The sequence below is a fragment of the Patella vulgata genome, chromosome 1 (genome assembly GCF_932274485.2).
Source record: "Patella vulgata chromosome 1, xgPatVulg1.2, whole genome shotgun sequence".
NCBI lineage: Eukaryota > Metazoa > Mollusca > Gastropoda > Patellidae > Patella > Patella vulgata.
In genome coordinates, this window is record NC_065879.2 from 3,502,479 (window position 1) to 3,559,032 (window position 56,554).

The window sequence follows — 56,554 nt, forward strand, 5'->3', positions numbered from 1 at the left end:
TATTATTTTCTTCTTACGTTGAATTGGCACGAATCGTGATCTTGAAATAAAATTGGGTTGATTTAGCTTTAAAATTTTGAATAAAAAGTTTGTGTTTTTTAGTATTATAATTAAATAAATAAAACTACTAGAAAATATGTTTCTTTTCACGACCCGGCACCCCACCCAACACACACAAACCACAGAAAGCGCTCTTTTTATTCTATGAATTATATAAAACAAATTTTGACTCAAAACTGAATACAAAAAGCGCTTCAATTTCCCTTTTTTTTAATTGCAAAACAAATATAGCTTTTATTTTTGTGTTTCCAAACACATTTTACCCCAATAATGAATACAAAAAAGCGCTTCAATTTCCCTTTTTTTTAATTGCAAAATAAATATAGCTTTTATTTTTGTGTTTCCATAGAAAATATTTTTGTATTTTTGCCCGTAATTAAAAAATTAAAGATTAATAATTTAAATTAATTTCACTAACCTGTGTGAGCGGAGTCGATTATTGCACTCATTCTGTTATACATATATTTTGTCCTGTTAAAAATTTTAAATCTTCATTCGATATAATTATATATTCGATATCTTTGAAATGCGCTCAGGTGATCAAAGATTCCGTCTGTGAATGAATTATGGTGAAAAGTCGCTGGTCTTAAATTATATGTGTTGGCGCGTGTGAAATTAAACATATGCGCGCGAACACGCGCCCTTCTAGCACTCGATTGGTTACAATCGTACCCACACGCCAAATTCTAACGTCTCATTGGTTAATCTTTTGCTCGCGCTGGTCTAATTATCGTATGGTTAATTAGGTTTTGGTCTCTATTCGTGGTGCTATTGTTGTGTGATTTACACAATAAGTAATAACAGGTATTGGATTAAGCGTATGATTAGTTTACGGAATCCCCCGACTCTTGCCTGATAATAAGGAGTTGATCAAATGGCTTATTATTCTAATACTATCAAATCGTCCTCGCTGACTACAGATTGAGCAATAGTAGAATTAATTCCAGCTTTTAGCCTGATTTATTTCAGAAAATTGTACAACTATAGTTTATATAACCTGGAGTAAAACTTATATTAATCAAAGCCTTACTCCAGTAAGTTGAAATAACAAGGGCTTCGTTAATCCCTTTTTTTTTCATACACACGACATCCAGCAGTGCGCACTTGACTTTTTTAATGGTATTAAATTAGAAAGTTTTATGGCTTCTTTGGACTTTTAATTACAAAATTGCCAATTAAAGTAAAAATTTATAAAATGAAATATTTAAAGACAATAAACGTATTCTAAAATGTACCAAAATTTTGTGCAAAACATTTTCATGATATCCATAGCAAAATTAGATAAAATTCGGGAAAATTGTTTTATGCCTCTTTTTATTTTAAATGATTAAACGTATATTGGTTTGCTTCCATTTGGAATTCTTCTATTCATAAATAAATGTGTAAAATATGGATGGAGCCAAGTTTCCATCACTTTCTTAATTATCAGGGTCGCCTGTCCAATCTCGTGGGTTTTCCCCGGGTCCTCCAGTTTCCTCCCACTGCTAAAGACCCCCTACGCGCAAGCGAATTATTGAAATAAAAAATTGAACCATACATTAGTCGAGTGGCCGTTAAACCCAATCTCGCTCTCATAATATTATTGTTTTCAATTTTCACTGAGAAAATGGCACTGAGATTTAGTAATTGCTGTGTTTGAAATGTAATATGAATTCAACTTTGGTTTTAAAATTTTTTTGCTCTTCTTTTATTCAGCTCATGTATTTTAATTTTGTTCTCGGAATTGTTCGAATCAAAATTAAATGTGTAAAATATGGTCTCTCTATAAATGGGAGAGAGTGTTCTTCAATTTCTTTATCATCTCCTGTCTTACATTCATAGACATGCCAGTTCATTGCTTTCAATTTCCCTCAAGTTGTGTATGTTTGAAATGGGTGTGGGTGTTGAAGGGGGGGGGGGCTAGATTGCCGAATGGTTAGTGCGTGCGCGCACGTGACAAGGAGTAGGGTCGCCTGTCCAGCTTCGTGAGTTTTCTCCGGGTCATCCGCTTTCCTCCCACTGCTAAAGACCCCTGCGAGCGAGCGAATTATTGGAATAAAATTGAACCATATGTTTGTCCCGAAATGACCTAGTTTGTGTCGGGTGGACGTTAAACCCCATTTCTCTCCATGAATTCAATGTTGGTTAAAACACATTTGCTCTTCGCATACTCAACACGCCAATTACGTATGGTAGCACAGATTTTCAGATTTCCCGAGTTGATTATAAAGCAAAATTTGTTTGTATTGGATGAGGTTAAGTGAATTTATGTCTTGGTAACAGGTACGAGCTTACAAGTGAAATTTCCCGGGATGCGATTTCTATGTCTTTAAATTAAAATCGAGTCACTTTCTATTTCTAATAATTTTTCTATTAATTAAATAAATCGGTTGAGTGATTAGTGAGAAAAAAAAAATCCCTTTTTATACTAGTGTGCCAACCATTATGCTAGATTATTTAAAATTTCAAAATATATTAAATTTGATATATTATGTAAATCTTCCAATTAATATCTGTGCAGCTTTGATGTAGGTAGTCAATTTTTCCATAATGTCATCATATTACCCCTAGTTACAGCTTTCATCGAAATAACACTGGTACAGTAAACTGTTCGAAATTATTATTTTTTTCATTTCCTGTTTTCATTTAACATTTCGAATATTAATGGAATACACTGCGTTTCTATAGGAGAGTCAGACGGTTTTTGCTCGCAAGACATTAACTCAATATCTAAAGCAATATAACGTCATTTTAAAGGGACAATAACACTCTTGCTGGCTTGAAAGCTCCAGAAAATAAATAATATCTCTATCTAAGTACTAGATGTTTAAGTGTCCTACCTGTTGTGTAAATTATCCATTACATCATATTTTACTTGTCCAGAGGGTTCGAAAATATTTTTAAATCGAAGTTTCATTTGAAAAGGTTTACGTTAGACGTTTCAAACCATTATGTTGAATTTTTCAAATTTTTTAACTAAGGTGAGTTAAGATGAAATTTGTATCATCAATTAATTGAAATATTGTAAAATAGTACAATTTGTTGACCAGAATAAAGATTGGGACATATTATTCAGTTACAACAAGAGTGGTATTGAGCCTTTAAACACAAAGACAGATCTGTTGTGATAATCATGTCAGTGATGCAGGACGGAGGGGCCGACAAGGACAGCTGTCTAGTCGTTCGGATGGAACGAAAAACCGAGGTCGCGTGTACACATTCGCGTGCACTTAAAAGATCCCCTGATTGTTGGAATTGGATATAAGAGTAGGCCGTAGTGCCGCTGTCCGGGCAAAATTTCCCTCATAGCACACTGTATGCCCGTCTTCATTAGCCCAGTTCGAAGTAAGACGTTAAACCCCATTTCATTTAGTTTCATTTCGATAAGCAATGCATAAAGACCCTTTCTATTTTCACATTCACATGTTGGGGGGCTACTGGGACTTTATTAAATATCTTTAAACCTATCTGTTTTTTAATTTTATGCCTTGAATTTTCATTTCGATAAGCAATGCATAAAGACCCTTTCTATTTTCACATTCACATGTTGGGGGGCTACTGGGACTTTATTAAATATCTTTAAACCTATCTGTTTTTTAATTTTATGCCTGGAATTTTCATTTCGATAAGCAATGCATAAAGACCCTTTCTATTTTCACATTCACATGTTGGGGGGCTACTGGGACTTTATTAAATATCTTTAAACCTATCTGTTTTTTAATTTTATGCCTGGAATTTGCAACCATGATAACCCCATGTAATTGTACAACGCCGTGAATCAGACCAGGTATAATAAGTTCAGATAATCCCGAGATTTACCGATAATCCGGCCCGTTCCTAAAGGTGTAATAATTACTTCTATAAAGTAAGTTAGAGTCGCGTGACGATCTCGTGTCGTGGGACAATATTTGTATATCAAATATTTATATAGATCGTTTAGCGGTTAATTTCAAAGATCGGGAAGTCTTTAATCTTACATGGTTTAAGATTAAACTATATATATATGTCCGATCTCCAATATGATTTCACGCTTTTGTGATGTGGTAAGTAAAATCGTAGGCTACATCTGTGCTTTTTTATTTATTGTTTACTTATAAAGTATAATATATACAATTTGATAATCAACATTTTCATAAACAATTTTCAAAAATAACCAGCTATATCCTAGTATTCTAGTATATAAAGTAATATTGCCTTCTGTTACAATTTATCGACCGTTTATAAGTTTAGACGATTCGAGGAACTCTTTGCATTGACAGCAATACAATCATTTAGAGAGAGAGAGAGAGAGAGAGAGTCGACTAACATATGGTTCAATTTTATTTCAAATATTCGCTTGCGCGTATAGGTTTTGTTTTAGCGTTGGGAGGAAACCAGAGGACCCGAAGAAAACCCACGAGGATGGACAGGCGACTCTACTCCATGTCACGTACAACCGAGGAATCGAAACCACGTCAGTCGACTCAATGACAGACCTTATGATACAACGCACACGCGCTAACCATTCGACCATCCACCCCCGCCCCCTTATGACGGACCTTATGATACAACGCACACGCGGTAACACAACCATTCACATCCTCATCAACACAACATCTCACACCCACACCAACACAATATCTCACACGCACAACAACACAACATCTTACACGCACAACAACACAACATCTCACACGCACAACAACACAACATCTCACACCCACAACAACACAACATCTCACACCCACACAACATCTCACACACACAACAACACAACCACTCACATCCTCACCAACACAACATCTCACACCCACAACAACACAACCACTCACATCCTCACCAACACAACATCTCACACCCACAACAACACAACCACTCACATCCTCACCAACACAACATCTCACACCCACGCCCACACAACATCTCACACCCAGACTAACAAAACTTCTCACACCCACAACAATATCACCCCCACACCCACAACATCTCACACCCACGCCCACACAACATCTCACACCCACAACAATATCACCCCATCACCCACACGAACACAACCTCTACGAGCGTATTTCATGTACCCATTTACACAAAGTTGGAAATATTTTTATCCAGATATACCAACACATTTATATTTTTCTTTTAAAATAATTTAAAAAATTGTTTTATAATTTAATTTGCAGAAGAAACAAGATGACTAGTCATCACCATCCCACGCCCTTGCACTGGTTTGGAAGGCATAAGGAAAAACAACTTCTTGGAATATCAATGGGACTAGTCAGAAGATTCATACTCTGATCATAGTAGCTCGGGAAGGCACGGTCGCTATTCACTATAAGGTTTGCACAACAATCTTTGCCTACCTCAATCAGCTACTGTATGTTAAACAATAAGCTTATACACCAGAAAAATAAAATACAATAATAGGTTGATGTTTGTAAAATGTTTCAAAAAGATTTCTTGAATAGATAATGAAATATGCTCCGGAAATGAAATCGGGACGGAAGGAACGGTTATCAGAAAATAAAATAATACATGAATAGGTTGATGAATGTAAAAGTGTTATAAATCTATCTTGAACAGTTTCTGAGATATACTCTAGAATAATAATTAAATACCAAAAACTAATTCAAATGTGTAGTAAAAATCAAAAAAATCATTCAACAGGGAATTTTGTTTCCATGGAAACACAAAATTATTAAATCCGACAAACTTCTAATTAGCAAAAGGCACTACTACTGTAATATGATGATATGTGTGCAAAGTCAAATGTGTTTCCATGGAAACAAAAAAATGATTAAATCTGAGATATTCCAAATTAGCAAAAGGCACATCTACTTTAATAGGTTGATGTTTGTGCAAAGTTTCATGAAGATATCTTGAATGGTTTATGAGATATTCTCCGGAAACGAAATCGGCATGGACGGACGGACCCCATTTCAATATCCCTCCCTAACTTCGTCCGGCGCGAGATAAAAAGGTTAATATTGAGAGAATAATTGTTCATAAAACAATAATAGACTTCACCATAAAATGACCCAAACCCTTTTATATTTTTATTGTCAAATTTCCAGTTTAGTTCTGTCGTATTAATATTTTATTTTTTACATAAATAATTCAATTTAAAAAATGTAATATATTAACAAACAATAGTAAAGGCCTTTATCATAAAACGTATCGAATAGTTTTTATTTCTTTTGTGTCGTTTGATATAAAAGAATTAAAGAGTTTTTTTTTTCAGCCATGTTTTTATCTGAAAACATTTAACTTTATAAAAAGGATAATTCTGGACTTTCATCAGATTCCAGATTATTTGTCTTCGTATTAACAGTAGAAAATCAAGAATGAAGTTCGCAGTAACTCTCGCAATGTTGATCATCTGCGTGACTGTTCTGTCGACAGATGCTGGGCCATTGGTTGCATTAAGACCAGTAGTTGCAGAAAGTGGATCATTAAACGAAAGAATACCTCCACCGGGTTTGTTTGCCAATCTCAACAGCATTAGAAGCAAAAGGTAAGTATTTACCTACATAGTATGTTTAAAAACCTGGTTTGGACGACTTTACTACTGGTGTGGACGACTTGACCACTGGTGTGGACGATTTTACTACTGGTGTAGCAGTCTGTTAAATAGCGGTAATGCGAAAGCCTTCTTTTAACTACAACCAAAAAAAAAACAACCCACCTCTATTTTAGGCTCTTGTCAAGCTGTCAAGTATTGGAAAAAAATATTCATATTCCGGCACTACTTTTAAGTGACAACCCATAGGTAGGGATTGACGATCTTTTTTGATGTAGGCACAGTCGTTTGGGTGGACGAAAAATCGACCCCACCCACCTTGTTGAATAGTTGGAATTCGATGACGAATTAGCGGAAACGTCACTGTCCGGGCAAAACTCCACCCACCCCCCCCCCCCCTCCCTCCGAAGAAAAGAAATAACCGTATGATAGGCACATACCGAAGTATGTACTGAGCAAACAGTATACTTGGTCATCCAGCATCCAGTCATCAGTTCGTATTATTGATAGAATATAAGATTGTTATACTCATTTGGTCTAGTTTTTTAGTCAGAAGTTTTTGGAATTCCCCCCGCCCAGCCCCCACACACACCTGTGACTGTCGACACCGCCCCTCCCTCTTTCTCTCTCTCTCTCTCTCTCTCTCTCTCTCTCATATTACATGTATTTTTATTTTGTTTTCTCCAGGAATGTCAGGCAAAAGACCAGGAAGGATGGAAAAGTGGTGCATAGAGGGTAGGGATTGACGATCTTTTTTGACGTAGGCACAGTCGTTTGGGTGGACGAAAAATCGACCCCACCCACCTTGTTGAATAGTTGGAGTTCGATGACGAATTAGCGGAAACGTCACTGTCCGGGCAAAACTCCATCCACCCCCCCCCTCCCTCCGAAGAAAAGAAATAACCGTATGATAGGCACATACCGAAGTATGTACTGAGCAAACAGTATACTTGGTCATCCAGCATCCAGTCATCAGTTCGTATTATTGATAGAATATAAGATTGTTATACTCATTTGGTCTAGTTTTTTAGTCAGAAGTTTTTGGAATTCCCCCCGCCCAGCCCCCACACACACCTGTGACTGTCGACACCGCCCCTCTCTCTTTCTCTCTCTCTCTCTCTCTCTCATTTTTCATGTATTTTTATTTTGTTTTCTCCAGGAATGTCGGGCAAAAGACCTGGAAGCTAGGCTAACGGAAGAATAAACCTGATTGTTGTACAGACAAAATTAAAACAGACCTTCAAGATACACTACTTTACTTTAAGGATAAACTTTGTTAAAGAAGTCATTGGATCCTCCATGTTTTTAGACAATAGAATAAAACTATTCAACTTGGTTTATATTATTATATGTCATTAATTAAACATACATTATGCAAGAGCTAAATCTCTCTAATGCAGGCCTTTCTTTAGGCCTGAAATGTTATATATATATTAATTAGACATTTATTAACAAAACAAGACTATAATCAACTCTCGATGGCATCGGATTTCTGCGATATTAAAAAGATCAGAACGGTTCAGCCATATTTTAATATAATTTAAAACTGGAGGAGCGAGACTTAGCTTCGAACAACCATTACGGTGGTTGAAATTATTTCACACGTCTTGTCAAACCTTCAAAGGCTAATATCGTCGCTCGCAATAGAGTAATTTGAATAAAATTTTCAAATTATTCATTTTACGTTATCTTTTTTTCGAACTATTATAGCAAGAATGGTCAGCTCTTTATCTTAATCTTATATAATGTATCTTTAAGAAATTGAAAGTAAATATGTACTGGATATAAAAACATGTTATTATTTTACCCGAAATGCATCAAATATATTATGTTATTATGTTAATCAACATGTAGGCCTACTGGTATTGAATGTAAAATGTGAATAAATATCTTTAAAAGAGCCTTCGTAAATACAATTTGACCGGAATACAACGAAATTAAAGTTAATGAAATGGGGTTTAACGTCCTACTGTTTTGCTCCGAACTGGGCCTAATGTTATGAAGACGGGCATACGCCATACAGTGTGCTGTGAGGGAAATTTTGCCCGGACAGCGGCGCTACGGCCTACTCTTACATCGAATTCCAACTGTCAAGGGATCTTTTACGTGCACGCAAATGAATCACGCCGGAGTCTAGCTGGGGGTTGTACTAAAGTACAAACTTGGGATCAAAACCACCCGCAACAGAGTTGATTCACCAGGGTATTTTATTATTACGGTGTCACTCGGCAGATTCCGTTAATCTACATCTACATGTAGGGCACTGGAATCTGCTGAGGTTTGCCGAGTGATTACGGTGTCTGTGATTCTCCTAAAATGGCGAATAGCGAACGCCAAAAATAGGGATAAAGCGACTTGGTGATCAGGATTCCTTTATTCCCCGTGTATTTTTTTTATTCTGCTGTTAAAATTAGAACTACCGGGAAATTCACAACGAAACGAAGAAATGTCATGTGCTGATAATACGAGAAGGCGTATATTTTAAATGTCATTTAAAGACATGTCTTCTGAAATGAAATGAAATGAAATGGGGTTTAACGTCCTACTGTTCTGCTCCTAAACTGGGATAATGAAGACGGGCATACGCCATACAGTGTGCTATGAGGGAAATTTTGCCCGGGCAGCCAAGGGATCTTTTACGTGCACGCCAATATGTACACGGGACCTCGGTTTTCCGTCCCATCCGAACGACTAGACAGCTGTCCTTGTCAGGCCCTCCGTCCTGCATCACTGACAAGAGGAAACCACGCCGGAAAATCGGGATGAACTTTCTCGGCCAATACAGGGATCGAACACACGACCTCCAGGCTAGCGAGCCAGCGTCTTAACCACTTAGCCACCGTGATCCCCGACATGTCTTCTATTCACTTAATTCATTAAATATTCGATTATATGTTAATAATTCCATACGCTGATGAAATAATAATTTTCGGTCAAAATTAGATTTCAAGATAACTTAATCTCTGAGTTCTCTCCTAACTTCAATTTAAATGGGAAGATTCGTCTGAATTGGTGAATACTTTGTAATGTAAAGTCAGCTGGCAGGGTTTCGATTTCCCGGTTGTACGTGACAAGGAGTAGGGTCGACTGTCCAGCCTCGTGGGTTTTCTCCGGGTCATCCGGTTTAATCCCACTGCTAAAGACCCCTACGGGCAAGCGAATTATTGAAATAAAATTGAACCATGTGTTAGTCCCGAAATGACGTAGTTTCTGTCGAGTGGACGTTAAACCCCATCTCTCTCTCTCTCTCGTGATGTAAACATGTCCGACTAAACATGTCCGAAAAAAAAAAGAAAAAGAAACATTGCCGATCAGTGGTGATAGCCAAAGTGTCTTTTAATAAATCTAACTGATCGGCAATGTTTCTTTTTCTTCATATTGGACCACATTGAAGTTGCTGTATTCACGGACGGGAATAGCAGGAAAACGCGTTTGCGGCTGTCAAGTTTTCCAAACTTTCTTGGGAAGGCCCCGACACGGTAAGCCTCGAGATTTCGGCCCTCGCCGGGCCCATACGCATTTGATAGTATTCTAATCAAGTTTATTCATTTTAGCTCATTTTAACTGGAAATAAATATATATCCAGCTCTTGTCGTTTCAAGACAGAGAAACTAGGACACGTTTGCTGATCTCTAATGAACAAAAATAGACCGACCCAGTTGTAAAATATTGCTGACGCGTGTGACTTATTAAAATGTGGGAAAATATATTAAAAGATTAGATTTCCCGAACTATTTATTTTTATATAACATACCATTTGCGGTAGTGTAAAGCCTTACAGAATACATAATGGTATTGGCTTATAATATCTATTTTATTTTTTTTATTTTTTAAAACATTATTTTAGTCAGAAATTGAAAGGGATTGAGGAACAGGCATAACCTGTATGACCTCTCTCCTAAATACAAGAATTAATATGGATATGTAAAAAAAAATAAGAGAATAAACAACAAAACAATAAAATGAATTTTGCATATACATATTTACACATTGGCCACGCAGTTGTTCATGTTCGCATTTTGATCGATATAGATGTTACACTGATCTTAAAACCTTCTCCTACTGTCAAAAAACAGGTAGACCTTTTCAAAGATGGCTATTTTATTATTTTATCGCAAAAAAAATATCGCATTCCTATCCCCTCCCCTTCTCGCCTTCTCCAATTCCCTGTTGGGAACAGCTTTAGCCGAATTTAATAATACAATGAATACGTGATCCACAACATTTTGTATATACATATTTACACATTTGCCACGCAGTTGTTCATGTTCGCATTTTGATCGATATAGATATTACACTGATCTTAAAAGCTTCTGCTACTGTCAAAAAACAGGTAGACCTTTTCAAAGATGGCTATTTTATTATTTTATCGCAAAAAAATAAAAATATCGCATTCCTATCCCCCCCCCACCCCTTCTCACCCTCCCCTCTTCCCTGTTGGGAACAGCTTTAGCCGAATTTAGCTGTTAGAGGTTTGACCTTTCAAACACAAAAATCATGCGTCGTGATTAAAATAAAGTTATGTCTTTCTAGAGATTAGAAGAATGAAACTTTATCCGTCTGAGATTTTAGATGATCAATAACAGGATCAATATATTGGAAAGTTAAGGCCGGATCATTTGTCCTAAAATCCACTTGAAAAGTCTCCAACGTCAAATAAACTATCAACCAATAGGCCTTCAATAAACAATTCATCAGCAGGACAGTAAAAGGCGAGCGCGTGACTCTATTGTATTACTGCGCCGATTAGAGCGCGGGGCGCACGAGCGGGTCATTGTGTAAGAAATGCTAGCAGTCTTGTTAGGTCTGATAAAAGTTAGGAAATGTCAATTTATTTTCCAATCTCTTTACTCAGAACAAACTGTAAAGAGAAATTAACTTGATAGGTCACTTCAGTTCTTCACATATAAAAGGGTTCCTTCAAGGGGACAGAATCGGCGACTTGCGAGTAGTTTGTTCTCACTGCCTGACAATATGGACCCCAATTAAAACCACACTTCTTCAAATTATCAAGTATCTTAGACCGTCTTCGTTTCGTTATTTTTGCGGTTTTTCACCGCTAACGGTTTCAATTCTAAAGCTAACTGACGTGTGGTTTTGCCAATTAAAAGCCAGGAATTGCCACAAGTCGAATCGCCAAGTGGGTACGCTATAAAGTTAATTGTGGTTATTGAAGGTTGTCAGTTGAGATTGTTGGTTTTTGAGAAAATCATTTCTAGTAATGAATACAGAAAGACAAATTGCCAAGAATTAGACTGGTATAAATCGGAATGAAATGTCAAATATGCAATGGCAAAAAATATAATTTATAAAGACAAATTATTAGCAAAATGAATTAAAGGGCGTTTGGTCTACTGAAGTGAGCGTCCAATTATATATATTTGTTTTTTTTTAAATACCTGATATACCTAAATATGCCTACCCACAACCAGAGGAATTGAATGAAATCTATGTAGTCCAAAATTAAAAAAAGTTCTGGATAGAAGAGGGAGAGAGATGGGGGTTTAACGCCCACTTGACACAAACTTGATCATTTCGGGACTAACATACATCTGGTTCAATTTTATGTCAATAGGAGTCTTTAGCAGTGGGATGAAACCGTAGGACCCGGAAAAAACACACGATATTGGACGGGCGACCCTACTCCTTGCCACTTACAACCGGGGAATCGAAACCATGCCAGTTGACTAAATGACTGACCTTAGGATACAACGCGTTCGCGCTAACCACTCGGCCATTAAGAATGAAAAGTATACGATCGAAGGCCTACCATACCCATGTCATTGATAGACTTACTAAACGTCTAGTTAGAGGTTTGTTTTGATAGGAATACAGTTTGGTGGTGGTGGTAGTGGGGGGGGGGGGCGTTGTAACAAAACACAAACCAATTATATTTGATTTACCCTTGCTAGATCATAAAAGATAGGTTGCCAGGCAACGAAACATACGCACACAGTAGTTAAGTCGTCCATACGCCCATAAGGGCTGTCGCATATTTATTGTTTTGTAAGTAATGGGCGCATTTAAAAGACGCTAAAACCTGATCAAGAGCAACAACCCTTTAAATTATTATCAGAAATGATTTAAATTTGATTGGCTACTAGATCTTAAAGATGCTAACATTTATTATACAAAAAATGTACTTAACGGTGTATTAAATTCTAATTAATAGCAAAAAAAAAACTGCCAGAGAAAGAACAATATTTTAAAAAAGTGATCAAGGGTAATAATCACCGAAAGTAATTCTAGACTTCTTCATTTCTTGAACATAAACACGGTGTTCAAAAATGACGGAACTAAAAAAATAAGTTAATAATCTTGAGCATTTACACGATTGTTAGCAAGTGCGATAACTATAGCAGTACTTATCAAGGAAATAAATTTTAAGTCAATCGGGTGATAAATTTAGCTTGTAGAGCATCGACACAATTGTAAATAGAGACCAAGGGTAATAACCAAGGGGAATCACAGAACATCAATAAGCATCTTCGTCCCATGATCATACACACTGTGTATAAAATAAAAGTCAAATGAATGATAACTTTCGCCTCTTGTGTGTCCACGGGATTTTTCAAAGAGAACAAGGGACATAATAACTTTCGCAGCAGTTATTTGAAGTCATTTGTGTGAAAACTGTAGCCCTGAGAGCGTCAACAAGGATCATACTCTGGCAGAAAATCGCCGAAAATCACTGTGTGTAAATCTGAAGTCAATCTGATGACAAAGATTTTTCAAAGGGATCAAGGGCTATAACTAAAACAGTAGGCCCTAATTATTGGAAATCACTGAAAATCCATGGGATTCTTTGTTTCATGACCATAAACACTATGTATAACGTAAAGTCAATCGAATGATAATTGTATAGCGTCTATAGGGCGTCAACAAGATTTTTGAACGTGTTCAAGGGCTACAACTCTGGCAGTAATGACCATATAAACATTGCGTATAAATTTAGAATCAATTGGATGATAACTTTAGCCTATAGAGCGTCCACAAACAATTATGGACGCCGGACGGACGGGCGGGATAACGACAATGTACGATCACATTTCATTATAGGCGTATAGAAAAGGAAGTTTACCATTCTGACAGACTTATACCGGGAGTTGGATGGCCGAATGGTTAGCACGTGCCCGCTGTATCAAGGCCTGTCATTGAGTCAACTGGCGTGGTTTCGATTCGACAAGGAGTAGGGTCGCCTGTCCAACCTCGTGGGGTTTTCTCCGGGTCATCCGGTTTCCTCCCACTGCTAAAGAATCCTACGCGCAAGCGAATTATTGAAATAAAATTAAACCATATGTTAATCCCGAAATGACCTAGTTTGTGTCGAGTGGACGTTAAACCCCATTTCTCTCTCTCTGTCTCTATTTAATATACGGTAACAAATATTTTGTAACTGCAGCATACTGGGAAGGAGGGGCGCAGGCTAATTATAGCGAGGTATTGTAGGATAGGGGTTAATTAGCGAGGTAATATAAATCAATAAAGGACAAATCAATGTATATAGCATTTCATGTAATATGTCAGGAATGTTGTAAAATATCGAATATCGCTGGGTGTGTGAGTGGGGTGGGGGAACTGCAGTACATGTGTATGTCCACGACTGACTTTTAGACAATCAATAAAAAAAAAGAGTTATAGTTCGTAATTATTTAATAAACATTTCATTACTATATCAACCACATTTAATGAAAACCACGGCGCTGTTGAAGCAATGTATTGAAATTCGTAAAAGAGATGATATTATTAGTGACGTTGGCTTTATCCAGGTCCTTTGTTTAGTCGAGCTCATACAAGGGGAGATAACTCACAGAGCAATCGAAAACGTACTGAAAATTTGTAAGACTTTTGTGTTCTTCAGTTTAATCTTTATATATTATTAATGATGTCATGAAACTGTAAATGCTGTGCGCAAGATTTACATAAAGCGACTGCATTTTTTTTTAATGTTGTGAACTTTTGAATATTTTCATTACAGCGAATTAGAATGAAAGATGGGACGTCGTTCAGTTGACGAATACGATGATAAAAAATCAAAGAAGAAGAAGAAAAGACGTTCTAGATCAAAATCAAGGTGGGTGTATATTTTATAGTATCTTTTTAGAACTTTAATAATATTATATCGTTATGACTACAGACAGTAAAAGTAAGTAAAGGTGAACTAGATGATGATCAATGTATCTTTTACAATACCACTACTATCACTATTAGAAATGGTTCCACTACTCTGATGTCTTCCGTCTTGTCTTGCTCAAGCCACAGTAGTACTAGTGGATCGTCCTAAGGAATTCCTTTGAGCATGTTTTGTAGTCATTTGACTACAAAAAAGTTACTGGTCTATACCTCCCTTAATTTCCAATTACACAGATCCAAACTACTGCACATACAACATATAATACACCAATTCCCATTGAAATAAAGGTGAAACCTTACCGCATAATTATATGATTTGTTAAACCCAGAACCAGAATCACGTAATTTTACATCACTCGATAAATACAGAAAAAATTAGGTAAGATAAGATTAAGATTTCAGTGTTCCACTCTTCACATCTGTAACATTATTACTTATTTCCATTCAAACTGTGATGATATGTGTTGAAAATTTGCAACTTAAAATTTAACATGCGCAAAGCCTCAAATAGTGTATCAATTGTTGCCGCGGATAAGACAGATTGTGGGTAGGCCTACAATATTGTAGTAGCTAGATTAGCGCGTGCGCCGTGTATCATTAGGTCTGTCGTTGAGTTAACTGGCAGTCTTTATGTTTAAGGTGATCTTTCACTCCTGCTCCTCTTGACGCACCTCAACTTACTTCGCGGGAGTCAATGAAGACTCCTGCAAATTAGTTATTCACTCTCCTAAATGTTGAGATTAATAAACTACTTGCATTTTTTGTTTATTTCTAAACTGCATACATTCGAGCTGTAAGATATCATGATGATAATTCTGATGCTACCATATTTACCAAACATATTCACCAAATATAAAGCATAAATACAATTTGGCTCTCCTTAATTCAAAAAAAAGTAGAATTACTCTTGCAACATAATTAAGAAGAGTTTTTTTACAGAGCTTTTATCTCATTTTTGAAATTGGCAGGAGATTTGTAGGGTTCACGTACAATTTTATAAACGTGAAGAACTGAACTGGGGTTGTTTTGATTCTTCGGTTGTACGTGACAAGGAGTAGGGTCGCCTGTCCATCCTCGCGGGTTTTATCCGGGTCCTCTGGTTTCCTCCCACTGCTAAAGACCCCTACAAGCGAATTATTGTAATAAAATTGAACCATATGTTAGTCCCGAAATGACCTAATTTCTCTCTCTCTCATTTTTTGGTAAATTTGTTAACCTGATTATTTATTTGTGCAGGTCCAGAAGTGGTAGTTTAAGTAGCAGATATTCCGGTAAGTCAAAGAAAAAAGCCAAGAAACACAAATCAAAGAAATATTCACCAAGCCCATCATACGAAAGAAGACGTTCTCGAACACGGTCACGCAGCAGGGAGAGATATTACAGATCTAGATCAAGAAGCAGAGGTCGAAGGTCATGGACAAGGTCGAGAAGTAGAGGTCGATGGACAAGGTCAAGAAGTAGAGGTAGAAGATCAGCGTCGAGGTCAAGGAGTAGAGGTCGTAGGTCATTATCTCAAAGTAGAGGTCGTAGGTCATTATCTCAAAGTTACACAAGAAGAACTCGCAGTCGTGAACGTGAGCAATATAGACGATCTAGATCAGGCAGTAGAGGTCAGAGGTCAAGAAGCAGGGACAGATATCGGAGATCAAGGTTAAACATTTTCACTTTCTGCTTATATCCAATTTTAATGAAAAATGATATATGTAACTTTATATTGATGAGATCTCACATAAGATTGAATGTTAAAATGGGGATTTCCCTGATTATCTCAAGGATAATATGTACCAGAACAAACCCCAAACGATTGGTGAACTGAAGGCAGCAATCACAGCAAAAATCAGGGAAATTCCCAAAGAGGAATGTGTTCGTGTAATTGACAATTTTGCACGACGTTATGTAAGTTTGCCTCCAACGCCACGGAGGCCATTTGGAGCATATTTTGGAAAGAACATGACTTTATGCAAAGCGATCAAAATAACTGAAACTTTGTGGAATTATCGTACACAGACTGAAGTTTAATTCCAGCAAATTTGCTGTAGGATTTAATAAAATTTCTATGGATTCTAGTACTTTTGCGTCAGCCTGTATGTTATACACACTCCAGTTATGAAGATTAATTTTAGAATCATGTGGTAATTCTAGAAAAATCAAACAAAATTTATCATTGCAATATATTCCCAGATATGACTTACCAGTATTTCATTTAAAGTCAATTTTGAAATCTTGAAATATTGTCTCATATAATTAAATGTTTTATTTTAGATCTAATTCAGGCGATAGATATCGGGATAGAAAGAGAAGTCCAGAAACAGAAAGGTGCGTTCAATACTATAATATCTTTCTTTTTTATTTAAATTGCTATATGTTTATGTTAATGAGAGTAGGCCTACCTGACAATACCTGGTATACCTGACAATAGAATGATAAAATTATTTTGTTGTCACAGTATTAATACCTAGAAATAAAGTTTCTTAGTCAAAGGGCAAAAAATTCAACATAAAACCCCTAGAAACAGAATGTAGAGAGAGAGAGAGGGGGGGGGGGTAACGTCCACTAGACACAAACTAGGTAATTTCAGGACTAACATCTGGTTCAATTTGATTTCAATAGAGTCTTTAGAAGTGGGAACAGAATGTAGAGCATTATTTTATTAAATTACATTTGTTCATTTGCTAGGGGGAGAGAGAGAGAGACAAACTAGGTCATTTCGGGACTAACATATGGTTTAATTTTATTTCAATAATTCGCTTGCGCGTAGAGGTCTTTAGCAGTGGGAAGAAACCGGAGGACCTGGAGAAAACACACAAGTTTGGACAGGCGACCCTACTCCTTGTCACGTACAACCGGGGAATCGAAACCACACCAGTTGACTCAATGGCAGACTATATGGTACCATTTGCTAGAATAATGAGTCTGTGGAAGGGATGAGTAAAGAGAATAAAATTCCTCTTCTTGTTTTATGAAATCTAATTCTCAAAAATCTCTTTCTAGTTCTGATCCTGCAGTAAATATTCCTGGTTTTGAGGATATGGTAAGAAGAAATTTATTCTATATCTTTTGATAATAGAACTTTCTTGTAGTCATAAACTTTACACCATTAACAATTCGCAATTCTTGTAAACAATCTGATTAAAACATAGATCCTATTTCGTTTCGTTTTTTATAGTTCAAAATTTCATTTTACTTGTCTTTACTACACTAGGATCTGGAAGAGTTGTTATATTACCGGCGTTCTGGTTGAAGTGAGGGTTTAGCCAATGAAACAGTATATTACGGCGAGTTTTTGGTGTGCTCTGCATGGAACTGTGGGTAAACCAATAGAAACATCAATGCTGATTGATTAATCCATGTCTGAAGTCATAGGGTAAAAAAACGCTCGTATTGACCCTTTACATGACCTCCCAATACAACTGGTCAGATCTTTCTGTAGTGTAGGCCATCAAAATTATAAAAAAACAAAACAAAGTAAAGATCTGTTTTTTAATTAGATTGTCTGTAGGTCGGAGATTGCTCTGGTTGTCATTTGGATAACCATTGCTGAAATTCGCAATTGCACAGGATGTTAAACAGGTATCATTTAATCTTGTATATCTATCTACCACTAATTTCTTTCACATTCATAATAAAGGAATGTGAAAAAAAATTAGTGGTAGATAGATACACAAGTTCAAATGATACCCGGGTTACAGTGTTATATTGGTATGTATTTAACTATGTTTTTTTTTAGTTTTAGGTGTTTTATATTTTATGGGTATTCTTTCAGGCTCCACATGAAAAGGCTAAAATAAGAATGCAGTTGGCTTTAAAAGCAGCAGGTAAATTAATGTAGATTTTTTATTTGTGTTTAATGGATTGTATTTTTACATTGAATTACTGTAGTGTTTCTTCACCATTCACTACAAACGTGCACACTATATCATAAGGGGAGGGGGGTTGTTGGGTGGCCGAATGTTTAGTGTGTGCACGCTATATCATAAGGTCTGTCATTGAGTCTACCACCATGGTTTCGATTCCCCAGTTGTATGTGACAAGGAGTATGGTTGCCTGTCCAACCTCGTGTGTTTTCTCTGGGTTCCCTGATTTCCTCCCACTGCTAAAGACCCCTATGCGCAAGCGAATTATAGAAATAAAATTGAACCATGTGTTAGTCCCAAATGACTAGTTTGTGTCGAGTGGACGTTAAACCCCATTTCCCCCTCCCTCTCTCTCTCTCTCTCTCTCTCTCTCATTTAATTTTCATTTCATTTAGATACCAAACACTCTGTGTTTAAAAGCTGAGATGCAATCGGAAAACCTAAAGTATTGGTATTTCTAATTAGAAAAATATAAAATGTATTAAATCTAAGTTATAAACTACATTATTTTCTGGTATTATTATTACTATTTCTTTATTCTCTTTCTATTTTGATAATTCTAAGTTTGTTTTGAACAAGGATTTTTTAAATGCTATCTAATTTCTGATGTAATTTCATTGGCCGAGAAAGTTCATCCAGATTTTCTGGCGTGGTCCCCCTTGTCATTGATGCACAACGGAGGGCCTGACAAGTACAGCTGTCTAGTCATTCGGATGAGACAGAAAGTAGAGGTCTCATGTTCACATTGCCGTGCACGTAAAAGATCCCTTGACAGTTGGAATTCGATATAAGAGTAGGCCGTAGTGCCGCTGCCCGGGCAAAATTTCCCTCATAGCACACTGTATGGCGTATGCCCGTCTTCATTAGCCCAGTTCGGAGCAAAACAGTGGGGCGTTAAAACCCCATTTCATTTCATTTCTGATGTAATTTTTTATGAAAGAGCTAATGGTATGAGTTGTGTTATTAAACAAATTTAAAAATGCATTTTGGGAGATTAGATAAAGTTAACTTAAAGATACATTATGGGGGATTCCATAACGAGTTGGCAGTTCTCACTATAATAGTTAAAAATTAGATAATGTAAAGGCAATTTGCTAAAAATTTCATTCAAATTGATCCACTATGAACCGAGAACTAAGCGTTTGAAATTTCCTGCTAGCCTCGATCATCATTACTAAAATCAGTACGATAAACAGCATAGTCTCAATTATCCATTTAATAGATAAATCGTGAAGGAAAGTTATGCAGTAAATCGGCTCATAATCCACTAAAGATCGCAGGCTAGCGATACCATCTAGAGTTGATTATTGACTGGATACGTTAATTCATGTCTAATTAATAATTTAGATAACATTTCAGGCATAAAGAAAGACCTCCCATAGGCAGATTGCATAATGTATGTTTAAATGTGTAACGTTTATTTGTTTTTTTATTATAGCTGCAGCCGATGAGAAGATAAGAGAAGAAACAGCCAGTCTAGCTCAGAGTGCAGTCTTTAAACCCAAAGATCCAATGGCCTTCTCTACAGCTGTTGCGGAAATTGAAGATTTTGGTTTCGCGCCCTCAAAGTTCAAATCAAGTCGGTCGAAGAAAAAGGTATGTTTACTGTATTATGTTTAATTTGTAGGGAGCTCAATTTATCAATTCGGGGTGGGGGTGGGGGGTTTGGATGGCTGAATGGTTAGCGTGTGCGCGCTGTATCATAAAGTCTGTCATTGAGTCGACTGGCGTGGTTTCGAATTTCCGGTTGTATGTGACAAGGAGTAGGGTCGCCTGTCCAACCTCGTGGGTTTTCTCCGGGTCCCCCGATTTCCTCCCACTGCTAAAGACCCCTACGCGCAAGCGAATTATGTAAATAAAATTAAACCATATGTTAGTCCCGAAATGACCTGGTTTGTGTCGAGTGGACGTTAAACCCCATTTCTCTCTCTCAATTTATCAATTCAATGTCCAAAATTGTCAGACCTTTTATGGTTACCATGTGCGAGCTTCATCACAAGGTCTGTCATTGAGTCAGCTGGCATGGTTTAGATTCTCTGGTTGTGACAAGGAGTAGGGTTACATGTCCAATCGCGTGGGGTTTCTCCGGGTCCTCTGGTTTCCTCCCGCTGCTAAGGACCCCTCTGTGCAAGTGAATTACTGAAATAAAATTGAACTATGTGTTAGTCCCGAAATCACCTAGTTTGTGTCTTGTGGATGTTAAACCCCATTTCTCTCTCTAAACATGTTCATTAGTATGTTTTGTTGTCTAAATGGCAAGTTATCTTTGGGCTAGCAACTGGTTGGCCTGAAAAGCTTGCATCCATTTTTAAAAACTGCAAATAGTAAACAATCCAAAAGATTTTGCATTTCATCGTCTGGTAAGCTGTGTTTTGAAAAAATCTGGGGGATCACGTGGCTAAGTGGGTAAGACGCTGGCTCGCCAGCCTGGAGGTCAGGTGTTCGATCCCTGCATTGGCCGAGAAAGTTCATCTCGATTTTCCGGCGTGGTTTCCCCTTGTCAGTGATGCAGGACGGAGGGCCTGACAAGGACATCTGTCTAGTCGTTCGGATGGGATGAAAAACCAAGGTCCCGTGTACACATTGGCGTGCACGTAAAAGATCCCTTGACAGTTGGAATTCGATATAAGAGTAGGCCGTAGTGCCGCTGCCCGGGCAAAATTTCCCTCATAGCACACTGTATGGCGTATGCCCGTCTTCATTAGCCCAGTTCGGAGCAAAACAGTGGGGCGTTAAAACCCATTTCATTTCATTTTCATTTTGAAAATATATTAGTCTATAGTAAATATGTATAAATGATTATATTTAGAAGGCTGATTCATCAGAGAAATATATCGATACACATGAACAAGCCATGTTTGGTATTGGTGGATTAGAAATTAAATCAGAAGCTGGTTTTAATAAACCTATAACTATAGATCCTAACACTCTAGCTCATACTAATGTAAGTTATTGTTTTACTTATATACATCCGTCAAAATCCTCTACTTATATACACCCGTCAGAAGTCCTCTACTTATATACACCCGTCAAAATCCTCTACTTATATACAACCGTCAAAATCCTCTACTTCATTTAATAGTCCTGCCAATGAAACATAAGACCACAGCAGCTAATTTGTCTGAGCAGTCAACAAGAATTGTCGCATATTTGAAAGTCCTGCCAATGAAACATAAGGCCAAAACAACAGCTAAGTTGTCTGAGCAGTCAACAAGAATTGTCGCATAATGAAACATTTATAATATACTAAAATCTCATTAAGCAATTATCAGAGAATCATTAGAATTTGTTTGGCCCATGCCAATGTTTAGTATACAAAACATTTAATGTCATGGATTTAGCTGTTCAGAATTCATTGAAAATCAATATACTTGTTCATCTCAAGACCTTACACTCTGTGTATCAATCTAAAGTCAATTGGACGATAACTTTGATCTCTAGAGCATTTGCAAGTTTTTTAAAAAGTGCCATAACTCTGGCAGTATTTATCGGAAATTGTTGAATATCAATAGGATTCTTCGTCTCATGACCTGAATTTAAAGTCAATCGGATATTAACTTTAGCCTCTAGAGTATCCACAAGCAATTGTGACTGACGGACAGGGGCAATGACAATATACAACCACGTTTCAATGGGTGTATAAAAATTAAAATATGTCATTGGTGGAAGAATAAGGGTCAGTAGCTGTTCAGATAGGAATAAAAAACCGAGGTCCTGTGTATACTATTGGCAACATGTTACATGTAGGAAATTGAATTAGGTGTATGCTATAACACCACCACTGTCAGGGCAAAATTTCCCCCATAGCATTCTGCATAGTGAATGTCTGTCTTCATTAGCCAAGTAGTCCCGAAATGACCTAGTTTGTGTTGAGTGGACTTACTGTCCAAGTAAATTGTTGAATTATTTTCTGCCCACTTTTTTTTTTCTGCCGTTTAATTGCAGTCTGTTATACATATGCACCCCTCAATGTTTCCAAACCTGCCTAACCATTTGATAAAGAAATAACAACCACTCCCAAAGTCAAGCTGGCAGGCAATAATCCGTTGGTTGCCAGTTAGTGATATCCTGATATCTTTACCCAGTGCTTGCCTCATAGGTGTTTTTTGTGTAATCCAGTATTTTTCTAATAAGATTGGGCATTTATACTTTCCATATACCAAATTTGCCATACTTTTATTGGAAATAACCACCCGATAAATACTTTCATGAGAATGTATCGTTAATTTATTCTTCTGGGACAGACCATCCACATTAAACAAACACTAGTAACTTGTAGCTGTTCGTTTTTGGCTCCTAGTTATTCCAGGAATTATGAATGGTTCTAGAGAACTGGCTATGACATTGAGCTGATAAGCAGAAAAAAAATGAAATGGGGTTTAACGTCCTACTGTTCTGCTCCTAAACTGGGCTAATGAAGACGGGCATACGCCATACAGTGTGCTATGAGGGAAATTTTGCCCGAGCAGCAGCGCTGCGGCCTACTCTTTTATCAAATTCCAACTGCCAAGGGATCTTTTACGTGCACAACAATTTGTACACGGGACCTCGGTTTTTCATCCCATCCGAACGACTAGACAGCTGTCCTTGTCAGGCCCTCCGTCCTGCATCACTGACAAGGGGAAACCACGCCGGAAAATCTGGATGAACTTTCTCGACCAATGCAGGGATCGAACACCAGACCTCCAGGCTAGCGAGCCAGCGTCTTACCCACTTACTCACGTGATCCCCGAGCTGATAAGCAAGTGGTCCATCTAATAATGCTAGATTCCCACCTGCGTGTCCGTATTGCGTACACGATCTGGTGCGCGCAGATACATTTCGATACGATCAACACGATTGTTACGACTGACCTCAATATATGATAAGACCTGATAGGATCACCACGATTAAAAGCATGAATCGTGATAGTGGGAACGTAGCATAAGGAAAATTTTACGTAGTCGGTTTAACGTAGTGCCACAGTCTATTCAAATTTTCTATACTTGGTCTTGTACATAATATTTCTGTTTTCTTTTGAGGGGGTGGACATGGAGAAAATGATAAATATATAAATGGTTTATGTATATATTGTAGTTATACTGTGATGCACAAGAGAAAATGGATAAATGGATAAATAAACTGGCATCGATGAGAAGAAAAAAATATGATGGCATGGCAATGATACACTGATTGATCAATTTATCAGTGAGACAGTTTAAAGGAGCTAATATTTGGGACCTAGAAATTGACAACTACATGTAATTCATGTTTTCAATGTCGAAGACTTTGGATGATACTGAATTAGAGACTTAGCTACTTTAAAAACTTAGTGATTGAAAGGTTTGCAGGGACATTGTACATTTATAAGAACATTCATGTTTTTAATGTCAAAGACTTTGGATGATATTGAGTTAGAGACTTAGCTACTTTAAAAACTTAGTGATTGAAAGGTTTGGGGAGACATTGTACATTTATAAGAACATTGGTTATACAGAAGATTGGTGTAAAAAAAGAAATTTAGAAAAAGATTGTATATTATTTTATTTCATATCAATCGTATGAATCAGTGGAGTTTTATACAAATTTCTTCAACACTTCTACCAGTCCTTGCCCCCAAGTTCACCAAGCATTCTGTTTAGTGTTTATTAGAAATATCTTTGTTCCAGAAAAACAAAACTTTGCACATAGTTTCTTATTGATGTATTTGAAACATTAAAACAACAAAAGCGTTATATAAAGGGCTATATTTTAGTTAAAAAAAGGCAAACAATTTTGAGTAATATTTTGTGAACTTGGGGCCAGAACTTCTATAAATCATTTATTGAGCATTGCTGTAACAGACAATCTGATTAAAATTAAAACATTATTTATTCCATTTCATGTATCATATTTTACCTCCGTAACACCATACATGTATATTAAAATATAATCAACATAAATTGTATTTTTGAACACTCCATTTTATATGTGCATTGATAATGGCTAAATCTATTTTTTAAGGCCAGCTCAATTTTCATCACGGTCACTGAGATGTAAATAGGGTTAGGGCACGTGATTGTTGGCGAAATTGTAGGTGAGGGTTAGGGTAAGCATTGGGGCTAGGTCCAGGGTTGGGATTAGCGCCAGCCCTGTTTACATCTCGTGACCTTTGACCAAACTTGAAGTTGGCCTTATCAAATAGGTCTAGCCATTGATAACATCTAAATGTGAATACAAATTAAAAATAGCACTGTCATGGTCAATGATGTAAATCATCATACTCATCATATACTTTCTTGAACTGAAACACGGTGTTCAAGCTAAATGCTATATCCTACATGATTAATCTATCAACAATAATAGGGTCACCGGCACAAAAGAATAATTACGTTCATTAAATCCAAACCAATCTTTTAGAATAGTCTTATTTCATTTACATTGCAACATTCATTATGTAAATAGGATATTTCTGTTCATTACATACAAATCAATCTTTTAGAATCGTCTTATTTCTTTGAAACATTCATTTTGTAAATATGATTGTAAAATTATTGACTTTATACGTGAATAAATCATATAAAGATTAGGTAATGTTGTACCACGATTTTAAGCCTTCAGGTGTTTTGCGTGATGTTGAATATGATCTTCTATAAATGATGCAATGAAGAAATAACTGTGGTCATAATCCTGTAAAATATACAACAGTTGAAATATACATCTGATAATAATAGTCAGAATATACTACAATCTAATTCAAATACAGATCTATACTTCGTTTTGTTTTATTAAACTTCCGATGGCCTACACTACATGCAGATCTGGGGTTATACGAGCGGCTTTCAACCCTATGACGTGAGACATTTGATTAACCAATCAGCGTTGATGTTTCTAGTGGGTTACCCCCAGTTCCGTGCACTTCGGCGTAAAAGACCGTTTCATTGGCTAATCTCTCACACCATTCAGAACACATCAATGATAACAACTCTTCCAGATCCTGGTGTAGTAAAGGCAAGTAAAATGAAATTTTGAACTTAAAACAACGAAACGAAATAGATTGAATATACTACAAGATTGGCATGACACAAATTTTTAAATTGTACTGAGCCATGGTGGCTTCATAAGTACGGTACTGGATCACTAGTCAGGAAATCCGAGATTTTTTCCAGGGGTCAATTTTCTACCCTCTATTCCCATTAGGGGCCTGGCAAGGAAAAGTGTCTAGTCACTCGGCTTAGACAAAAAAAAACCCAAGGTCCCATGTATTGCCAGTAAGTTAAAGATACCCCTGACAGTTGAAATTTGAAATAGGGGTGAGAGAAAAAAAATGGTGTTAACGTCCACTTGACACAAACTAGGTCATTTCAGGAGGACCTGGAGAAAACCCACGAAGTTGGACAGGCGACAAAACTCCTTGCCACGTACAAGTTGGGAATCGAAAAACACACCATGAATAAATGACATATCTAGTGATTTCATGCGCACGCATTAAACCACTAGACCTCTACCCCACCCTCAAATTCAAAACAAAGAGTAGGCCATAGTGCTGGATCAGAATGTTATTATGAATGCGTGGTTAATTGCGACAGCCTTAACTCTCGACAGACAACAGATGGAGCTATGGAGCTATGGTGGCTAGGTTCGTAAGATGCTGGCTCGCTAGCCTGGATGTGCCATGTTTGATACCTGCATTGGCCGAGAAAATTCATCAGGATTTTCCGACATGGTTTCCCCTTTTTAGTGGTGCAGGGCAAAGGACCTGACAAGGAAATTTGTCTAGGCCTTCGAATGTGCCGAAAAACGAAGGTGCCGTGCATACATGTAAAAGATCCGACAGATGGAATTCGATACAAAGAAGGCCATAGTGCCCCTGCTAGGCTAAAATTCCCTCATAGCACACTGTATGGCATGTGCCCGTTTTCATTCGTCCCGTAGTAGCAGGAACGGAAGGACGTTAAACCCCATTTCATTTTGACCTTTATCATCCTACCTCCTGCATTCTCAATGTGATGGGTATTTTCTTCTCACTACAAACCTCCACCAAGTTTTCTGGTAAAAGTTGTTTTTGTGTCAAGAAGTTATCAGCTTTTCCCTGAAAAATGACAAAAGAATTAAACCTCTCTGTTCGTACATATATCTAAATGTTAAAAATATAATGTGCCACTTCACTCTGGGTGGTGCTCACAATATGAGTACTCCACAAGGGCCTGTATATTAAAGAGTTTAGGGAGAGACAGAGAGAAATGGGATTTAACGTCCACTTGACAGAAACTAGGTCATTTTGGGAGTAACACATGGTTCAATTTTATTTCAATAATTTGCTTGCGCGTAGGAGGTCTTTAACAGTGGGAGGAAACCGGAAGACCCGGAGAAAACCCATGAGGCTGGACAGGCGAGACTACTTCTTGTCACGTACAACCGGGGAATTGAAACCAAGCTAGTAGACTCAATGACAGACCTTATGATACAACACACACGCGCTAACCATTCGGCCATCCAACCCCACCAAAGAGTTTAGGACTTTCCAGGTTATCATGTCACTTCTAATCACATAACCTTTATAACTTGCTGCTTTGGCTCACAAAAATGAAGAAATTCCATTACAGGATAACACAGTTCACAACAGAATACAGAAAGAAGCACTATTTACAAAACATAACTAAATTTATTTTTAATGGATATATAAATAATTAAACCTGACCTGGTCCACTAAAATATCTAATGCTGGGCCATTATACTGTCGAGCTAGTTCACATGCATCATAGGCCTACAATAAATTATAATACATGTATAAAGTTTGTCAATAGTTAAAATATTTCATTTAAACCAGAGTCTACAAAGATTGAATTCAATGAAAGAGGCATTATAGGAGATCAGATAAAGAGTTGACTGTTTGCGCTATAATAGTTAAAAATTGGATAATGTAAATAGAATATATTGAAATTTTTTAGTCAAATTGCTTTTGAATTTTAAGCCTAGCCTCGATCATCATTACTAAACATAGTCTCGATTATCCATTTTTGGATTTAATCATCAATGAGCATTGAGCAGCAGATTGGATTCAAATCCAGTGAAAATCCCACACATAAGATGGCATCGAGAGTTGATTTTGGTCTGGACAATTTAAATAATGTCTAATTAATACTTTATATAACATTTCAGGCCACTTCTATACTATTCAAAAAAAGTAGGGGATATTTGATTTTTAAGTGTTATTAAAGTCACCTAATGAAACTGACGAAGAAACAAATGACAAAATGAAATGAAGTTCACATTCATCGATTTATTCCAAATGATCGTTAGACTAAGTAAGGCACAGACTGACCATTATAAGGGTAAAATGATACCCGGGGTCAAACAGCAAAGTTACCACAGCATCACAACCAAGTCAGTAACGGGTAAATCCTCCTCTGTTTGCCAAACAAGCATTGATCCGACGTGGCATACTCCTAATGAGACGTCTAAGGTCATTTTGGTCAAGATTGTCCCATTCCTGTTGCAACGCAGCAGCAAGTTCTTGGACATTGGCAGGACGTTGTTGACGTTGACGTAACCTCTGTCCAAGCATGTCCCAAAAATGCTCGATGGGGGAGAGGTCGGGACTCAGTGCTGGCCAAGGTAATGTGGTGATGTTCTGTTGTTGGAGGTAACCTGTAACGATCCTGGCCCTGTGACATCTTGCGTTGTCATCCTGGAAGATGAAACGGCGGCCATGACGTCGTGCGAACGGCACAACATGGACTGCCAAGATGTTGTCCCGGTAGTACTGGCCTGTAACACGCCCTGCAACAACATGTAAAGCCGTTCTTCCAGCAACAGTGATGCCTCCCCACACCATAACAGAACCACCCCCAAATCGATCATGTCTGATGACGTTAACGTCTTGGAAGCGCTCGTTTCGACGACGCCACACCCTCCTACGTCTGTCCAAATAATCAACAGTGAACCTTGACTCATCTGAAAACATCACATTGCTCCAGCGTCGATTATCCCAGTGTTGACGATCCCTACACCAACGACGTCTTGCCTGAATGTGATGATCTCTCAAACAAGGGATCACGCGAGGACGTCGGGCGCGAAGGTGACCCCTATGCAGTCGATTCCGAATCGTCTGGCCACTCACTCTCACACCAGTGTCTGTTTGAAGACGAGCGCTGATCTGATTTGCTGTGATGACACGATTTCTCAAGGCCAAGGTACGGATAAATCGATCCTGGGCTTGAGTTGTCGCCCTTGGTCGACCTGAGCGTGGTCTGTCCTGTACAGATTGCGTATCACGGTATCTGGACCATAGCCTGCTTATGACAGACTGAGAAACATTCATCGTCCGCGCCACAACCGCCTGTGTTGTGCCGATCTGTAGCATGCCAAGGGCACGTAACCTTTCATTTTGGGTTAGCCGACGCATATCAAAATTTGTTTTCTGGTCACTAAAACAATTAAACTGATGTTTCCACCCTGGAATTCAATGCCACAATGACTGTAACATTCAAAGTCAGAGTCGTGCAAATCTTGAGTTGGACCCCCATGATGATCCCAAGCATCACCTGCATTCCATGGGGTAGCTATTGGTGCGTTTGGGCGTCACATGTAACTGGAAATGTTTCTTCTGTTAGGTTCTATAGTGACTTTTTTCAAAGTCATTTGCATATTTTAGTATTATGCCCCCAAAATCAAATATCCCCTACTTTTTTTGAATAGTATATATCCATAACTAATAAAAGGGAATAACTTATCAATGACATACCAAAGCATCAACTATGTCCTTCTGATGATTTTCATATTTTCTAAATGAAGATTAACTTCTATTTGATGAATAAAATTGTTTCTGCAAATTTCATAAATTTGGGTTAGAAAATCTACTCCACATGGCTACAAATTGTGGACAGGTATGGTTGTTAGCAATCTGTCAATTCGACATTTTATAATTGTGACCTACCTTCCAAACAGCTTGATCTGCACCAAGATATCCATTAAAAGCTTTCTGACCCCATGGACAATTAACAGGATTACATATTGGTGAGAATGCACTAACAGAACAGTATTTACCAGGGTTCTTTAACGTACATATTAAAGCTCCATGACCACCCATACTATAACAAATCATCACGTTAATCAATAATCAATAATCTATCAATCAACAGAGAGAGAGAGAGATGGGGTTTAAAGTCCACTTGACACAAACTAGGTCCTTTTGGGACTAACATATGGTTCAATTTCATTGCAATAACTCGCTTGCACATAGGAGTCTTTAGCAGTGGGAGGAAACCTGAAGGACTCAGAGAAAACCCACGAGGTTGGACAGGCGACCCTACTTCTTGTCCCATACAACCGGGGATTTTAAACCACTTAATGATAGACTTTATGATACAATGCGCATCACTAACCATTCGGCCATCCAACTCCCCAATTGAGAAAGAAGATAAATCATAATGTACTGCAGTTTAGTATAAATGGTGCTATCCATCACATGCACTGAAGTGAGGGATTAGCCAATGAAACGGTCTATTACAGCGATGCACAGAAATATGGGTAAACCACTAGAAAAGTCAACACTGATTGATTAATCAATGTCTGACGTCATAGGGTCAAAAACCAGTTGTATGACCTCTGACGCAACCTTTCAGTACAACTGGTCAGATCTTCATGTAGTGCAGGCCATCAAAAGTATAAGATTTGTATTTTAATCAGATTGGAACTGAACTAATCACAATATAAGCTGATAAATGAGGGATTGGGAAAAACATTTTTTCTCAATATAAATAGTTGGGAGGTAACAGAGCAATGCAACTTTAAGGGGTGTAACTTTTGTTCGTGTTTCAGTATTCTTTTGGGATGAGTCAATTACTGTTACTATCTGATGGTTCCATGAACACTTTAGTTTTTATAAACAAGTGCAATATACATCTATAATTAAAGACAATTACAAGGACTCCTTATGGACAAACAAATACCTTGGATGGCTTGCATTTTACAAATATGTCTGAATTGAAAATTTAATATCTAGTTTTATTAATCAATGAATAATAAATAGTGTAAATACTAACCTATGACCCATAATAGATTTTTTGTCTGGTATGGTGGGAAAATTTTCATTAATTAATGCGGGAAGCTGAAATAGGCAAAATTGTATCATACTAATTACATTGTACTAAAATCTCCATATTTAAAATACAGACGTGACGTCATCCTTTGATGTTGGCGTACGGACAATGTGCCAAGTGTACATTATTTATACTAGTTGAAATTTTGGACCCGTGTGACATATTTCATTGCAAATCACATGCGAGTGTCTGTATTTTAAGTTGTTTAATGCTATCGAGCTTAAGACATTGCCAATATATCAAAACAACACAACGTCACTATGAAATAATGGTACAGACAACATGCCAAATGTACATTATTTATACTAGTTGAAATTTTGGACCCGTGTGACATATTTCATTGCAAATCACATGCGAGTGTCTGTATTTTAAGTTGTTTAATGCTATCGAGCTTAAGACATTGCCAATATATCAAAACAACACAACGTCACTATGAAATAATGGTACAGACAACATGCCAAATGTACATTATTTATACTAGTTGAAATTATGGACCCACGTGACATATTTCATTGCATAGCCCGTGCGAGTGTCTGAATTTTAAGTTGTTTAATGCTATCGAGCTTAAGACATTGCCAATATATCAAAACAACACAACGTCCCTATGAAATAATGGTACAGACAACATGCCAAATGTACATTATTTATACTAGTTGAAATTATGGACCCACGTGACATATTTCATTGCATAGCCCGTGCGATTGTCTGTATTTTAAGTTGTTTAATGCTATCGAGCTTAAGACATTGCCAATATATCAAAACAACAAGTCCCTCGTGTTGTTTTGGTCTCGACCATTAAACCACACTTATTTTAAGATATTGCGCAATATATCGAAAACAACACAACGTCCCTCGTGTTGTTTCGGTGTATTACTTAATGTCTCGCTCTCGACCATTAACCCACACTTATTTTAAGCAATTTTAAAGAAAGGCTCTTGATAGAATACTGAGTTAATTGAATACCTCCTGAGTGATATAAGAATACATTCTATAGTTAGTCTGCCATTTATCTTGAGTAGCATCAACATAGAATCCTGCTCCGGATCCAAAATCATAACTATCATCTTCTCCTTCTATATTTACACCACCTGAGTTAAATAATTCACCACATTTACAAAACTATTTAAAGATACATTATGGGAGATTAGATAAAGAGTGGACAGTTCTCACTATAATAGTTCAAAACTAGATAATGTAAAGGGAATATTCTGTTTTTTTCAGTCAAAATGATATATTAGCGATTAAATTTTAGGTCTAGCCACGATCATCATTACTAAAGTTGGTACAATAAAAAACATAGTCTTGATTATCCATTTTTAGATTAAATCATGAATGAGTGTTGAGCAGCAAATCGGATACAAATCCAGTGAACATCTGACACTTAAGATGGCATTGAGAGTTGATTAAGGTCTTTTCATGTTAATAAATATCTAATTAATAATTTATATAACATTTCAGGCCTAAAGAAAGACCTGCAATAGGCTGATTTAGCTCTTGCATAATGTTATGTTTAATTAATATTTTTTACTTCAATAGGTAGCACAGAAGTTTAAAGAAGTCAGACACCCTTTTGATCTAATTATAAACCACATATTACACTTCTAGATCAAAGATGCTTTCATTTTAATATTACTTGCTAATTTTTGCCATTAATAGTATGGGCAATGTGCCAAGTGTACATTATATATACTAGTTGAAATTTTGGACCCATGTGATGTAATTCATTGCAAAGCATGTGCAAGTGTCTGTATTTTATGTTGTTTAATGGTCTGGAACTTAAGACATTGTGTAATATATTGAAACCATAACTCGGAGACTAACGTCCCTCGTGTTGTTTCTATAACAATATATTACCTAATGTCTTGCTTTCGATCATTAAACCACACTTATTACTGGGGCAGACAATCTATTTGATTTAGATTTACAAAAAGTCTTACGTGGGCTAGTATCTGGAGAAACGATGATCAAACTATGGTCAGCAGCATATTTCTGAGCTCCTGCTTTCGTTACAAAATTCTGCTCTGTACACGTCAATCCTGTATTCAAAAATTAAATGTGACAACTTGTTAAACAGCAGGAAATGTGGAACGGACACAAATGACCCTATTAAAGCTCCAATGTGTCTAATATATATATATATATATATATAGTGAGAGAGAGAAAAATTAGGTTTAACGCAAACTCGACACAAACTAGGTAATTTCGGGACTAACATATGGTTCAATTTTATTTCAATAATTCGCTTGCACATAGAGGTCTTCACCAGTGGGAGGAAAACAGAGGACCTGGAAAAAAAAACACGAGGTTGGACAGGCGACCCTACTCCTTGTCACGTACAACCGGGGAATCAAGACCACACCAGTTGACAAAATGACAGACTCTAATATAGAGATTAAAAACATATACAACCAAGTAATGATAATTCTGCCATTTTTTAAATATATTGTCGATTCTTCTTGAAATTTTTTTTTCGTTTCTGCTACAGAAGTTCTGAACTACCATAAATCTAAGCTTGAGGTACCAAATCTTTTTCCCATGTCCTTTCACAAGTAAATAAACTAGTATAACGTAAAGTAGTACCTGACAACCAGTAGATAACAGGAACTTTACCACCAGATGCTGCAGGAGGTAAATATACCCCAAACTTCATTGTACATTTTAATTCTGTGCTACAAACATTCAAATAAATACAAGTATAGAAACATACGTTTTTGAGAACAGCCTTTGTATTAAACATACATTATGGGAGATTAAATATATATTTCTACGATAGTCGCGATCCTTGTGGTAACGACTCTGATACACGTGGCGTAATAAGGAGATTGGGTGTTTACTGTACTATTAAAGATACATTATGGGAGATTAGTTAAAGAGCTGACAATTCTCACTGTAATGGTTAAAAATTTCAGTCAAATTGATCCACTCTGAACCGAGAGTTTAGCAATTGAATTTTCGACCTAGCCTCGATCATCATTACTAAAGTCGGTACGAGACTATGTTTAAACATAGTCTTGATTATCCATTTCATGATTTAATCAAGAATAAAATTTCAGCAGAAAATCGGATCCTAATCCAGTAAATATTGTAGGCTAGCGATGACATCGAGAGTTGATTATGGTCTGGATAAGTTAATAAAAGTCTATTTAATAATTTATATAACATTCAGGCCTAAAGAAAGACCTGCAATAGGCAGATTTAGCTCTTTGCACAATGTATGTTTAAGGTTGTTGTGCATTTTCAAATTAACAAAGTCAGTAACTTTAAAACATGTTTCTGAATGTAATTACCCTTTTAAAAAGAAGGAAAAGGTAAATAAAATTTTATACATCATATCAGAATAACCTTAATGGCTTATACTAGGTTCCCACTATCACGATTCCTGTTACGATTGAAATCATAGTTTAAAACACGGAGTAACCGTGATGATCCTACCAGGTCTTATCATATATTGAGGTCAGTCGTAGCCATCGTGTTGACGGTATCAAAACGTATCCGAAGACATCTGCATGTACCAGATCGTGGACTCAATAGGGACAACCCTTTCGCAACGCATTGCACGACAGTGAGAACCTAGCATTATTTGTAGGGCTCTTAACGAATATTAAAACATTATTACATCAGTGATTGTCTCAGATTTCTCATACATCAAATTTGAACATACCCTAACTGACTGACAAATATTGTAGCCAATATGATTCTTTTGTCTACACAAATAAATTAAAGGTCCACTCTGATTAAAACACGGATCCTATTTCGTTTTGTTTTTTATAGTTCAGAATTTTGTTTTACTGGTCTTTATTAATATACTACACTAGGATCTGGAAGAGTTGTTATATTACCGGCATTTTGGCTGAAGTGAGGGACTTCTTGGCGTGCCATGCACGGTACTGTGGGTAAACCACTAGAAACGTCAACGCTGATTGATTAATTAATCAATCTCTGACATCAAAGGGTCAAAAGCCGCTCGTACGACCCCTGACACGACCTTCGAGTACAACATGTCAGATCTCCATTTAGTGAAGGCCATTGAAAGTATAAAAAAATGAAACGAAATATAGATCTATATTTTAATCAGATTTAATTTTTTTTTTAGTACAGCATCTTTTTGTGTTAACAAGTCAATAGTGTTATTATTTTATACCTTTCATGAGAGAAAACCTTTTGTTGACCACCAAATGATTTATTCGAGGAAACTTCAGTTAAAGATGCCATTTTGTAAAATCTGGAACAATAAATTTAATAAAATCAAAATAATAAAGTACTGGTACATTCATACATGTATGCATGATGTAAAATATTTTTTACTATGCAACATTATGAATGCAACTGAAAGTATAAAATTTGAATGTATAAAATATATTACAAATGAACTTTCAAACAAAGGGGTATCGAGTGATCAAACTAAGTATGAAAATTCATGTTTATATAAAGCCCTGTATTCAATCAATAAATAATTAATGTAATTTGAATTAAAATTGAATTGAGACCTTCGGTAAACAACAGTACTGTATGCATAATGTTTCATTCAAATTGGATGAGAAGTTGAGTTTGTGTATTTAGAGAGAGAGAGAGAGAGAAAGAGAGAGAGAGAGAGAGAGATGGGGTTTAATGTCCACTGACACAGACTAGGTCATTACAGGACTCCTTGTCAGTACAACTGGGGAATCAAAACCATGTCATGTGACTCAATCACAGACCTTATGATACAACGCACATGCATTAACCATTTGGCCATCCATCCCTCCACCTCGTGTATTTATAAAAAGTTTAAACTGAATGACAGGAGTGAGGGCTTACTCTATCAATAGTTGTAAGGTGGGGGTGGGCATAACTCTTGAACCGCTTTTCCAAAATACTCCAGTTCCATATGGAAATGAAATGAAATGAAACTAGCTAGGCTAATGAAGACGGGCATATGCCATACAGTATGCTATGAGGGAAATTTTGCACAGACAGCGGCACTACGGCCTAAATTTATTACGAATTTGTTTTTTTGTCCCATCCTAATGACTGTATATTGACCATCGCCAGGCACTCCATAAGTCCTGCACCACTGACAAGCGTACACACCACGTCACAAAATCCCGATGAAATTTAGAGAGCTAACATCCTTCTCACTGAGATCCATATGGATCATCCTTATCTAAATATAATACCAATTTCAGAAAATTTTATGAAATTAATGCCAGTACACACGTGTGTGTGGTCGTGGACGAATGGACAGGGCCAACAATATTTGTATGTTGCCTATAAAAAACCCCCCAGGGTATTATTGTTCTGCATCTCCATGTGACACAAGATATTCTAATGAAAGAAACAGACATGTCAGACTAAATTTACTGTTCAGTGTTGTATTGGAACTCTTTTGGAAGGTGGGTGTGTAAGGACTGGATGTTCCTTTATTAAACCGGCATTTTTTATTCTTTATTTCCTGAATATTTACGAATATCAAGACATATCCGTTCCTAAAATCGTATTCGATGGACTGAAACAATACTATTGCATAACGAAAAGCAATTGTCACAGACGCAGAAACAAGATTTACCAATAAAATTAAATGTTTTATTTGCAGTTCTGTCAGCTGAATGCTTGCACGGACGAACAACCGCCTTCAATCTTGGGGCTATTTTTATTAATCCGCTCTCAAAATAGGACATTCATAGAATTGGAGAATTCTGTATTTGCTCTAAAATAAATAAATAAATCATACAAAAAACTTCTCAAGAACTTAGATATTTTATGTCAGTTTACATTGGGAGGGATTTATATTTATATTTGATGCATACTAAATGCAGTGTATTAATCTCTACCGCTGAGCTATAAATAGACTTATTTAGAGTTATCTTCCCATACCGGAAATAAATAAACGTACAGAAAAGAAAATGTGCACAAGAGAAAATCTGAATAATTTGTGAACAGAAAAATAAACAAAAATGCCAGCGCTTGAAGTGCTACGGCCGGTTATTCCGGATGGACAAATTGATATTGAGCAAGAAAAGGTCCCTCCACCGTCAAAACCAGTGATTGGGATCATTTATCCTCCACCAGAAGTGAGAAGTATCCTTGACTGAATTCGTTGAAAAAATAATCACTTGATATTTCGTTTTGCGAATCTTGTGCATTTACTATTAGTTATTAGTGTTATTACTACATTTGATTCTTTTACAGAGTAATGCTTTTATCATCTTTTTCATAGTGAATAGTTATTGATAATTGACACGATCAAGATGCCTTTGTCGTGGTTTAATAGAGAACAATCAACAAAAGAATTTGAAAATAAATCATAATATTCAAGAAATATTCAATAACAAGTTGAACAAGTTCATTAATAAACAATACAATTCAATAATAAAGTCACTAACAGTAAAATTCAATAACAAAGTCATTACATTAAGAAACAATACAATTCAAATCGGTGCATTCGCAAACTATAACATAGATGATTAATATGTAACAGGCCTTGCCTGAGTAGAGCGAAGCTGATGTGATTGTTGTCAAATAAAACCTTCATAATAAAGGTGTGAGGATTTTCATTGACGTCAAAATTATCTGACGTCATTTATTCGACGCGTCATAGAAATATTTCTTAGAGACCCAAAATCTCGCTTGGGCGAGATTTGGTAAGTTGACATGCGCTGACATGCGCATTGACAGACATGCGCATTGCCTGTTTTCCCCAGTGTATCCGGTTCCTGTCTGAATTTTTTTTTAATCAACAGTCTGTGGGTGACATTTTCAATTACGCTCCTGTGTTACCGGAAAAGAGCTTTGCTCAAGCACCGCGCTTCGCGCGATGCTTTAGAGCTTCGCTCTATATTAAAACTATAAACGTTACAAAAACAGAACTTGAGTACGCTGTGTTGAAATCAAATTATGGATCTGGGCCCTTATTCACAAAAACTTATACAATCGAAATTTTAAGAAATACTGCAATTCGATTGGCTGACCAATATGCAAGTTCATACTGCAATCTTATTTTTCCATTTTAATTACAATGATGTCATTGAGTCAACTGCCATGGTTACGATTACCCGGTTGTATGGGATGAGAAGTAGGGTCGCCTGTCCAACCTTGTGGGTTTTCTCCGGGTCCTCTCAGTAAAATTGAATTGTTTCAAAGATTTATATTCAAAGACGTACATTGAACAGTGATGTATTGTTTAGTACAAGTACAATTAAAAAACTCATTGATTTTCAGCTTTGATTATTCAGTGTGTCATTAGTGTTCCCTTTAACTATACCAAATAGACATTGTTGATAAAACTGCTAGCTTTGTTGCCAGAAATGGACCAGAGTTTGAGAATAGAATTCGACAGAATGAAGTTAATAATCCCAAGTTTAATTTTTTGAGTGAAAATGATGCCTACCATGCCTATTATCAACATAAAGTTAAAGAATTTAAGGAGGGGAGAGGTAAGTGGTACCAAAAAAAAAAAAAAAAAAATTGAAAATAAGATGGGAGTCACGGTGGCTAAGCGGGTAAGACGCTGACTCGCTAGCATTGGCTGAGAAAGTTCATCCAGATTTTTCGAAGTGGTTTTCCCCCTGTCAGTGGTGCAGGATGGAGGGCCTGATAAGGACAGTTGTCTAGTCATTCGTGTACACATTGGCATGTACGTAAAAGATCCCTTGGCAGTTGGAATTCGATATAAGAGTAGGCTATTGTGCAGCTGCCAGGGTAAAAATTTCCCTCTGAAGCTGTTTTTCTTTCAAGTTTATCCAATTTTCTTTAAACAAAGGACAATTTTGCAATGAAAATTCTTCACTCTTTTCGAACGACGCAATTTTGAAAACTTCTTTCTAAAAGCGGCAAGTTTTCCTATTAAGTAAACTGGCAGCCGCATCACAATTGTATAATTGTAGCTGCATAACACTTACCGTCATACAGCCGAGGCTAGATGTAGAGTAACAGAATCTGCAGAGGTTTGCCGAGTGAGCCTTTCATATTTATAATTTCTGAACTTGAATACAAATTAAAATATAGATTTTAATGACATTCATTTATAACATTTTGACATATGAATTTATTTTTCAGGTCAAGAACCCTTAGCACCAAAGGTTTGTACTTTTATTAATTCATAGGGACTGGGAACATAAATTTTAACTCCCTGTGAAGTGGGTTGAAGAAGAACATTCTGGGACCAGGTTTTGCAAGTCCAGATCTCTTTTATTTAGTAATAGATGCAGCATTTGTCTAAAATGAAATGGAGTTGAAGGGCATCTCTCTCCTTATATATTGAACAAAAACTATGAAGCTCTTGATGGTTCAATAGACTGATGGGAAAGGGCCTTTGGCATCAAAATTCTCAAGGCTAGAATTTCACATGTAAAACAGTTGTACTCTGACAACAAATGGGTCTTATGGCTTGTGTTGAAAGGTCATTTTCTATTCACCACTTTTTAAAAAAAAGGTTAACGGAAGTAAGTAAGTATGTCAACATTATATTCTTTCTACATGTATATGTATAACACGAACCTGAATGTCAGTATTACATGCAACAGGTAAATTTCAACGTTAGTTAATTTCTGCTGTTCTATGTGAGAAGTCGTAACTTTCTGTCAATAAACAATCCGTGACGTCATTTTAGTCCTTCTGCTCACGGAAATCGGCGGAAATTACTAATGTTGAAATTTACCTGTTGCAGGTAATATTGACATTCGGGATCTTGTTATACTTATGGACAGGATATGTTGATATAATTACTTGCATGATTTAAAATAAATTGAAGCTTTGCCTGTGACCTTTAATATCATGAAGATTTTTGTTCTTGCTTGTCCTATATCAGTGTTGATAAAATCATAATTATTGAATAATATGTACCATTTTTTTTTAGCCCGGGGGACAGTCGTTGGCACGGCAACCACAAGAACAAACAATCAAGCTAGCGGAAGTATTTGTACCTAAAGAACCTCCACCTGAATTTGAATTTGTAGTAGACCCACCTTCAATATCAGCATATGATCTGTAAGTTGACAAATAAATTTAAAATAGCATGTTAACGGCTCAATACCACTCTTGTTGTAACTGAATAATATGTCCCAATCTTTATTCTGGTCAACAAATTGTACTATTTTACAATATTCCAATTAATTGATGATACAAATTTTATCTTAACACACCCTATTTAAAAATTTTGAAAAATTCAACATAATGGTTTGAAACGTCTAACATAAACCTTTTCAAATGAAACTTCGATTTAAAAATATTTTCGAACCCTCTGGACAAGTAAAATAGGATGTAATGGATAATTTACACAACAGGTAGGACACTTAAACATCTAGTACTTAGAATAAGGCTATTTTTTATTTTCTGGAGCTTTCAAGCCAGCAAGAGTGTTATTGTCCCTTTAATTGCAGCTCAATCTTGTTTGTGTATATGATAAGTTCATCTTCATGAAAAAATGACCTGGTTGCTTACAAAATTTTCTATATCTACATGTATATATCACTGTAAACCAGTTATCATTTAATCTTGTGTATCCAGCACTAAATTCTTTCACATTCATTCAATATCAAATCTTTGTTTAAAATTTAGTAAAAATCATTTAAGATTACCAAAAATCATCTAATTTGTACTTGTGTCCAGATTAAAACTGGCTGATTGATTTTGATAATGAGTGTTTAATTTACAGTTTTTTACTTTTTTGACGTGTGTTGATATTTTTTGATATAAAAAAGACTTGTAGGAGATTCTCTATTTGACAACTACATATGGATTTTAATTCATATCATTATTTAGTCTCCAAGATGTTCAAAATACAAAATAATAATTCAAGATATTGAAGGTGAAAATATTCTCAGCTGTGTTTAATTGTTATTTGATATTTATAGGGATGTGGTCAAATTAACAGCACAGTTTGTGGCTAGAAATGGACGTCAATTTCTTACAACTGTAATGCAGAGAGAACAGCGTAATTATTTATTTGATTTCCTTCGACCACAGCACAGTTTATTCAACTACTTTACGAAACTCGTTGAACAGTACACAAAGGTAAGAAACTGCATAATTCACAGTATAAAAAACGTCCTACTGTTCTAATGAAGATGGGCATACAGTGTGCTGTGAGGGGAATTTTGCCCAGGCCGAGGCACTATTGCCTACTCTTATATCGAATTCCATCTGCCAAGGGATCTTTGACGTGCATGGCAAGGTATACTCAAGACCTCGGGTTTTTTTTGTCCCATCCGAACAACTAGACAGCTGTCCTTGTCTGGCCCTCCATCCTGCACCACCGATAAGGGAAAACGACATTGGAAAATCCTGATGAACAAAAATATGAACAAAAATATAGATAAATCACTCTGTATTTAAGAAGCTCTCAACTATTTTATAAATTATACACAAGTATTTTTGTTCATGTAGATACTTATTCCTCCCAAAAATCTACGGGAAAAGTTGGCCAAGGAATCGGAAACATATAAACATGTTTTAGACCAAGTGAAATACAGAGTAGAATGGGCTAAACATCAGGATAGAGAAAAGAGAAAGGAGGAGGAAGCAGTTGAAAAAGAAAGGGGTATGTTTCACATGAAAATTTTGTCTATAATCCTTTTGGGGGGAGGGGTTGGGTAGCCGAATGGTTAGAGTGTGTGTATCCTAAGGTCTGTTATTGAGTCAACTGGCATGGTTTTGATTCCCCGGTTGTACGTCATAAGGAGTTGGGTCGCCTATCCAACCTTGTGGGTTTTCTCTGGGTCCTCAGGTTTCCTCCCACTGCTAAAGAAACCTACACACAAGTGAATTATTGAAATAAGATTAAACCATATGTTAGTCCCGAAATGACCTAGTCTGTGTCGAGTGGATGTTAAACCCCATTTCTCTCACTTTCACTCATAAAAAATGCTAGATCCCTTGAAAAAGATTTTCGCAAAATAGTCCTCACTAATTAGATTTTCTGTAGTTTGGGAACAAATGTTGAAAATTTTCTTTTTATTTCTTCATGAGAAAAAGACAAGTTAAAAAACCAAAAGCACTTTGTTGTGCTGTTCAAGAGCTTTTGTTTCCATATTTGTTTAAGTTCGGAAATTTTAAACTAAAAAACTTTCAAGTGTTTCCATCGATTATTTTATTTATCAAAACCACAAGGAATTCAAAAATAAATTAGTTTGGCCTAAGGTCAGGGGCATTGTGACCCATGATTTTGCATAAGGAACAAGATCCCGTCCGGGACCCCAAAAAACCAATATTTATATGTGTGTGCGCGGGAGAGAGTGGGGTGGCAATCCCTCCCAGTGCCACCGAGTAATATTGGTCTGTGTGGAACATGCTAGAGTCGATTTGTAGCATATCTGACTCACGGTATATGTTTGATACTGGTTGAGCATAGTGATTATGATTATAATATTCAAAACCGAATGATTTTGGCGCAAAAACTGTAAACCGTGATGCAAAGTGCGTCAATGCGTCCCTCTCACTTAGCTCCTGCCTTAGGTAGAGTTAAAATGTTTGGACGAACCAATTAGATCTGAGTAACTACTAGTACTAGATCGTAAAATGATATATTCAGAGAGAAAAGACATAAGTATGCATTTGATAATTTGATAATGGGTCATAGAACCCACTATGAGATAAACTTGTTTTACGCTACCTGAATCTGTTTAACAGGAATAATATTATCTTCAAAAAATATCTGATTAAAGTACAGATCTATATTTCGTTGTGTTTTTTATACTTTCAATCGCCTACACTAGATGAAGATCTGACTGGTTGTAGTGGAAGGTCACGTCAGGGTCATACGAGCGACTTTTGATTATCAACCAGCCTTGAAGCCTCTAGGGTTTTACCCACAGTTCCGTGCACAGTATGCCAAGAACTCACCATAACAGACTGCTTCATTGGCTAATCCCTCACATTAGCCAGAACGCGGGTTATATAACAACTCTTCCAGATCCTACTGTAGTAAAGACAAGTAAAACGAAATGAAATAGGAGAGAGGGAGAGAGAAATGGGGTTTAACGTCCACTCGACAAAAACTAGGTCATTTCGGGACTAACATATGGTTCAATTTTATTTCCATAATTCGCTTTCACGTAGGGGTCTTTAGCAGTGGGGGGAAACTGTAGGACCCGGAGAAAACCCACAAGGTAAATGAAATAGGATCTGTGTTTTAATCGGATTTCTTCAAAAAATATCAAAGTATCTGCAGTGATTAACATCATGTAAATTTGTTAACTTTATGATCTCTATTTTAGTGGCATACGCATCTGTTGACTGGCATGATTTTGTTGTTGTTGAAACAGTTGATTTTCAACCTAACGAACAAGGTAGGTCATTATTTATGGAATCGGTTAGTCAGATTACGGTGGAATTATAAAACAATATAAGTATTACTATTGTATTTAAAAGGTCTAGTTGGCTGCTTTGATCCATTGCTGCATGTAAATTACTGGATTTTGAAATCCTGTTAACCAACCGTCCGACTGCTTAGATATATTCATAACCAAACACAGCACAAGGTGTATATAGATATAACTACGTACTTCTCTATTATTTAATAACACATGGTATATATGTATATAACTACATACTTCTCTATTATTTCATAACGACACATGGAAACATGACCTGTTTGTGTTATTACGTCTTTATTAAATAATAGAGAAGCAGTTATATCCATATACAGTGGACTCTGTCACTTCCGACATCCGAATACTACGGCATTCTGTGAAATCCGTCACCATTTTCATGTCCCAATATATTTCTTATTACTTCAACCAAAAAACGTTTTTACCCCAACACTAAGTTTGAAGACATCAAAAGAATGTGGTTTAAGGGCGTGGACAAAGGTACAATAATACTTCCAGTATTGAGGCAATTCAGTATCCTGACATATGTAATCCAGCATATTGTATTGAACCTTTACGATGTCGTAATTGACAAAGTCCACTGTATACTTTGTGTTGTGTTTTGTTATGAATAGTTAAATCTACCTCTAGATGTCATCTAAAGAATTGATTAGATATATAACAATTGATGGGTTTTGTGGACAGGAAGTGACAATAATGTCTTCACTTTCCAGGACTCTTGAAACCACTTGTAATTTATTTAACAACTTCCCTGTTGTCTTTTATTTGTTGATAAAACTATTATTCTATAACTCCTGTACTTGTTTTCATCTGTAATAACCTAATGTAATTATAATTTTAAAGGAAATCTTCCACCTCCGACAACACCAGATGAAGTTGGAGCTCGAATGTTGGCACAGGAGAGATTAGTTAAAAAGGTCAGATATTAAGCTTATCAAGATTGAGTTTTTCACTGGCATATTTTCATGGGGACGTATTATGTTGTCACCTCTGTCTGTTCACATTTGTTCTGTGGTCACTCTACAGGTCACAATTTAAATCTGATTGTACCCCAAAGATCTTGGTTCCTTTTGATATTAACATACACTGTAGGTTTACTGACACTCTGTCTGTATCGGCGACTACTATGAAATAAGTATGGAGATGGGAGGGGTATATCGCTAAATAGCGGGGCTTGTTTCATTGGCATGTTTTATAGATAATACCCAGCAGTTACTTTATTTATTGATTTAGGCGGTTGTATGGCCGAATGGTTAGTGCGTGTCAATGAGTCAACTGGTGGTATGTGACAAGGAGTAGGGTCGCTTGTCCAACATTGTGGGGTTTCTCCTGTTGCTCCGGTTTCCTCCCACTGCTAAAGAGCCCTATGCGCAATTGAATTATTGAAATAAAATTGAACCATGTTAGTCCCGAAATGACCTGAGTTGTATCACGTGAATGTTAAACCCTCTCTCTCTCTCCGTCTCTTGATTTACTGTGTAGTCCCAGAAAGGTTTGATTATTCAATTTGAAATTAACTGATATCTATCTTGTATGTAATCCTATGATTTATGTATATTACAGACTGTAGATCCAGATGAGATGGATGTAGAATCCGATGATGAATCGGATGATGGTAGTCAGGTAGCCGAAGATGAACCCAAAACTCAGGTATTTTAATGGCTAATATTTTAATGGATTCTATATAAAATGAAATGAAATGGAGTTTAACGTCTTACTGTTCTGCTCCTAACCTGGGCTAATGAAGATGGGCATACGCCATACAGTGTGCTATGAGGGAAATTTTGCCCGGACAGCGGCACTACGGCCTACTCTTATATCGAATTCCAACTGCCAAGGGATCTTTTACGTGCACGCCAATGTGTACACGGGACCTCGGTTTTTCGTCCCATCCGAACGACTAGTCAGCTTTCCTTGTCAGCCCCTCCGTCCTGCATCACTGACAAGGGAGAACCACGCCGGAAAATCTGGATGAACTTTCTCGGCCAATGCAGGGATCGAACACCCGACCTCCAGGCTAGCGAGCTAGCATCTTACCCACTTAGCCACGTGATCCCCGGATTCTATATAACCCTGATAAATTTGTGTACAGCGGCAGTTTAGTTGTTTTTAACTTCTTTACTAGCTATTGTAGTAGAAGGTTGCGTCAGAGGTCATACGAGCAGCTTTTAACCCTATGGCGCCAGACATTTGATTGACCAATCGGCGTTAATGTTTCTAGTGGGATACTCACAGTTCCGTGCATCTCACATCAAAAACTCGCTGTGACAGACAGTTTTATTAGATAATCCGTTACATCATCCAGAACGCAGGTTATATAACAACTCTTCCAGATCCTAGTGTAGTAAAGACAAGTATAACGAAATTTTGAACTATAAAAAATGAAACCAAATGGTATCTGTGTTTTAATCAAATTGTATAGTTGTTGATTATGCATGAGTAAAAGGTTTTAGTCAAACAAGAAAGAATGTCAGAAATGCAAATGTCAAAACACATTGAATATATCAATAAAATATGGCTGATATTAAACTTTTAAACCCTCACATGAAATTTGAGGTGATTGTTGTCTATTTGACTGTTATAAGTTATCATGATGATGATGTTATTATTATTATTGTTATGTTGTGTTCTTATTTTCTGTTAATCAGACTGTAGTTGAAGGTTCTGCTGGAGAATCGGAAGACGAAGAAGATGAGGAAGAGAATATCAGAATGCGTCGTCCAGCACCCCCTCCCCCTCCACCTCCTCCTCCTTCAGATGCCCCTCCAATGCCACCTACACCTGGTTCAGTCATCATCAAGAAAAATTACGATCCCAAAGGTTTGTCGATTTAACTTCTATTGTTTACTAAAATGTATCTGATTTCTATTTTTCTTGTTTTCTCTTATCTAATGACAGTCAATTATTTTTTATGAATTGTTAGATATCCTCCCACAGTCTCAAAAAACAACTTTTGGTCTTCTAAGGAATTATTAGTGAGCAGAAATTTGCCCATTTATCTGTTATCACCCGTCACTTCAGTCAGTTATATAGAGGGATAACTCATGTTTTGCTTTTGTCACTTCCCTTTCTCAAAATCTTCGTTACACATGTATTGTAGCAATGATCTGTGTGTTAGAATCATATTTGGAACAGTGTTTAACCAGTTCTATCATATATGTGATAATGACTGACACCAATATTGTCCTTTAAATATGTTTATATTTGTGTTAATTACAGCAAGAGCCGTTACTGGTGAACAGCCGTCAGATCAGTTTATGATATCACCTATTACTGGTGAGAAGATTCCAACAGATAAAGTACATGAACACATGAGAATTGGTACGTATAATTTATATTGTTTAATGATAAGTTATACAGGGGAGGATGGCCGAATGGTTACTGTGCGCGCGCTGTATCATTAAGTCAGTCATTGAGTCAACCGACGTAGTTTCAATTAACGGGTTGTACATGACAAAGAATAGGGTTGCCTATCCAACCTTGTCGAGTTTTCTCCAGGTCCTCCGGTTTCCTTCCACTGCTAAAGACCCCTACGAGCAAGTGCATTATTGAAATAAAATTGAACCATGTGTCGAGTGGACGTTAAACCCCATTTCTCACTCTCTCTCTCTCTCTCTCCCAAAGTATAAACTAAGATATATTTATGTAATTGAGAAAGACACCAAAATGTAGCTATTTAGTCTCTCCAAAAGTTCAAATGTGCTATAAATATAAATTGTGTTGTGTTTTTTTGTGCTATACATGTGTATTTATAGACACTAAAATGATCATATTAGTCTAAAACAGAATAATAAAATGATTTATTTAAATTAACTTAACTAGCCATAGACATTAAAATGACCATATTAGTTTCCCCAGAAAATAAAATGTGGTCTATTTATGGGACTAAAATGACTGTATTAGTCGACCCTTAAAGTAGCTAAGTCTCTAACTCAATATCATCCAAAGTCTTCCACATTGAGAACACGAATTATTTGTCAATTTAAATCAACATTGATGCAGTGATCTTACCGAAAAAATATGGGCTTCTGATATCCAATATTTAAGACAAAATAAACATTTTACCATTGGTACACGAATTGTGTACCATAATGCGTTTCAGCGTCATTTGTAATAAGGGACTCGAAAAACGAGGCTAGACATATTCCACAAGTTATGTCAAACGGTGACGCTATATTCTTATCTGGAGAGCATGCACAATAAATACTATCGGTGTAGACTGGAATAACCATACGCTAGAGATTCTCATTTCGATTGGGACTTCTGGCGTATTTCGCTGAACCTAACTGACTAGAAATTACAGTAAAAACAAAAACGATAGAATGTAAATCAATTTATATTGTTACATAATCAGATCATCTGATGTTAAAGACGCTTCCTGCCAACTTGACACCTGTCCTTTGGTCTATGTGATTATGTAATGATTATGTAAACGTTAACTTGCTGGCATGTTTTATTTAAACTTTCTTTGTCTGATTAGCATGTATCGAATGTTAAACTATATATGATACATTAGCCAGATGTCTAATAAGATTCCTTTGTCTGGAATGGTTTATAAACCCAGATTAAGAAACAAATAGAGACAGAGGTCCGGACAGGACACGAGAGCGGCGTCCATGGGCGCCTCAGCTCGGCAAGAGACGAAACGAGGAAGAGCGCCCGAGAGTTAAGCTAGGACAGGACTCCCTCAATACAAGTTAGTTATGGAGTCTTTAAGTTTTGTACATAATATGTTAGAAGAAGCAGAGAATAAAAGTATTTTAAGATGTTAAACTAGTCTTGTCATCTGAATCTGATTAAAGAACAAATACTGTCACAATATACATTCATATTACATTATTGTATGCGTTGCGACCCATTTGTGTCAATTTCTAGGTCCCAAATATTAGCCATTTAGCTCCTTTAAAATGACATTACTGCAGTCTTGATGGTTTTTTAGGGTTATTGAATCCTAAGTGGATAGAAGATCGACAGAGAACATTAGAAGAGAAGAGAGAACAAGAGGAAGTTTATGCTGCTGGATCATCTATTGATATTAACTTAAAACAACTGGCTGAAAGACGTACTGATATTTTTGGTATTGGTACAGAAGAAACACAGATTGGTAAAAAGGTAAATATTATCAATGAACCTCTTACTTAAAGCAGTGGACACACTAGCCGAATCATTCGGCCGAACCAATCGGCGCCGAATTTTATTCGGCCGAATGGGTGGACACGATTTATTGGTCAAATTAAATCGACATTGATGTTGTTGTCTTACCGTTAAAAGATTGGCTTCTGATATTCAATATTTAAGACACAGTGAAAATTTAATAATAATAATATCCCAAAGATCTCAGTCCCTTTTGATAATTGCGCATTTCAGACCATAACTTTCTGGATTATTGCCCCTGATTGTACAAAAATAGCAATTGTTTTTTTAACTTGTTCTCTATCCATCTCCTGCCAATTGTGGGCGTATCCTGTCTGGCAGCCGCTGGTTATTCACATGTATCTAATTTGATTATAAATTTATTTTTAATAATAGATTGGTGAAGAAGAACAGAAAGATAGGAAGATAGTATGGGATGGTCATACAGCTTCTATGGAGAAAGTCTCACAAAAAGCCAGAGAGAATATATCTATTGAAGAACAGATTGCTACCATTCATAAAGTTAAAGGCTTATTGTAAGTTGGATTACTGGGCCCTTATTCACGAAAAGTTAAACTAAGATACAATCGAAATTTTAAGAAATACTGCAATTTGATTGGCTGACCAGTAAAATCAATTTGCACATATCCAATGAAGTTGCAGTATTTCTTAAAATTTCGATTCTAAGTTTAAGTTTTCGTGAATAAGGGCCCAGTTTTAAAGTTTAATAATTTAAATTATATTTACTTGATCCTTAGTTTTAAACATGTTGGATCAAAATCTGCTTAAAACACAGATCTTATTTTGTTTCGTTTTTTTATAGTTCAAAATTACCTTTTACTTGTCTTTACTACACTAGGATCTGGAAGAGTTGTTATATAACCCTCGTTCAGAATGATGTGAGCGGTTAGCCAATGGAACAGTCTGTTATGGCCAGTTTTTGCCATAAGGTGCAGGGAACTGTGGGTAAACCTTAGAAACGTCAACACTTATTGATTAATCAATGTCTGACGTCATAGGGTCAAAAGCCGCTCTTATGACCTCTGATGCGACCTTCCACTACAACTGGTCAGATCTTCTTGTAGTAGAGGCCATAGAAAGTATAAAATTTATAGATCTAGGGCCTGTTTCACGAAATTTTAACTAAGATAAAATCCAAATTTAAGTAATTTGATTGGATAATATTAGATTGATTTTAGTGCTTAGCCAATCAAAATTGAAGTATCTACTAAAATTTGGATTTTATCTTTAGTTAAGATTTCGGGAAACAGGGCCTTGTATTTTAATTAGATAGATTTTAGCGCTACAGAATCCCTGGCAAACTACACTGTTGTGAAAGCTGAATTTCTATAAGGTATTTCAGTCTAAAAATAGATCAATTTAGTTCAGTATTTATAAAGATATGTTAAATTGAAAATTCATTGATCTATGCTGCTAGCTATGTAATAGCCTACTGCCATTTTGTTATGGTTGAACAGAATTGATAGGCCTATTTTCATTTCGATTGGATCCTGATTGGATACAGTGTATCTAAGAGTTTGTATTTTGATTTTGTTTTTTAATTAAATGTTAAATAATCACTCTGAGTACATATTAGCATAGATTAAGTGGTGAGAAATTTGATATTTTATATGACATCTCGTATTTATTTTTATTTTTAGACCAGATGAAGAAAAGGAAAAAATTGGACCGGCCATGCCTAAAAATTCACCAGCACCACCACCACCAAAACGGCCACCTCCTCCTAACACTCAGCCACCACCCCCTTCACAACCAGCTCCCCCTCGACAACCACCTGCTCCCAGACCGCCTATGATGCAGCATCAACCAATGATGCAACCCAATGTTATGGTTCTTCAGCAGAGACCACCCATGCCTATCATCGGTAAGCATTCTCTTATTTACATTACAATATGGGGGTTGGATGGCCGAATGATTAGCACGTTCACGCTGTAACTTAAGGTCTGTCATTGAGTCAACTGGCATGGTTTCGATTCCTCGGTTGTACGTGACAAGGAGTAGGGTAGCCTGTCCAACATCGTGGGTTTTCTCTGGGTCATCCGGTTTCCTCCCACTGCTAAAGACCCCTACGTGCAAGCAAATTATTGAAATAAAATTGAACCATATGTTAGTCCTGAAATGACCTAGTTTCTGTTAAGTGGATGTTAAACTCCATTTCTCTCTTTCTCCCTATTTACAACAAATTATAGCCAGGCGTATAAAATTTAGTCAGATGACCATTGAAATCTCTTGACAAAAGAACTCAAATTCAACATCAGAATAATTATGAAATTAGCCAAATTATTTTACTTTTATCCGAAGATAAGGGTCTAAAAATGATATTATTTTTCTTGTGTATTTCAGGTATACCAGGACCTCCCCCAATGGTACGACCTCAGATGGGCATGCCCCCAAATCCTCAACAATTTCATCGACCTCCAGCAAATGTTCAGCCACCTCCACCACCTAAGCCAAGTGATGATGAACCTCCAAACAAGAAAGCCAAGACTGAGGATAATTTGATACCTGAACAGGTGTTCTTGAAGAAGAATAAGGTCAGACATGTCACATTTATTTTATATTTCTTATCCAGAAGAAGTAATTTTATAAAGGAGCCACAATAGCTGAGTGGGTAAGACGCTGGCACGCTAGTCTGGAGGTCGCATGTTCGATCATTGTATTGGTCGAGAAAGTTCATTGTGCTTTTCCAGTGTGGTTTCCTCTTGTCAGTGGTGCAGGACGGAGGGCCGGACAAGGACAGCTGTCTAGTCGTTTGGATGGAATGAAAAACCATTCAGTGCACATAAAAGATCCCTTGGCAGTTGGAATTGGATATAAGAGTAGGCCATAGTGCTGCTGCCCGGGCAATATTTCCCTTATAGCACACTGTATGGCGTATGCCCGTCTTCATTAACCCAGTCGAAGCAGAACAGTAGGACGTTAAACCCCATTTCATTTCATTTAATTTTATAAATAGTATTGTAGTCAAAAATAGTTTTCGAATATTTTATAATTTCATTTGGTATTGTTTTCAGGGTCCTGTGAAGATTTCTGTTTCAGTACCTAAAGTGGCTGATAAACCAGAATGGTCTCTTAATGGACAGAAATTAGAATTTACATTACCTTTAACAGATTCGGTATGTTTAAGGTTTTTAATGAGATTGGTATGGTTAAAATCTGCTATTGAAACATAATTCCAATAAAAAAAAAATGATCACCAAAAAAACCTGAGATGTCACTGAGTATATATGGCGGAGATTTCGAAGCATCATCTGTTAATATCTGACCTTTTTGCAGGGGGGGGGGGGGCAGGTTTCTGAGACAATTCATCTTTTGGCGGGGTGGGGCATTGGACATCCATTAGTAAGGAAATTTGACAGTTGACATTGCAGGATGCCATCATCGTCAACAAATTACGTAGGCATACATACACACTGAGCTTTTTAAAGAGAGAAATCCAACACCCTGTTTGACGTCAGTTTTTATTTTGAATTAAAACGATCACATTGTGATTTAATTTCATTGATGCAAAGCGTTAATTGTGATATCACATGCCTATATCATTATTTCACGCTTTGAATGCCCATCCCACCATCTGATGATAAAGGATAAAGCACATGATCGTTAAACTTTTCTCATAAAAGTGTTGTTTTACAATTTTTTTTTATGTAGCTGAGCAGGGGGTTGAAGAGGTCTGTACCCCCCGCCCCCTCCTCTGGATGTGCCCCTGAGGTTATGTTAGAGATTCCAGAACATCTTATATAGTAAATAGTTATTATTTTAAGATAGGTATTTTTAGGGACTGGTTATTGGAAATGTATAATAATAGATACCGGTAATAATTTTCAAAATAATGACTTTATATATTTTTTTTTTTTTTTCAAGGTGTCTGTAATTAAAGCTAAGTTGAATGAAGCCCTGGGTATGCCGGCTGGTAAACAAAAGTTACAATATGATGTAAGTATCTATTTATTTTATGTATAAAAACTTGTATAGCCAAATGTAAACTATATCTGAATATCTTATCATATACGATTTTGTAAATCTCTAAAACATCCAGGCCCAAGATATTACTAAATTTAATTTTAAGTAGCAACTAGTCAGGTATATGCTTACTCAATCTATAATTTCTGCTACCACTTCTCCCAAGGGAGCGACAGTGGCTAAGTAGGTAAGACGATGGCTCGCTAGCCTGGAGGTCGCGTGTTCGATCCCTGCATTGGCTGACAAAGTTAATCAGGATTTTCCGACGTTTTCTTCTTGTCAGTGGTGCCGGAAAGAGGGCCTAACAATGACAGCTGGCTAGTCATTCGGATGGGATGAAAAAAACGAGGACCCGTGACAGTTGGAATTCGATCATAGCACACTGAATGGCATATGCCCGTCTTCATTAGCCCATTTGGAGCAGAACCGTAGGATGTTAAACCCATTTCATTTCATTTTTCCACTTCTCTCATTAGAGGAATTCACATCATGTCTGTGGTCTAATATAACAAAGCTTGCTTCCTGTCGGCTCTGCTTCTCTGACTTGCTTTGTTGAATTTTTCTTTTTTAGATTTCTTATAATATTCTCTTAAAATATGTTTCTTTTTTATTTTCAGGGTATATTTATCAAAGATTCGAACACACTTGCATTTTATAATTTTAATAATGGAGCCACCGTAGACTTACAAGTCAAAGAAAGAGGAGGAAGAAAAAAATAAACCGAATATTTGACACTGTATAGAAAACAATTTGGTCTGTGAATATTGAATAAAGTGCTTAGAGAACTTGACCAAATATCACATGACATTTACAATGTGACTGAAATTTTAACAAAGATAAATCAATCGATAAATATTTTAAATATTTTCATTGTCGCATAAAATATAGTGTTTCATTGTAGCTGGGAGCAATCTGATTAAAATACCCATCTATATTTCATTTCATTTTTTTTATACTTTCGATGGCCTCTACTACATGAAGATCTGGCAAGTTGTACTGGAAGGTTGTGTCAGGGGTCATATGGGCAGCTTTTGACCCTACGACGTCAGACATTGATTAATCAGAGTTGACGTTTCTAGTGGTTACCCACAGTTCTGTGCACTGCACGCCAAGAACTCGCCATAACAGACTGTTTCATTGGCTAATCCCTCACATTCAGAATGAAGGTTATATAACAACTCTTCCAGATCCCAGTGTAGAAAAGAGAAGTAAAATGAAACTTTGAACTATAAAAAACGAAATGAAATAGGATCTGTGTTTTAATCTGATTGAGCTGGGGGTGTTTTATGAGGTTTATATCATTGACACTGGTGGTGAAACCTTCAAAGTTTTGAGATAGACGGACAATTGTTGTTGTTGAAATAATGTACCGGTATACGTTATTAGGGTTTGTGAGTTAGTACCATCCAGTACCTAATGATCCAGTAATAGAACACATAAATTCCTTTAATGTTTTAATAGAGAATTTAAATTCACATCTTATTGTCATTAATTCTGCAACATTTAATTGCATCTGCCTGCTAAGAAAATATATTTCTTGTTTAGTAAAGAATCATGAGACAATCAATGTATAAAAATTGTTCAAATTGTACTCAATAGTTTTATTTGATCATTTGTCAATGCTGTAGGGATTTAAAACGTCAATAAAATTTATAGAAATAAATATGTTTCTTTAAGTAGTTGTGGGGGGTTGGATGGCCGAATAGTTAGCGTGTGCGGGCTGTATCATAAGATCTGTTATTGAGCCAATTGTAGTGTCAGTGCCTAATTGGTTTGATTGAGGGGGGTGGGATGGCCGAGTGTCAGTGAGTCAACTGGGGTGGTTTCGATTCACCAGATGTACGTGTCCAACCTCGTGGGTTTTCTCCAGTTCCTCCCATTGCTAAAGATCCCTACACACAAGCGAATTATTGAAATAAAATTGAACCATGTGTTAGTCCCGAAATGACCTAGTTTGCATCAAGTGGACGTTAAACCCCATTTCTCTCTCTCTCTCTCTAAGTCACCAAGATGTCTATTAAAGAAAAACAAAATTGATTAACTTGTGGCTAGGCCTAAAACTTTATGGTGCAATTTTATGCGTCATAGAATGTTTTGATATGGAGCGAACATTTCTTGTTAATATGGCAATATTATACTGATACACAAGTTCGACTATGTAAGCAAAATTGATTTTGTGTTTAGGACACAGACCAATGCTTCGAAAACGATGTAAAATAAACTGCAGAATTTGATTCACAAAACAGACAACATGAAACAAATGGTAAACAATTACCATGGTCATATAATGTGGCTTATACATGTACTAGCCTAGACATCCTCGGTATTGCCAGTGGTCTCATTCCGGAGTAGAACGGAATCAGACCACTGGGAATACCGAGGATGTAGCCTTTGTATCATGAACGTTGTTATGCTTCTTCATACTTGTGAAACTCATTAACAACTCATATAAGTTTAATGTTTATTAACGAATCACGCAAGTCTTACAATAAGATGTTGATCGAAGTGTGTCTTCCCGAAGAGTGAGATATACAAGGTCACATGTTAAACAGATTAATTACCACCTGAGTAACTCATTATACCATGAGTAATAATATACCACCTGAGTAACTCATTATACTATGAGTAATAATATACATATTATGACAAACGTCAAGCACAAATCATAATATAATAAGAGGATAGCATATTCCTGAAGCAATGGCCCGAGAAACCCCTCTCTGGCCATTGCTGGATTGGCCTATGATACTTGAACTTTTGAGGGAGTGTGTCTATTCTTCCCGTTCAAATCAAATCTATGTGATTCTATGTAGGCCTACAATTACTTGTGGTAAACAATTTAAGTGTTAAGTTTATGGTATTGTAATATACCTTTCTAAATGTCATAGCAAAAATACTATTTTGCTCAATTTTCAGTTGCAATAAGCTTTTAATAAAACAGTAAGTTTAATACTGTTATGCTTTTCAAAATCACATTTCCCCTTTTACTGGTAGGCCTTAATCCGACCAATAAAATATTTACTGAAGCACTATCACTAGTTTTAAACCATTCAGTAATTCAAAATAATTTTAATTTACTCTGTGATTATCTAGTAATAGTATGCTGTATGGTTAACTTCAGTTTGCATGGCAGATAATTCCATAAATAGTAGGCCTACACAGTATAAACTAAATTTTCTATTTCCTAAATAATCAGTTGACAAAAAATCACAAAATAAAAGTAACTCTGAACACAGATCAGACCTAATGTCATGAATATCTAGAGCAAACTTCAGATTTATAATAATCTAATATATTCTTGTGCGATGTGCAGTAGTGTAAAATGGATAATTTCATAGTATTAGGGGGCCTATAAAGGCCATCAAAACATTACATGACACCAAGAGCAATATGCAAAGTATTCATTCTCAAGTTGTTTTTGGTTTATACTTGTTTGTAAAAAGAGAAACCAATCAACTCAAATAATGTTTATTGAAAAATGTTAAAGGCCTATTTAAAATAGAATTTTAATATCGTTAATTATTTTATTTTTAAAAAATGAAAGCCTACATTAATTAAACATACATGATGCAAGAGCTAAATCTGTCTATTGCAGGTCTTTCTTTAGGCCTGAAATGTTATCTTAATTATTCATTAGACATTAATTAACTTATCCAGACCATAACCAACTCTAGATGGCATCGCTAGCCTGCGATCTTATAAGTGGATTGTGATCCGATTTACTGCATAACTTTCCTTCTCGATTAAACGATTAAATGGATAATCGAGACTATGCTGATTAACGTACTGACTTTAGTAATGATGACCGAGGCTAGGCAGAAATTTAATTCGCTTAGTTCTCGGTTCATAGTGGATCAATTTGAATGAAATTTCAGCAAATTGCCTTTACGTTATCTAGTTTTTAATTATTATAGTGAGAACTGCCAACTCGTTATCGAATCTCCCATAATGTATCTTTAATAGAACAAAAATCATAAAAGCACACAGTGAGTCGACGCTGGAGCCAAAGGTATTTTATCTTGGAAAACGCTAAAACGGTTATACTCGTCCCACGCTTTATCTATCTATGCATGTTTTAAAAATATGAATCATGTTTTATAAATTCCCGAAAAACACACACAACTAACATATGATTGTATGTGATAATTCTTGGTAGTTTTGTTACCGAAAATAATATAAAACTACGAAATTAAAGAGATTTAGTTCATCGATGATATAGATATCATTGAGCGAAGTGTCAGTGTGTGTTTATTACAGACAATTCCCAAGATGCATTGGGGCTATACTATACCGGAAAACTACCGGAAAACACCATGTTATACTGAATACCGGAAAACCACTAAATACCGGAAAACACCCTAAATAGGTAACCTGGAGAAGGGCTATACTATAAACCGGAAACTAACCCAGGCACACAGGACCAGGCTCCCGGTTACCTATTTAGGGTGCTAGTCTCCGGGTAACCTATTTAGGGTATTTTCCGGTATTTAGAGCGTTTTCCGGTATTTAGTGTTTTACCGGTGTTTTCCGGGATGGCAGTTTCAGATG

At 36.5% G+C, this 56,554-nt stretch overlaps 3 protein-coding genes across 4 annotated transcripts; 2 read left to right on the forward strand and 1 right to left on the reverse strand.

Annotated features, from left to right (window-relative positions):
* The first annotated feature begins 14,320 nt into the window (after nt 1–14,320).
* Nucleotides 14,321–24,246, forward strand: LOC126808808 (serine/Arginine-related protein 53). 2 transcript variants are annotated; one of them, XM_050533779.2, is made up of 9 exons: nt 14,321–14,374; nt 14,514–14,609; nt 15,905–16,318; nt 16,931–16,984; nt 17,660–17,699; nt 18,432–18,483; nt 19,961–20,118; nt 21,332–21,466; nt 23,599–24,246. In XM_050533779.2, the coding sequence occupies exons 2-9, from the start codon at nt 14,530–14,532 to the stop codon at nt 23,692–23,694; spliced, it is 1,029 nt and encodes a 342-aa protein (XP_050389736.1). In that variant the 5' UTR covers nt 14,321–14,374; nt 14,514–14,529; the 3' UTR covers nt 23,695–24,246. The 2 variants fall into 2 exon arrangements, with proteins under 2 accessions (XP_050389736.1, XP_055957787.1); XM_056101812.1 differs by having other exon boundaries at nt 21,335–21,466.
* On the reverse strand, nt 24,029–36,233 carry LOC126808809 (S-formylglutathione hydrolase). The gene is made up of 10 exons (XM_050533780.2): nt 36,130–36,233; nt 34,726–34,806; nt 33,165–33,253; nt 32,522–32,620; nt 31,548–31,672; nt 30,528–30,592; nt 29,420–29,573; nt 27,182–27,247; nt 26,471–26,572; nt 24,029–25,170 (listed from the first exon to the last, which is right to left on the reverse strand). Exons 2-10 carry the CDS (start codon nt 34,794–34,796, stop codon nt 25,090–25,092), a joined length of 852 nt encoding a protein of 283 aa, XP_050389737.1. The 5' UTR covers nt 34,797–34,806; nt 36,130–36,233; the 3' UTR covers nt 24,029–25,089.
* A 194-nt stretch (nt 36,234–36,427) lies between these two features.
* Nucleotides 36,428–53,669, forward strand: LOC126808806 (splicing factor 3A subunit 1). Its single transcript, XM_050533777.2, has 18 exons — nt 36,428–36,641; nt 37,832–37,996; nt 38,619–38,641; nt 39,418–39,548; nt 40,415–40,574; nt 40,947–41,100; nt 42,776–42,847; nt 43,733–43,806; nt 44,453–44,539; nt 45,538–45,709; nt 46,109–46,210; nt 47,829–48,001; nt 48,419–48,558; nt 49,684–49,907; nt 50,387–50,577; nt 51,058–51,159; nt 51,908–51,979; nt 52,624–53,669. The coding sequence occupies exons 1-18, from the start codon at nt 36,518–36,520 to the stop codon at nt 52,723–52,725; spliced, it is 2,268 nt and encodes a 755-aa protein (XP_050389734.1). The 5' UTR covers nt 36,428–36,517; the 3' UTR covers nt 52,726–53,669.
* Nucleotides 53,670–56,554: the final 2,885 nt, after the last annotated feature.

What these genes read in the sequence shown, in the direction of transcription:
- LOC126808808 (XM_050533779.2), top strand. Translation starts at nt 14,530, where the DNA reads ATGGGACGTCGTTCAGTTGACGAATACGATGATAAAAAATCAAAGAAG. An exon ending in TTCCTGGTTTTGAGGATATG is followed by an intron (nt 17,700 to 18,431) that starts GTAAGAAGAAAT and finishes GTATTCTTTCAG; the next exon opens with GCTCCACATGAAAAGGCTAA. An exon ending in GTTGGCTTTAAAAGCAGCAG is followed by an intron (nt 18,484 to 19,960) that starts GTAAATTAATGT and finishes TTTTTATTATAG; the next exon opens with CTGCAGCCGATGAGAAGATA.
- LOC126808809 (XM_050533780.2), bottom strand. Translation starts at nt 34,796, where the DNA reads ATGGCATCTTTAACTGAAGTTTCCTCGAATAAATCATTTGGTGGTCAA. An exon ending in AAGGTTTTCTCTCATGAAAG is followed by an intron (nt 33,254 to 34,725) that starts GTATAAAATAAT and finishes GAATGTTTGTAG; the next exon opens with CACAGAATTAAAATGTACAA. An exon ending in TTCTCCAGATACTAGCCCAC is followed by an intron (nt 31,673 to 32,521) that starts GTAAGACTTTTT and finishes TATTTAACTCAG; the next exon opens with GTGGTGTAAATATAGAAGGA.
- LOC126808806 (XM_050533777.2), top strand. Translation starts at nt 36,518, where the DNA reads ATGCCAGCGCTTGAAGTGCTACGGCCGGTTATTCCGGATGGACAAATT. An exon ending in TCCTCCACCAGAAGTGAGAA is followed by an intron (nt 36,642 to 37,831) that starts GTATCCTTGACT and finishes TATACCAAATAG; the next exon opens with ACATTGTTGATAAAACTGCT. An exon ending in TCGTTGAACAGTACACAAAG is followed by an intron (nt 40,575 to 40,946) that starts GTAAGAAACTGC and finishes TTGTTCATGTAG; the next exon opens with ATACTTATTCCTCCCAAAAA.